The following is a 72089-nucleotide window of genomic DNA, read 5'->3' on the forward strand; positions in this document are numbered from 1 at the left end:
AAAATGTACACACATAAATAGCTATCAGATGGCCGTGTCACTGTTTTTGAGCTACTTTTGTGACCATGTCAGGATTAATTTTGTTTCTAAATTTGAGAAAAGCCAGCCCTTGCTATGGTACTGTTTAAGGTATAATCTTCCCCAGTTACCATTAAATGCCTTATGCATCAGGCGCTGTCCTTAGATTCTCTAAACTAAAATTAAACAGCTCTGTTTGTATTTGAGACAGGATTATATAAAACTAGTTTTATAGCTTCAAGTAACACCAATTTACCTCTGCCCCTTTTTATTAAAAACCCCAAACAACAATGTTTTGTAACAGATATAGTACTCTTCAAACAATGCTTAACCAATTTTTTTTCTTTTTTTATTTATGAGACATAACTAAACTCTAACCGTTTCAGAATTCCTCTACACTCACCAACACTCTCAGCTGCTCCAAAAGGCATTTCTCATGATAGTATATTATGCCATTTCGAAGTCATTAATGACCAAAATTTTTACTATTTTTATTTTGCTACTTTGAAAATCAGGGACCATCTTAGCTCACACAGTTTTTGCAGATTCATGAACCAAATGTAGATGCTAATTTAACTGTGATTATTTTTCATCATAGATTTTCCTCTTGGTGTGAGTTAGGTATGAACAACCTTTGAAGGCAAAACTGGTTCTAGCTAAATAAATTTAAAAAACTATCATCTTGACAAAAATAATAACACACTTTAAGGAAAGCATATTCTACATTATGAGAGCGTGACTTGATATTTTTACCATGATATGAAATAAGTTATAATGGTCTTGTTAGGCATCATCTTAGCCATTCAGAACACATAAGGAGCAAGCAAAATGTTCAAAAAAGAACGGTGGCCTTTTTTCTGCTTTTGTTCTCTTTTCCTAGGAATTTCTCTTTATTTTTCAAGGTTCTATTCTACTTAATCTCTCTCGTTACTTCTATTAAAGTTTCATTGTCCTTAAATCATGTTAAAGGTGTTATCTAAACAAACATTTCTTTCCTTATAAAAAATAGTTTCTCTTGCTCTTGCCCTCTTCCCCTTTGTTCTTTCTCTCCACATTCCCTCCCCCACTTTTCCTTCACCATGGCCGGCCTTTACTCCTCTCCTCTTCTGCTCTTCTTCTCTCATTAAACCTTTCCATGTGGAAAAAAATAAAGTGAAACCAAAACATTATTACTATTGAGAAGCAGTAGTAGAAATAGAATGACGAAGCTTTTATTTAACATGGACAGTCATTTACTTCTGGGAGGACAGCTGGATTCCCCATTCCTTTGTCATATTAATTTTTGTAGCTCTAGCTTACATGGCTCTAAAATCACTCACCTAACATTGTTCATATTAAAAATGTATTTCAAACAGAGAGAGGGTCTTCATCGTCAGAAATTAAAAGAAATTAAAATAAGAAATTAAAATTAAAAATAAGAAATTCAAAATAAGAAATTAAACCAAGGCTGCTGGTTTTTCTATGGAATGGGACCTCTAGCTTGCCCCCATTTTTTTTTTTACATAAATAGGTTATCATCCCTAAGATTCTTTCTTTCCTGAAGCTCTGGGACCAGTTACATTCTGGTTTCTGGATCTCCAATATTTCTGGGTATCAGTGACGTATCTGAAGGTTGAGTAGGTCAGAAGCTGCCAATGGATGCTTTGATTGTCTGGACTTCTGTCTCTGCTTCATCTTATGATCTCTCTGTACCTGCTGTGTGTCTCACATTCTCCCTCCTCCAGCTCTGTGGTGGTAACTTCTACCCTCTTTGTGGCTGCATATCTGTATACCTTGCCCAACTGAATTTAACACCAGATGTGACATATTTTATGATGACGAATCTCTTTTGAAATCTCATTTTGTCACTCTTGAACTCATATCTCTGTGTACCCGTCTTCGAGTGAAAGGTGATCTTGCTTGAATTTTTAGGACTCTCACTCTTGCAAAATGAACCCCTGTACATAATTTCCCAGTTTCGTGTAGGGAGGGCATTTTCCAAAGCAATGGGACAACATTGTTTTCTTCTGCTGGTTATGAAGACATTGTTTTCTCCTGCTGGTTATGAATGGATTGAAAATTCCTTACTCTTAGGTCTCAATCTGTGGTCCAGAGATCTCCATGTATTCTGGCACAGTCTCTGTTTCATGTGGCACCTGTTTTATCAAAGTTTCAACAACAGGATTGCTGCTGTCTGCCAAAATCTCATTGGGAACTTGTTAAGCACCCAGAAAAGTTGGGATGAGAAATTGGCTGAGGCCCATAACTTTGAGAAGCCCAAGGCATACATTTTAATATACTGAGAGCTATGGACACAGGAGAAGACATTTGTTTATCAAACAAAAATATACAACTACTTTGTGCTCTTTTTCTAGTTTCTTCCTGGCAATTGTACTAGGTTAATAACACCATAATGAATCCCAGGTCTGTAACTGTGGTAGTAATATTGTAATGAGTCTCAGGTCAGTAATTATGCTAGTAATGTATACATAACCACCTAAAAACATCTAAACACATCTTTCACTAAAACACATCTTTTTAAAGTAAAGAAAATAATTCAGAAGGAAGTTGTCTGTCTCCTCCAGAGTCACAGAAGGCAAACAGTGAAGACACATGTCCTTGTCCTCCCCACATTGTCTGACCATTTGCTCTCCATACTTTCACGAAGAAGCCGGAAAAAAGTTTCCACAAGGGTGGAGTTTCCATCAGGATGGCAGTTATAGTCTCACTTCAATAATTTTTAACTTCTTCCTATTTCCTTCACCAGAAAGCATGAATCAGTTTTTTTTTAAAGGAATGGTTTCCACATCTGTACTAAGAAATGAGTATTAACAATCTGAAGAAACAAAAATAAACTCTTGATTTAAAGATTTTAAGTGATTTTTCAAAATCTCCTAATCATTTTTCTCTGAAATGTCATTTTATGTTTCACTCGAGCACTTCCAAGCCTTGATTCTTTAACCAGCAGTGGCAGTGGCAATAAGGGAGAAGACGATGTGCAGGCTCTTGGGCACCTGAGAAAAACAGAATGCTGTGAGCCTTACAGAAACACTGAGACCTATTTTTTTTCAGCCATAGTGTTACTAACGTTGCTTTGTATATGAGGAAAGAGAAACATGTACTAGGTAGTAGCTTGAAAGGCCCCATTGATCTGATACTGTGACTTTCTGTCTCTTAAGATTCGTTGACAGGAAGGAAGGGGGAAATCTCTCTTCTGATTTTGGAGTCATTTAGCAGCCTGTTGTCAGATTCCTGTGAGTTTGGGGACCATGTGAATTTTAAAAGAATTAGCATTAGGACTATGCAATTGCATATACTAATTTACCTCTCTTAATAGACTCTGCCATGGCAAAACCCACAAGTTCGTCTGTCTGATATACAGAAAGGAGAAGTCCAGTCACTTCTGTGTTTGTCCTTTGGTACTGACCTCTCCCCATCTTATTCTTCTTTTATTCCCATTTCCTGAATGAGTCATCCCTGCCCCCTCTGTGAAGACCATTCCTAGTGTCCAGCAGACCTTATGAATTATCTTCAGCTGGACAGATTTAGTCTTCAGGTCCATTAATACTTTGAGTATTGGCTAATATGTTTGTCTGATCTTGCATTTGAATGCATTTTTCTAACATTGAATTCCCAAATTGTTTTAAATTCTCCATTAGGATCATTTGGGATGTTTAAAAATGTATGAAGCTTTGATGCTTCTTGATGTGAACCTGTCAGTCACTGCCAATGGCTGCAGTCAGAGACCCTGTCGAGGAAGGTCTGAGTTGCTTCTGGACTTAAGTGAAGCACTATAGTCTTTAGTGACCTGAGTGATATCTTAACATGTCTCTAATTTAATGCTTTAATCAGCTACTTCAGTTTCTTATGTACACTGTATTATTTCTCTTCAGTATGGACCGATGGGATAAATATGGAAGCAAAGTAAGACAAAACATCTCTGAGACAACTGATCACTTCTGAAATGTGCAGTAAACAGGACCTTGAATCCCGAAATGAATCCCTTTCGAACAACATTCGAAAGGATTAAAGAAATTCTGGAGCCAAATTTTTGAAAAGATTACTTTCCTTCAAAACGGACCCTGAATACAGGCAACTTTCATAAAATATCCACAACTGCCCAACAAACACAGAGGTGGATGGTAGAGAAGAGTTCACACTTCTGTTTTGAAACCTCAATGATGAGCCATGCTGGGCTGAGAGCTACTTCACTCTTACTTTAAATTACAACCACAGAGAACCAGACTGGACCAATCCAACAAACTGTGACATTTGTAAAAATTTCTGTAAAGTGAAAAGAAAGGAGATCTAAGCCTTTCATTCTACTGTAATATGAGACCAGAATCTTTCCGGCCATTTTCTAACCCCAAATAAAGCAAGCTTGTCGGTACCAACTGGTGCTCTCGCTTGCTGGGATAAGTTTACTGAAGCAGAGTGCTTGGATTATACTAAAGTTGGAGGTATTTGTGTGGGGAAAATGGGTTCAGTAAATGGTCTGAGTCAGAGATTGTAACATACATGGACTGTGTGACAATTGCACACCCCTGTTTCTAAAGTTACTGTACATCAGTAATAATCCAGTAGCTACATTCTAGTTTGATATTTCTATTATTTCAGCAACTACTAGTTTCATAGCACATTTATCTATCTATCTGTCTAATAATATTATTTTGAAGCTTAGAAAGCATTTGCTTTTGTATTTTTCTCATGTCAACACAGTTATTTGAATTTCTTAAAAAATATCAGACGATAATTTGTAATTATTAAAGAAAAGCAAAAGATAATGTGCATAAGATGACTTTTTACATTATTGTTTTGTCGCCCTTAAGTTCCTGGCATTCTATTCCGGGTGGGAGAGCCAAGTGCAGTTGACTCAGAGCTCAGAGGAATTCCATGAGGTTATGCAGGCAGACATTCCCTCTTCTTGATCCTATGCTGATGCTGACCAGTCAAGGACACCCCTCCCTATTCCTCTCATTCTGAACAGGGGCACTTCAGTGGGCACAATACAGCTCTCAGCCATGGGTTCAGGGTATTATACTCCACAGCAGGACTCCTTTTCATCTTGCAGGGAAATAGGCTTCCATTATAACCCTCAACTCCCTGCAAGAACACAGTTAAGGACTGAATTAAGCTATTGCCTACAATTGCAAAGAATTGGATGCAGCGTCTTACCCTTCCTTTTGAAGATATAATGACAACACAGAAGGCTTACTTGAAGTGGAACAAATGTACTCAGCAGGCTGATGGGAGCCTAAATCTGCCAGTGACAATGGTGATACAGTCACACAAGCTACTGCTTGTTAATCAAAAGTTTAAGTCTTAGACTGGATAACCAAATTCTGTTGAATTTTGGTTTTTGATGACCAAACGTTCCCTTTCTCCTACAGAACTGACACCATCCATCTCCTGTCTCCTGCTCTCTTCTCTTGTTTGCTCATCTTTAATGGAAATGTGCCTTATGGATTGTTGAACTTTCTAGAGACTCCTGCTGTGTTGATTAATTGCTAATGAATGCTAATGAAGGAGTGAGGTGAATCTATGCTATGATGTATTTAAGGGATGATTGATTAGAGTTAGCACTGTCTGCCGGGAGAGTACTTACCACAAGAACAACAAGTCCATAAATATGTACCGAGTGTCAGTAATCACCCTCGGTGACTGTCTTTGGCCTTTCCAGTCAGGGCCCATTCTCATTTCAGCAGAGTGGAGACTAAAATTTTTAGCATTTGTAACTAAACTATATTTTCTTGTTAAAAGTTATGGTAATTTTGCTAATGAGTTTTAACAAAGTTGATAATTGGTTGTTTGTAATTGTTGAAGTATTTGGCAGATTTTTTAATACAAATTTAATTCCTAGTAAAAATAGAAAATTGATATGGAACTGGTATATTCAAATGGCAAGTATCTTTCTTTACAAACAGGTATGTATACTATATGTTTAAGAAATAATTATATATTGGGCTCCTTCATATAAGTACTAATACTCTAAGAAGTTAAACTCTGTGTCCCTCATGATTTAGCTGTACAAGTGAATTTCTATTCCTTTACAACTCATGACACCTTTGGTTATAAATTTTATTCATCTACTTGGTGATAAAAAAATACTTCCTTGCATTCTTCTCTCAACAAAAGTGAGAAGGGTAAAAATGAAAAAAAAAATGAAAAAAATTGGAATTTTGTATCATAGTATCCTTTTCTCCTATCTGCTTTTGGCTCATTTTAGAAGTTGTACAAAAACGTATTAGCTAGAGAGGCATTATTGCTGCATGTGATCTAAGGTGGTGGCCAAAACAAGATTCGTGATAGGATTGGTCAGATGGTCAGATACAGTCTATTAGGCAAGAACAACATCCGGGACAACCAGAACCATGAGGCAATGACATGCTTCAGCTTAGCATCATGTTCCAGATACTCACTGGCATGCTGACTGGCTCTTAGGGTTTCTCTTGCTGTGATGAAGAGCCATTACCCAGAAGCAAGTTGAGGAAGAAAGGATTTATTTGGGTTACACTTCCACATCACTCTCCATCATTGAAGGACTCTAGGACAAGAACTCGTACAGGGCAGGATCCTGGAGGCAGGAACTGATAGAAGCCATGGAGAGGTGCTGTTTACTGGTTTGCTCTCTTTGGCTTGCTCAGCCTGCTTTTTTATAGAAGCCACAACTACCAGCCCAGGGATGATAACACCCACAATGGGCTGAGTCCTCCCACTTTCTATCGCTAATTAAGAATGTGCCTCACAACCAGAGCTTATGGAGGCCTTTTCTCAACTGAGTCTCCTTTCTTTTCAGTGATTCTAGCTTTGATCAATTTGACATAAAATTTCCCAACACAGACCAGGTGATTATTTTTTGACTACTGAATGGATTCTTCTTTCTTTGTGTTCTTAAAATAAGTTTGTCACCTTAGTTTCAGGATTGCATAAAAATGTCTCTATGTGCCTGTGTATGTGTTATCTCATCCCATATACCACTCTTTTCCTAGAGTACTTCTAGAGTAGTTCTGCTCTACAACTCTGTAGATTTTTACCCAACTCCTGTTGGTACTGACTTCCCTTTCTAAGTCATTGTGAATTTTTTAACAAAGTCTGAATAACTTCAACATCGCTGGATTTAATTTTGTACTTCAGATGTGCACTTCGAAAAAAGATTGCACACTATAAAAGCCACAAATTTGCATAATAGCTTCTAAAAGAAAATACTTATAACTTAGCTTTACTTTTGTTGAAATTAATCACTAAAGGCAGGGGAGGTGAATCAGTACATAGCACTATTCATTATCTGTCATCTGCACGTGAGGGTTCCTCTGGTGCTTCTCCTTAGCAAGCATCCCTCATGTCTATGAGGAAGGTGTCAACATTTATATTAAGTTAGTTCTTTGATAATTTCACATATCTATGAGGCATTTTGTTTACCAACTTTGCTCATTCTCATCTCTTTTCCTGCTTAATAATCTAGCCCCTTCTTCCCTACTTATCTGGCCCCTTTCCAGACTTGTTCATGACTTGATTTGGCTGTGTGACCCACTTAGTTTAATTATTTCCATTTTCATGACCATTGCATTGACTTGTATTTGAAGCACCAGGGAGTCTATCAGGCACACATGTGAAGGCACCGATTCCTCTGTTCCTGGAAACTACCTGGGAGATACAGTTAAGCAGTGAGGGGACGGGCATCCTGAGGCTATCCATTTTTCCTGACAGTTTTTGGTGTCACTCTTGTGCAAGCATAGTGCAAACATCTTTATTTATTGAGATTTCATGATGGTAAGAGTTGTATGTTGCCCAGAAGACAGCATTTAGAAGTCCTTTCCCTAGCTTCTGACTCTAGAAATCTTTCTGTCTCATCTTCCAAAGTGTCCCCTGAGACTTTGAGGGAAAGATATGAATATTTCATTTAGGATTGAGCACTGAATTGCCCTTTATCCTTAGCACCTTGTGCAATCATACATGTGGGCCTTCATCCAGGTTTGTGAAGTGGAACATTCTTTGACTGTGGCTGTTCATTTTCTAGTGCTGACCGCTCTGCACAAGCTGAACACCCACAGAGTTCAGGATTGACATCGTCTCCTTCCTGGATATTCTTAGGAATTATGTTCACTGAGCCTGATAGTATCATAGGAGAATCCAATGAAAATTGTTTGTATCCCTTTATTTCTTTGATTTATGCAGGTCTAAATAGTTCCTTTGTTTGGACATTAGGATCTCCAATATGTCTAAATCTATCGTCAAACACGAAGAAGAATGGAATGAACTTTAAAGTTATGGATAATACTCTATCCTCTACGTTATGTTCTTGTGATGTGTGACGGTCTTAACTTGTCACTACAAGACCATCCTTTATCTCTAATAATTTTAGATATAAATATACCTGCCAACTTAAATATTAAGTAATTGCATAGGGAAAGGAAGAGCAATTAACAAGTTCAGGCAATAGAGATCTTAAAGCATAAGTGGGGTAGAGAGATTTTTTTTTCTTTTTTTTTTTTTTTCGGAGCTGGGGACCGAACCCAGGGCCTTGTGCTTCCTAGGCAAGCGCTCTACCACTGAGCCAAATCCTCAACCCCGAGAGATTTTTGATGTTAGAAATTGATTGGAAAATCCTAATAAGAATTAAAAGGTGGCGCTTAGTTTTATACTGCAGAACATGGTAAGGGGTGTGTTTTATGAAAGATGGTTTGATAGAAAAGGAACAGAGGAAGGACAGAAGCCAACTTATCCCTCTGTCTGTATATAACATCATAACTACAATTTCTGGCATGCTCTGCAATGCCCAGAACTACGGCATTTTATATACAGGGCTGCAGCTTAAAGTGTCCATTGTTCACGGCTTAATAAACCCATGTTACAAGGTGGCAGAGCTCAAATATTTGAAATTCTGTGCTAGGAATTACTATTTTTTCAAAGGACATGTAATTGATTGGAAACTTAATAAGAAGCAGCAGCAGATATGATAAAACTGACTGTATATGTCTTACAAAACCATATCGCCCAATCCTAGAATGAATTAAGACTTTAGTTGATCAATGTAATGGCCCACTCGATTGAGACCAAGAACTTCTTAGTTTTTCTTCTGTTTTTGTTTTGTTGTTTGTTGTTTTGGTTTGGTTTTTTGTTTGTTTGTTTGTTTGTTTGATTTTTGGTCAAAGACAGAGTTCACTTTGATTAATTACATCTTTTTTTCTTGTCTCAAGTTTATTTGTAAAAACAGCATAGGACACTGGTCATCTGCAAATAGCGTGTAGGTACACGTGTCACAGCAGTCCATCTGTCTTCACACTGGCAGGAGCCTTTTCTATGGGGACCTCACAGGGGCCTGGGCATCCTTGGGAGTCTGGGCTGGAGCTTTGTCCTAGGCCTTAGCTGGAGCTTTGGCCTCTGCCTTGGTTTGAACCTTGGGCTTTGGTTGGCAGAGCCTACGACCTTTGGCCATGTAGCTTTGAATCTTCTTCCTAAGCTTGGGGTGAGCGATGAAAGACAGACGGCTGAGTTTGGGGCTGGAGCCCTTTGGCATCTTGGGCTTGCTGGCCTGAGGCTTCACGAGGGCCTTGATGGCCTATGCTTATGCACTCACTGCCTCGGCCTTGTTGACCTGCATCTTCTTCAGGCCTTTCTTGCTGTGCTTCTTGGCAAAGCGCATGTTCCTCAGAGACTTGGGGTCGACCCCCTTACGAGATTCGTATCTTTGTGACCGGGGTTTTTTGATGCCATTTCTGTGCCGTTTGTGGGACTGGTTGTGTGTGGTGTGGATCTTGGACTTGGCCATGTCGGCACGATAAGCCGCGGCTCCCACAGCGCCTGGGACCGGAAGAGAAAGAGAGTGATTACATCGTAACAGAATCATTTTCTGAGCAGGTTAGAGTAACTCATGAAGGATTCTAATTTTGTTCAGCATTTAGGATAAATTTGAGAATGTTCTTACAATGTTCATTTGGCTTCTTCTTTATTTTAGTACAATATAATAATCTATAATTTAAGATTTCAGCCATTTTAAGCATACATTTCTGGTTTTTAAGATTTAATTTTTAGAGATCTTACCCTGGGTGTGAGTTTCTCTCTCTCTTTCTACGTGTGCGCACGTGTGTGTGCGTGTACGTGTGTGTGTGTGTGTGTGTGTGCGTGCGCGTGCCCGCGCAAGTGTGTGCGTGTGTGCGCGCGCGCGCGCGCGCGCGCGTGTGTGTGTGTGTGTATGTGTGTGTGCGCGCGTGCATACGCGCGTACACCAAGGAAGCCAATAAACTGTATTGGATACTCTGCAGCCACGTACACAGACAGTTGTAGACCTCCCAATATGAGTACTAGTGACTGTAACCTGGTCCTCTGGAAGACCAGCCTACTGTCTTAATCGTGTATACTTCTCTAGCCCTAAGTGAGCAGACCTGACTCCCTTAAATTCACATTAAAACACAATCACTGTCACCATTCTTTCCTAGAACTCTCACAACCCCTAGTCAAAATTACATACCCTTTAAACAATACAAGATTTCTTTCTCCCTCTAGTCCCTGATATCCACTATTGCATTTTATGTCCCTATAAACGTGACAACTTTAGTACCTGAAACATCAGTTCTATCACACTTCCCTCCGTTTAGCCCTTCATCAATTCACCTGTAGAGTTTTGACATCTCAGTAGTTGTAAACAGTACTGCTCTGAACACGCGTCTGCGTGCTTGCTCCCCAGACACTGGCTCTGTTGAAATATCCATCTCTCCAATTAAGACATTTTCAATGTATGCTTCGCTTGCGTTATTCTCTCGTATAATCATATTTAAATATTTCCTGGTGAGGGATCATCTACTGACTCTCCAGCATTCCTCCCTTCTTGCCCATGCTTCTCTAAACCCCCTGGCATCCCCAGAATTTATATGCAGAGAAGGGCATATGACACACCTACAAGACAGAAATTCATTAGTGGTGCAGCCTGAATAACAAGTTATTTGCTCATTATCCTGCCTGTCACATTCCTGGGTGTTATCGTCCCAGGCTCCTCATTAGCACCTCAGTATTATGCTCCTCCATAGATAGTGTTTGTAACTAAGTGTCTCTGCAAATCCCTGCTAACAAAATGTCACGGGGTACATTTCCAAGACCTTCTCTAGCTGTAACACTGAAAAAGCATCTGAGACCTCTTACAAAATGAATATTTCAGCAATTAGGGGCCTGGACTGCCAGGTAGAACAAATAAACTAGAGGTAAGGAAAAATGACCAGTGAATCCACATTAAATTTATTTTCTGTCTTGGCTGCTTGTTAATCCCTAATTGCTAGCAGACAGGTAGGAGGATAAATTTCCCAGCAATCGTCCTTATAGAATATAACTTGAATGCCCAGTTAATTGCCAGTCTGTTGTTATGTTTAATTTAGATAAAGTAGCTCTTTAGGAAAACTGCTTTTTAGACAGTCAAAAATTGCTTGCTCAAAAATTAGAGTCAAGTCTGTGGAACCAAGGTTTAGTTCAGCCCCACTCCTCCTGAAACTGTCACTCAACTCCTCCATAGCTGTGGAACCAAAAGTCTGGAGTCCATGTATGGTCTTCATAATGGTAGACAGAAGATAGGGAAGGCTGAATGGTGGGCTACTTCATAGCTTTCTTCTATCTCTGCCACCCTACATGAGTCATGACCCAAGGGAAATAATTGTGGAGCCCACACTTGTGGACTCTTCTAGAAACAATGGTATATTTAAACAGAGGGCTTATCTTACGATTTCTGAACTTTCTGCATTTTCCGAAACATAGACACAACATTTCTGTTAAGATTGTCCAAGTCCTGAGTTACATCAGGATCAACCACACACTACTGATGGCTTTTCACACTTGCCTCTTTCTGAAGAAGTAGGGAGGAAAGACCAAGTTCTTGTAGTGCTTCCTCTTCTGCAGTCTTGCTGGCTGAGTGGTAGAAGAGCTTTTTAGTAAGCAAACCAAGTGACTCTTGGCAGAACATTATCAAGACTGAATTGACAGGTGGCTTATTCTGCCATCTCTGTAGACACATTATGATCTGAAGCCATGTGTTAAGGTCTTACCACCAAGTAATAGAAATAACTTCTAAAGAGCCTTGGAGTCAAATGAGAGATAAACCATGAGATGGTAACCTGATCTAAGGCCCTGGTCATCATGTACGTCACTACATGTATGTAAAAGTCTGTTCTCATCCACCTACTTTTTACCCTCAGGTTCCAGGCCCACTGGATCTGTGAGAACCCAGGAAAATACATTTCCATCCTGAAGGTTAGAGAAAACAGTTTCCCTTTATGCCTATCAAGGTGCTTCAATACCTCTTGTCAATGGTTAACTACAGGAGACAATCTGAAACATTCTCAAGTACTTTACTAAAAACAAATTAGAGAAGGATGAATACATTTTTACTTCATTTTCTTTGGACAGTTTGAACAATTTACAATTCATTACTATTGATAACGAGAATTAATAAAATGATTGAGTAACTACTGCTGATCCTTCATCTTAATCAAATGTTGGTGATGCCATCAGGGATGAGCATCTACATGGGTTTGATTAGCTCAAAGCACAGGAAATTCTGGGAAGCTGCAGAGGACCGGAAAGTTCAAAACCTGTCCAGATTCACTAAAGCGGAGTGACAGTAGGAGTTGACGCTCATGCTTTCACTCCAAATCCCAGTGCTAATTCTCACAGTTACTCTTGATTAATAGCCTAGTGCCTCCCATTCAGTCAAGCTAAACACGGTGGTGATTTCGTTAATGAAGGTATTAAAAGTTCTAGACATTTCAATCTTGCTATGTGACATATATTTTCTTTCCTCTTTTTTTTTCTAGGCTGTGTCACCTAAGCAAAGATCCCAAGAAATCAAAGCTTTCACTTCCTTTCTTCCCACCTTTTTTTCTTCCTTCCTTTTCCTTTTTATATTGAATGACTTTCATAGGATACACAGAATGTACTGGATGTTTATTTATAGACTTTAAAGTAGTATTGCAGAAAGAATAAATTAGCAACTTTAGAAGCCCATTCATTATATGCTTATTCTATTTGAATTTAATCCATTTTGCACGACAATTCTTCTATGTTCAGTAAACTTGAATTAATAATTAATAATTAATAGTATATTCTATTTTCTGAAATAAAACAAAGGTTTCAGAATGTCTTTATTCCTTTGTTTCTGAAATATCAGAGAAAAAAGATATTTCAGGGTATTAAAACACCTATTCATTTTAAATATAAACAGAAATGTCTAGGAGTTTACATCTTTCAAATGATACAATCATGGTTGTGTTCTGTTAGCTGTAGACATGGGCATATAAACTATTTGATGTGTCAAGCTTGCAGTCCTCTTTCTGTTTATTTGGCTCTAACTATCGATACTGGGTTGTATTATTAAACCTCATTTCTGTCCTTCCTAAACATACAATAAATTCTGTCTTATAAATCTACATTTCTACACCAATGCACCACTGCGGTTGTGAAAAATATCTAGGCTATTCTGGAAAATAATTTGGAAAAGGCTTTGTAATGCCTGTTACATAATCATAAACTTACCTCCAAATATGAGTCTAAGAGAAATGAAAATGCATATCGCATAAAGGAATCAGTGTTTTACATGGGGTCTATATTCAAATGTCTGTAGGTACTTTGTACTAACTGAATGTTGAAAATAACTGTCTATCAATAGACAAACTAGTAGGTCACTTGAAGTATAGTAATAACATAAACATTATTCTGAAATTCAAACTTGTTTGCACCTGATAAACACAGCAAGAAGTAACAAAATCATGTCAAGCAAAAGCAGCCATAGACACATTCAATTTCATGTGACCCACATCTGATTATATAAAAAAGAAATGAATGATATAATGATAGAACTCAGATCAGTAAAATCAGTCACCTTATAAACTCTTTTCATACAATGTTTTCTGTAACTTTTGAGATAAGATGTATTTCATTCGTTACTTAAAGATTTAGCAGATTGCATCGTGTAATGTTTGTTGTCTGGCCGTCCTATAGTCCTGAGAATAGCACATGATGGTACAGATATTGCTCAGACTTAGCTTTGTGACACTTTGTAAAATGTCTTCAAATCTCTGTTCACAAAGAATTTTGGTACAGCAGATCCCATATCTAAAGCAAAATAAATAAGACTCTGGCAAATATTGCGTGTTCTGGCAAAAAAGAGTAGGAAGAAGGAGGGAGACCTAGGAGGGAGTGAATATGGTCAACGTATATGATACATATAGGCAAAAGTGTCATTAGAAAACTCATTAATTCTTACAATGAATCTGAGCTAATGCATTTTTTTTTTTTTTTGGTTCTTTTTTTCGGAGCTGGGGACCGAACCCAGGGCCTTGCGCTTCCTAGGTAAGCGCTCTACCACTGAGCTAAATCCCCAGCCCGAGCTAATGCATTTTAATACAGTTCTCTTTTATTGGGACACTTTGGGTGGGTTTTGTACTGAGGTAAAGCTGATTGTATATGGCAGGTATCTTTCCTCCTTTATTTTCTGGAAGAATTTATATAGTGCTTTTATTTTTCTTTCTAATTGTCTGGTGGAACTCAGTTATTGTGCCCTCTGGATAGACCATTTTCTCCTTGGAAAAGGTTTCGGCTACACATTCAATTTACTTTATTAATAGATAGCAGTATTCCATCTCTGGATCCATTCTCCTCCTCCTCATCATGATCTCTTCCTCTTTTTTCTCCTCCCCCTCCTTCTTCTTTTTAAAAGAGTCTAGGTAGCAATGAATATCCTAGTAAGAGCACCAGTGGAAGGGGAAGCCCTGGGTCCTGCTAAGACTGAACCCCCAGTGAACTAGACTGTTGGGGGGAGGGTGGCAATGGGGGGAGGGTGGAGAGGGGAACACCCATAAGGAAGGGGAGGGGGGAGGGGGATGTTTGCCCGGAAACCGGGAAAGGGAATAACACTCGAAATGTATATAAGAAATACTCAAGTTAATAAAAAAATAAAATAAAAGAGTCTATATTTATTTAGAACACTCCAAGGGGCTGGGCCCTAACAGAAATTATGCAAGCAGGCTATATATTTTTTCTTAAATTACACCTGTATCATTTAACAATTTACTTTCATAATGGAGTTTATGACACTATTTTTAAAAAGTTTTTAGCCTTTGAAGTGATATCTTCCTTTTCCTTTCCCTTTGTCATAATATCCTCCCTTTCTCCTTTCCTTCATCATTCTTAGCCTTGAATAGTTTTAGTCTGAGCCTTGAGTAGTCCACTCACAGAACTGTTTTCCAACTTCAGTAACTTTGTATGGTTAATTTTCAATATCTTAGAGCCCTATGTTTGTCTTTAGTATTTTGTTGCTTTTATATGTTTGTATTACATTCTTATTTTTCTAGTTCCTTGGGTAGCAACAGACATGGTAGTCGAGACTTTTAATTCTCAACATCTAAACTTCTTTATAAACACAGTGATAGATGGATCTCACAAAAATATTTTCTATAATTTTTGTCAGTCATTAGTAATTTTCACTGTTTGGCTTACAGATTATTTAGAAATATGTTATTTAATTTTCAAATATGTAGGAAGTACCCAGAGTTTTTGTTGTTGATCTTTAGCTTACTGATGCTGTTGTTACTTTCTACAGCATCAACTCTTTGCAATTAAAAAGTCTATACGATGCCAACTAGGTCACTCTAGTTAATAGTGCTGTTGAGGCTTTTTATGTCTCTATTGATTTTTCTGTCTTCCTGTTATAGTAATTACTGATAAAAGGACGTTAATGTACCAACTACACTTGCAGATTGGTCTGTTTCTGACTTCAATTTTACAGTTTTGATTTCAGCTATCGAAACTCACCAGGGAGGAACATGAATGTTTAAGATTATTGTTTCTTCTTGAGGAATAGAAACTTTACCAATCATGTAACATAATTCCTTAGCCCAGGTAATAGTTCCTATTCCAGATCTGCTCTGTCTGACACTGATACCGCCATTCCAGTATCTTTTGTTTAGTGCGTGTATCAAGCACTATGCTTTATGTATATAACTGAAGGAGTTTCTTCCAGAAGTGTGTTTGAAATCAAAATGGAATGTGGTAGTAAGAAAATTTGAATTTGTATATGTCTATAATATTTATGATTGTTCCATTTAACCTGTGTATCACTGATATTCTACTTGATTTCAATCTCCTTTTGCAAGTGGTATTTTCTTTTTCATGTTTTGAATTTTTATTACATAGGCTTACATAAGGTGACTTTCTCACAAGTATACAGTGCACTTGATGTACATTTCCCAATATTCTGCTATCCTCCCCTTTCCATTCCTACCTTTGGATACTATTCCCCTTTTATTTCCCGACATGGTTTTGTTTCTACTTTAATGTCTGTACATATATAATTTATGTGTCTATGAAGACAAGGGTCCTTAGATGAAAAACTGAAAAACAACATAATTGCTTTTCAAGACTGAGAGAATTTGCTTAATACTATGATTTCTCATTGTCTCTCTTTTCCAGCAAATGGTAGAACTCCATTCATATTTATTGCTGAAAAACTCCCTTGTTCCTATAATGTCCATCATTTTCTTTATCAATTCCTGTGCTGATGGACACCCCAGAAATTCATTTGGTTGTCAGTTTAGTCACCATGGAAACATGGACATGTTCAGAGGCGTTTCTAGGCCAGGTTAACTGATAGGGGAAAGCACAACTTAACTCTAGGTGGCACTGTACCTCGGTTGTGGTATTGGACCGTATAAACACGAAATGAGCTGAGCATCAGCATTTATCTGTCTCTGCTTCCTGACTATGGACATGACGTAAGTGGCTGCTAATGTTCTTATCCCCATGTCTTCTCCACTACGTTGGATTGTTTGGAGCCAAAATAAACACCTCCTTCGGTAAGTTGCTTTGTCAAGCACTTTGTCATATCCATGAAAAACCAGTAGTGGTATTTAGTCTGTTTCTATAACTCACTGATTATGAGCAGTGTGCTCAGTGTGTGTGTGTGTGTGTGTGTGTGTGTGTGTGTGTGTGTGTGTGTGCATAGATATAGATACAGATACAGATACAGATACAGATACAGATATAGATATATTTTATGAGTGTGTGGATATCTCTGTGTTACATTGACTAGATTTCTTTAATTATAATTACTTGACATCTAGTGGCAATGAATCTGTCAGTGCCAGAGTCCTGTATTAACAGGATTCAGAACACAAAGAATGTGTGGAAGAGGCCAAAGAAGACTTTGACCAGGAAGTACAACTCACACACATTGGAGCTGAGAAAATTCAGTATACCTTTATTTATACATCTATTTTTATTTATACATTCATTTTTTTAAATTTTCCCACATACAGTCTTTTTTGAAAATTTCCTATATTTAACACTGATATGCACACTGTACTTTTTCTCTTTCTTCACCTCCTCAATCCCCATTGTTTCCTGTTAACTCATGATTGTATCAAGGAAGAGGCTACTCTCTAACCCAAAATATTGGTGCATACCCAAGTGCCCATGGTCGGTAGCAATTGCAGTAACACTATAGAGAGGCTGTAGACTACATACCAAAGACATTCTGATTTAATTATTGATATCTAGCATCTCTCCATATCCTAGTCTGAAAATCTAATTCTTCCAATGCCCAGTGCCCTAGTAAATTAGTAACAGGAGTCAGTTCCTCATTCTTGCTAGGCTCACCTCTTCTAAATGTTGCTATTTGGTCTTGGAACCAATGATCCAGCAAGACCATTCTAACTTTCTGGTAATCAACTAACTGTTGTTAACAACAGATTAATGGGCAAATTGTTGTCAGAACTAAGTTCCCATTGGAAGAGAACATCCAGACACTAGCTGTTGTACCCAGACCAAGGCCTTGTGTTGACTCAATCATATCACCACCATTACCAAATAGAGTAGTTGTGATCTAGGTCACTCCACGATCCTTAGAGACAAACAAGAATGGATCATAGACTGAGCTTTCTTTTTCTGGTTCTAGGGAAATGGCTGTCACAGACAAAGTGAAAGTAAAGTATTGCAAGTCTCCAATAGCAAAGCCAAGAATGCAAACAAATACAAGGCAAAATGTTAGCTCATTTCCATGATTAACAAAATTAACCTCCACCTTTGACTTAGCTGTTTCCAAGATATGTTAGCACAAGCTTAATGGGAAAAAAGTACATTCAGGTTGTCTATTTCATGTTCTAGTTAACCCATTTTTTACATTTAATTGTTCTTTGCCTCCGTTTTGCTGAAAAACAGGACTGAATCCTGTAGTTGAGTTGCACATTTAACAGAATAACTTGTAAAGACTCTACTGTATGAATAAGTTCAACATACAGGAAGCGTCCTATATAAAAATAGCAAGTTAGGGTCTACACTGTCTGCAATCGGAGTTTAAACACGAAGGTTTCTTCTCCCATTTGCATGGTGTCATATCAAATACATCAGTGTGTAAAAGAAGGACTCAGGTCTCCTGAATGACTGGGAAAACTCATCTCCAGAATTAAATCATTCCATTAGATCCATGGAGTAGTACCGTGATTCACAATTTGATTGCACTTTAGCAATAGAAGAATGACAATTAAAATACTCATGCAGACAAAGAAAATTTCCTTTGGGTTGTAGTGTTGTAGAACGAATCCATTTATGGCTACAAAAGAAAAAATATGTATTTTAAAATTGGTTCACAATCATTTTTTAAAATCCTACCATTATTACAGGTACATAGTTACTAAAAATATTTAGCTGGGTATGTATACTGTTAACAGAAATGTATCACACTTTTATATACTATTTTATAGAGTACTCAATAAAATGATAATCTCTGGCTCAAAAAAAAACAAACAAAAAAAGTGAATCAAGCAATTCCTCAGGAAAGGCCAGGGGATTCTGCATGATAATCCCCACAGGGCCTTGCCATGTGTGGACACAGCTCCTCAGGATTTGCTCTAAGGAGAGCTGTCTGCATTGTACCCATGCATCTGTCCCAGCAGAGGTTTGGCCACCTCCATGTCAGCTTTTCTGTTGTTTTGTTGTTATTTTGTTTGTTTTGTTTTCGTCTGATGACACATAATTTTGGAAAAAAATCACAAAAGACATTCAAAAACTGAGTGAGGTATGGAAGTGGCCAAGATCATTGTTTCTTTTAGAACTGAAGACATCTTGACTTGTTATGGCTAGCCAAGATTTGAAGCCTGTTGTCATTTTTAATCTCTATTTCCCTTTTAATAATGCATCATCTAGCCACTTTAAGGTTTTGTATACATCATAGGTTGTGATACAACTTTCTGTAACTGACTTTTTTCTATTTATTCAAAAAATTTTTCTGTCCAAACTCATGCAATTTTCATGACTCACTATCAGGGTACTTGATATTATGTATCATTTTCACCTGTTTTTCTCATTTCTTTAAAGAATTATGTCCTTAAATTAATTGATTTTCTTCTTGCAATGTGCTATACAATATCAGTTTTCTCTGTAGCACTCTGTAAGGCTTCCATTCAGGTTTTCAGCCTCTTCACTTATCACATTACATCCATACTTTAACTTCGTTCATATACTGGAAACTGTAGCTCTCTGCTAATTCCCTCATTTTTAATTCTCAGTCTGTTTCTGCTACGACTTGCTCTTTACTCTTTAAATTTGTTTTGTTGTAACAGTATGTTTCAAAATTTAATCTTCTATGTTTTGGAACTTGTACACTTCTGAGTTTTCTTACAATCCATATTATTGATAAACTTATTAATTGCTTGTAGTAATATTTTAAAGGTTGTTAGGGTTTTTCTTGTGAATGAAATTATCATACACAAATACTGGATTTTTTACTTTCCAATCCTTATAGTTCTTTTTCCTTATTGTCATTTCCAGAACTTGCAGTATATTGCTGAATGAAGTTATTGGTAGGGACTTCCTTGTTTTATTTTAAGTCTTAGCTAAAATTGCTTATCACTTCAAAGTTAAGTTTATTTGGTAGAGCAGTACTTTATATTTTAAATGATTTAATTAAAATATCATTACATCATTTTCTCCTTCCACCCTACCTCTCCAATGATGATTCGTTCCCAAAATCAAAACCTCCTCTGCTTGGATAAGTTTTGTTTCATCTACATATGAACGAAACAACATATATATATGACCTGCTGAATCTGTTCAGTATTGCCTGCAACATATGTTTCTAGGTTTGACCAGTGAATATTAGACAGCCAATCAGAGAAAATGAATTCATCACTTCTCATTAGTAGGTAATTTCCTATAGATCTCATCCAGAGTGAGGCTCTGGAAGATTTCCGTCTACCCTGAGATGTCAACTGAGTTTGGAATTGTTCAGTTCTTGTTTAAACAGCCATGTTGTTAAGGTTGCATAGCTGAAGTTTCTCTGTCACACCTAGAAAACATATTCCCTGACTTTCTGGACCTCTGGCTCTTACAATCTTTTTGTCTTCTCTTCTGGGATTTTCCCTGGACCTTGAGTGATAGAGATTAATATAGGTTTTTAACTGATGTCTATTACCAAACAAATGTTTTCTGGGAGTTTTTTCCATGAATAATGGTAAAATTTAAAATTATTTCTCTGCATTTTATTACATATGGTATTGCAAACATTATTGATATCATTTTTAGTTATTATACTGAATAGTATGTTCATTGATTTTCAGATGCTAAGCCAAGGTATTTTCAGATAAATCTGAATTGGCACAATGGCTCTTTGTTTTGTAGTCCTGATTGATAATATTTTAAGAAGAGGTATACCCGGGGCTGGAGAGATGGCTCAGCGGTTAAGAACACCGACTGCTCTTCCAGAGGTCCTGAGTTCAATTCCCAGCAACCACATGGTGGCTCACAACCATCTGTAATGGGATCCGATGCCCTCTTCTGGTGTGTCTGAAGATAGCGACAGTGTACCTATATATATAAAATAAATAAATCTTTAAAAAAAAAAAAAGAAGAGGTATACCCTTCAGCCTGGTCTTTTCTGCTGGGACAGACTGGTAGCTATAATCTGCTCCCTGGAAGAGCCTATACCAGAGGATCTGCTGCACTTAGCATTTGGTAAGAATCCCCCTCCCCCAAAGTCCCACATCAGCAAGGGGGCCAGTGGACTTGGGGACCCACCAACTCTCCAAACCCCCCACCCACTGATTACCAATCCCCTCTGCCTGGTCCTTTCTGCTGGGACTGACTGCTAGCAAGTCTGCTTCCCAGAAGAGGCTCTATCTTCAGACATACCAGAGGATCTGCTGCACTCAGAACATTTGACGTCATACCTTGAAGCATACCAGAAGAACCACTGTACTCAAAACATTTGATACCACATCCTGAGGCTTCCCAGGAGCTCTGCTGCACCCAGGGCATCTGACACCACAACTGGAGACATCTCAGGAGATCCACTGTACCCAGGACACCACAGCTTGAAGGCATCCCAGGAATGCCTAGGCAATTGACATCATGGTCTCAAGACTTCTCAGGGGTTCTGTGGCATGCAGGGAAACTGACCCAAAAGATTGAAAGCCTCCCTGGAGTATGGCTGTACACAAGGAAACAGAAACCACAGTCCATTCACCCCACACACACCCTGTCTCGGAGAACAGCTTCTCACAGGACAACAGTGTGACTGCTCCTCTGAAGACCCAGCAGTCTGAAGGCCTCACAGGAGATCTATTGTAGCCATGGCAACAAATCAGCAGCTTCTCTGCCCCTCTGAATACCCTCCAGTTGGAAGGCCGCAGAGGAGTTCTGCTACAGCTAGTGCAGCAGGCCTACCAGGAGACCTGTAACAACCCAGTGACAAAAGAGCAGACTCCAGACAGAGTCATCCAGACCAGCAAACACTAGGGATAGCCAGATGGCAAAAGGCAAGCTCAAGAAATAAACAACAGAAACCAATATACGTGGGCATCGTCAGAACCCAGTTCTCCCACCACAGCAAGCCCTGAATACACCGACACATCTAAAAATCAGGAAGCCAACCTAAAAATCCTTTCTCATGAAGATAATAGAATCCTTTAAGGAAGATATAAATAACTCAATGAAAGAAATACAGGAAAACACAGGTAAATAGGTAGAAGCCTTAAAGAGGAAACAAATAAATCCCTTAAAGAAATACATGAAAACACAATCAATCAAGTGACAGAACTACATAAATTGGTCCAAGACCTAAAAATGGAAGTAGAAACAGTAAAGAAAACACAAATGTAGACAAACCAGGAAATGCAAAACCTAGGAAAGAGATCAGGAATTACAGATGTAAATATCACTAACAGCATACATGAGATAGAAGAGAGAATCTCAGGTTTAGAAGATACGGTAGAAGAGATTGACACAACTGTCAAAGGAAATTCAAAACGTAAAAAACTCCTAACCCAAAACATCCAGGAAATTCAGGACACAATGAAAAGATCAAATCTAAGAATAATTAGAATAGAGGAGAATGAAGATTCTCAGCTCAAAGTACCTGAAAACATCATCAACGAAGTGATAAAAGAAAACTTCCCCAACCTAAAGAAAAAGATGGCTATAATAGTATAAGGAGCCTACAGAACAATAAATAAGTGGGCCCAGAAAAGAAAATCCTCTCATCACATAGGAGTCAAAACACTAAATGCACAGAACAAAGAAAGAATAGTAAAGTTGAATGAGAAAAGAGCTAAGTAACATACAAAGGCAGACCTATCAGAATTACATCAGACTTCTCAACAGTGACTATGAAAGCCAGAAGAACCTGGTCAGAGGTCATGCAGACTCTCAAAGAGCACAAATGGCAGTCTAGACTACTATACCCAGCAAAACTCTGTATCAACATAGATAGAGAAACCAAAATATTCCAGGACAAAACCAAATTCAAACAGTATCTATCTACCAATCCAGCCCTACAGAGGATCTTAGAAGGAAAACTCCAATACAAGAAAGATACCCATACCAAGACAAGATATTGATCATCTCACAACAAAGACAAAAGGAAAAAACCACAACATAAAGTTACCTACAAAAGCAAATATAACAGGAACTAGCAATCATCTGTCTTTAATATATCTCAATATTAATGGACTCAACTCACCTATTAAAAGACATAAACTAGCAGGCTAGATATGCAAACAAGATTCAGCATTTTGCTGGATACAAGAAACACATTTCATAGACAAAGACAGACAGTATCTCAGAGTAAAAAGATAGAAAACCGTCTTCCAAGCAAATGGTCCCAAGTAACAAGCTGGAGTAGCCATCCTAATATCCAATAAAACAGACTTTCAACCAAAAGTTACCAAGCGTGATGAGGAAGGGCACTTCATACTCATCAAAGGGAAAATCCACCAAGAGAAAGTCTCAATTCTGACCATCTATGCCCCAAATGCAAAGGCACCCGCATTGATAAAAGAAACTTAGTAAAGCTCAAAACATAGATTGAACCCCACACAGTAATAGTGGGAGACTTCAGCACCCCACTGTTACCAATGTACAGGTCATTGAAACAGAAACTAAAGAGAGGCACAGTGAAACTAATTGAGGTTATGAACCAAATGGATTTAACAGATATCTACAGAAGATTTCACCCTAAAACAGAATATACCTTCTTTTCAGCACCCCGTGGTACCTTCTCCAATATCAACTGCATAATTGGTCACAAAACAACATTCAACTGATACAAGGAAATTGAAATAACCCTTGGTAAATAATCAGACCACCATGACCTAAAGTTGATCTTCAATAACAACAAACGCAACAGAAAACCCACATACAGGAAACTTAACAACTCTCTACTCAATGATAATTTGGTTAAGGATGAAATAAAGAAAGAAATTAAAGACTTCCTGGAATTTAATGAAAATGCTGACACATCATACCCAAAGATATAGGACACAATGAAAACAGCGTTTGAGCTCAGTCCGGTTGCCACTACTGTGAAAAGCTACGTTTTCATCATTGATATGTGCTGCTATTCCACCATTTGCTGAAAGATGTTTGCTAAATATTCAATTTATGGCATTTTGATGTGCTTTTTAAAACTTTTACACCCTCATTAGACTCTTTATATTTCCTTCACCTTTTCATGCTTCATTATCAAGTATATGCATGTTAATAATTATTATGATTTCAGATGAGTTGACAATTTTGCTATCAGAATTCCCTTTCTTTCTTTCCTTTTATTGAGAATAGATTTTTTTCCTCACATAAAACAACCTGACAATGGTTTCCCATCCCCATACCACTCCCAACTCCTTCCCATCTCCCCTCCCATCTGTATCTACCCCATTTTTTCTCTCATTTGAAAACAAACAGGCTTTAATGGGTAATAATATAGTAACTATTGTATGACGTGATATAATATAACAAAAACTAACACAGTGGAATAGGACAGAACAAGTGAACAGGAGGAAAAGAACCCAAGAAACAACACAAGAAACAGAGACTCACTTGTTTACACACTCAGAAATCCCACAAAATTCTAAACCAGAAACCATACCACATACACAAAAGACCCAAAGGATAAAGCAGTGAGAATAAAAAATATATATGATTAAAATAATAAGGTAAGTTTTCAAAGAAGGAAAAAGTGATCTGACAAAAATATGAAACAAAGAGCTTCCAAAGATGCCATCGAGTTCATTATCTATTTATTGGCCATGTACTGTTGAACATGCTGCCTACTGTTAAGAGTAGTTTTTTTTTCCCCACAGTGAACCTACATAGGAGGAAACTAAATTTTCATTTGCAAGTGGTAATCCATTGGGGATTGTTTCTGGCTTAGGGATAGGGGATATGTTTATTTCTTCCTTCAGCTCTAGGTCCCTGCCTGTTGCAGACCTGTATAGGACCCGTACATACTGCCTCAGTCTCTGAGTTTAATCTGTGCATCGAAAGGTTGACTTAGAGCACTTTGTTTCTGTCTTTTCTTTCACCCACTCTGGCTCTTATACTCTTTCCACTTCCTCACCTACTGAACCCTGAACAGAAGGATTTGATGGACATATCATTTTTACGATTGAGTTTCCAAGGTTTCTTCCTCTCTGTATAATATCTGACTGTGGATGTCTGTATCCATTGCCATCTTCTGTAGGAGGAACCTTTATTATTATTATTTTTTATTTTTTATTTTTTATTTATCATATATGAGTACACTATAGCTGTCTTCAGACACACCAAAAGAGGGCATCAGATCTCATTACAGATGGTTGTGAGCCACCATGTGGTTGCTGGGATTTGAACTCAGGACCTCGGGAAGAGCAGTCTGTGCTCTTAGCCACTGAGCCATCTCTCCAGCCCTGGAAGCTTTTCTTTATGCTTGGACAAGGCACTGATTTATGGATATAGTAAAATAGTCTTTTTATTGCTACAGTTTTGCTTAATTTTGAGAAAGGTAGTATTTGCTTTTCCCCTAGCTCTCTTAGCTACATAGTCTCAGGTTCTTAGTCTCCCAAGTAGTGTCTTGTTTCATCTTCTGGAGTGAGCCTTAAGTCAAATGACACATTGGTTGTCTATGCCAACAAACTTTATGTCACCTTTGCACTGGCATATCTTGCTGTGAGGGTCAAAGCATTGGTACTTACATCTCTCTTTTGATAGTTCAACTTCTCCACATTCAATGAGTTGGGTAGGCGTTGTCTTCAGCAATGGGACCTTGCTACCATATTTTAGAGAACAGCCTATCATTTGACAAAAGCCTCCTGTGGGATTTTGACCAACAAGTCAATTGGAGGTAACCAGTTTCCTGGTTCATTTGTTGTCAAGAAAAGGCCAGTTCAGTTTCTTTATCCCCAATTAATTGGAAATTGCATTTAGATTACTTTCATATATTTATATATTTTAAGAAGCTTCTATTTTATTAGGTTTCCATAATACCTCCCAAATGGCTCTTTATTTTAGCTCTTTCTCTCACTCTCTTCTCTCCCCTCTCTCCACTTTGTCCCTCTTTCTAGCCCCTTGCATTTATACTTCACTAATCTGTATACCTTCTTTAGGGTACCTATCTACACTTATGCCAGCCCCTTACTCTATACCTAACTTCTTTGTTTTGTTGATTATAGCTCACTTCTCATTAACTTAAGAGCTAAATCCACATATAAGCAAATACACACAAATACTTTTCTTTCTACATTCCAGGTTAGCTCACCCAGAATTTTTTTTTACACTTATCTCCCTATGCATTTCATGGTTTCATTCGTGTTAATTACTGACTAATACTCCATTGTGAAATTGTACCACATTTTTAAATCTATTTTTGATGTTGTTGATGAAGGAGATCTTGGTTGTTTCCAATTTATAGCTATTATAGATAGAGCAGCAATGAAAATGTTTAAGCAAGTATGTTCATGGAAAGATGAAATACCTATGCTATATTCCTTAGAGCAATGTATCTGGATCTTGAGGTAGATCAATTCCCATTTTCCTGAGGAATTGTCACAAAGTAGCTGTATTAGTATGTACTCCAACAGTCAAGGAATAGGTGTTCTCCTTATTGCCAACAAGACCTGTCATGTGTTGTATTGGTTTAATCCATTCTAATGAGTATAAGATGAAATATTAAAGAAGTTTTGTTTGACATTCCTGTGAAGAGTACACATGTTGGACATTCCTGTGAAGAGTACACATGTTGGACATTCCTGTGAAGAGTACACATGTTGGACATTCCTGTGAAGAGTACACATGTTGGACATTCCTGTGAAGAGTACACATGTTGGACATTCCTGTGAAGAGTACACATGTTGGACATTCCTGTGAAGAGTACACATGTTGGACATTCCTGTGAAGAGTACACATGTTGGACATTCCTGTGAAGAGTACACATGTTGGACATTCCTGTGAAGAGTACACATGTTGGACATTCCTGTGAAGAGTACACATGTTGGACATTCCTGTGAAGAGTACACATGTTGGACATTCCTGTGAAGAGTACACATGTTGGACATTCCTGTGAAGAGTACACATGTTGGACATTCCTGTGAAGAGTACACATGTTTGACATTCCTGTGAAGAGTACACATGTTGGACATTCCTGTGAAGAGTACACATGTTGGACATTCCTGTGAAGAGTACACATGTTGGACATTCCTGTGAAGAGTACACATGTTTGACATTCCTGTGAAGAGTACACATGTTGGACATTCCTGTGAAGAGTACACATGTTGGACATTCCTGTGAAGAGTACACATGTTGGACATTCCTGTGAAGAGTACACATGTTGGACATTCCTGTGAAGAGTACACATGTTGGACATTCCTGTGAAGAGTACACATGTTGGACATTCCTGTGAAGAGTACACATGTTGGACATTTCTTTAAATGTTTCTCACCCATGTAAGTTTCCTCTTTTAAGAATTCTTTGTTTAGATTGTACCCCATTTTTAAAGTGGACTATTTGTTTTCTTGATACAATGTTTTGAGATAATTCACATACACACACACACACAGAGACACAGACACACAAACACACACACACAATTTTTCAAGATACAATGTGTCTGTCTAGCTTTGCTGTCCTGTAACTTGCTCTGCAGACCAGGCTGACCTTGATATCTGGCTGTCTCTGCCTCCCAGGTACTGGGATTAAGGGCATGTGCTGCCACTACCAGCTTTGTTATATATTCTGGATATTAGTCCTCTATTGGATGTATGGTTGATAAACATTTTTCCATTTTTCAAGCTGCCACCTTGTTCGATTGGCAGCGTCCTTTGCCATGCAGTGTCTCTTCAGTTCTATGAGGTTCCATTTATTAGTTGTTGCTATTGTTGAAGTCAATATTGATATTGATGCCAGTGCTAACAGTATTGTGCTGAGAAAGTGTTTTCCTGTGCTAATGAGTTCAAGGCTACTTCTTCTTCTAACAGGCTGAGTACATCTAGTTTATGTTCCAGTCTTTGAACAATTTGGAGTTGCGGTAAGTATGGATCTATTTGGTTTCTTCAGGTAGCTGTCAGTATGACCAGCACCATTTGTTAAAGATGCTTTTTTCCCTAAGTTTATGTTTTTGGAGTCTTCCACAAAAATGAAGTGTCTGTAAGTGAGTGTGTATTTATGTCTGATCTTCAATTAAATTCAATTGATAGATATGTGTACTTTTATTTCCATAGCTTTGTAGTTCATTTTGAAATCAGGGATAGTGATATTGTCAGAAGTTCATTTATTATTCAGGATTTCTGGGTATCCTGGTTTCTTCTATTTCTCTATGAAGCAGAAAATTGGAAAGAATTATGTTGGAATTTAATGGTCATTGCATTGAATCTGTAGATTGCTTTTGGTAGAATAGCCCTCTTTACTGTGTTAATGTGATTGCTCGATAATCATGGAAGAAAATTTCATATTCTGATAACTTCTTCAACTTTTTTCAGCATCCTAGAGGTTTTATTATATGATTCTTTCACTTGTTTGGTTGAAGTTACCCCCAAATATTTTATATTATTTGAGGATATTTGTGAAAGGTATTGTTTCCCTGATTTCTTTCTCAGCCTATTTGTCATCTGTATACAGGGGGTTTGTTTTTAAAGTTAATTTTGTATCTAGCTACTTTGGAAAGAGTGTTTTTCAGTGTAGGAAACTCCCAGTATAATTTTAGGGTCAGTTATATACATTATCATATTATTTGAAAACAATGAAACTTTGACTTCTTCCTTTTCAATTTGTATCCTTTTAATCTCCTTCAATTCAACCATGTCTTCTACTCTATAACCACTCATTCAATGCTAAGCAATTTGATTTTGATTGTGAGACTATAACTAGTCTTCAATCCTGTCAGAAATCTGAAAGTGAATTAAATATTGACTGAATATATTGGAAGCATCAAACATAGCTTCCAAAACATAAACAATTATAGAGACAGATGGCTACCTGGACAGCCCATAATTATTCAGAATGTTGGGGCATCTGCCTTCAGCGTTCTGGCCCCAAACCATCTTGCAGATCTTTCATGAAGGAGGACATATGAAGGACCAGCTTACCCTGTCTTGTCAGAGCTTAGTAGTCAACTATCCCACTTCTGGTTGTCCTTTTTGGAGAGTGTATTTTCTGCAGATGATATAAGCAATTTCTGTCCAATGGCTACCTGGCCACAATAAGCAATCTTGCCTGGAGGTAAAGATGCTCAATTCTTCTTTGAAGGGAAATAAAGAAGCTGTCAGGAATAGACATGTCTTGTGGTCAAAATATCCTTAATAATGAAATAACATTAGATGTCACATTCTGTAGATTTCTGGTGATTTTGAAGACTATCTAAGTAAAGTATCTCTTAACTGTTAAACCTTAGTTACTCTTAGCCATTTCTATTTGAGTAAACTTAAAACACCTTGGTATAAATAGATCAGAATCTAACAACCAAGACTTTGCTATCTGGGCCTTACATACAGGTTTTTAAAGAAATCCTAATGATTATTTAGATTTTCTCAGTGCCTGTTGTGTTCCCCTTTTCATTTCTCTTTTTGCTAATTTAGATATTATTTTTCTGCCTATTAGTTTAGCTAGGGATTTTTTAATTTTGTTGAGTTTTCTCCATGAACCAACACTTTGTTTCATTAATTCTTAATATTGTTCTCTGTTTCTAATTTTAATTCTAATATTTAAACCTGAGTTTAACTGTTTCCTGTCAATTCCTCCTCTTGGATGTGTTTTCCTCTTATTCTAGAGCTTTCAGGTATGCTGTTAAGTTGCAAGTATGAGACCTCTCCCATTTCTTTATGAAGACACTTAGTGTTATGAACTTTCCTCTTAGCACTGCTTTCACTGTGTCCCACAAATCTGGATATGTTGTGCCTTCATTTTCATTGAATTATAGAAAGTCTTTAATTTTTTTATTTCTTTCCTGACCCAGGGGTCATTGAGTCGAGGTGTTCTGTTTCCATGAATTTGTAGGCTTTCTGTTGTTATTGAAATCCAGCTTCTAGTGTTGCCATATTGTCCTTGCCACTTTTGAATGTGTTCTTGTTCTGGCCTATAGCCATCTGAGTTTTGTATATATTATAGGTTTAGATCCTGATTTCTGAATTTGTTTTTATTGGGTATGTGGTTTATTGTTGTTGCTTGTTTTGTTTTGCTTTGCTTTGGGATCATTTTCCTCCTTGGTTTCTGCTTTTGTTTTCTGGCCTGAGTGACCAGGGGTTTGGGTGACGAGCCAGTCTAGATGTCTATCAAGATGTCTTCCCCGAGGTTTGTGTGGCCTGCTTGCTTTCTGAAGTTTTGATTGCTAACCTTGCCTCTAAGGTCCCTAATACCAGCAGGGTCCTGGGACCATCGTGTCAGAGTGGCCTCTAGAAAATTAGTTGTGGGCAGCAAATAGAGTACAGAGAACACAATGTAGTTTATTGTAGTGAGAGAAGGGCCAATCAATCACTGGTCTGGATTAAGACTCATGACATGAAAGGAAACCCACATCTGACATTATTAATGATAATATGCTATACTTGCAGATAGGAGCATAGCATAATTGTCATCAGAAATGCTTTACCGAGAAACTGATGGAAGTTGATGCAGAGACCTATACACACACATTAAGTGAAGATTGGAGAATCGTGTGGAAGAGGGGGGAAGAAGGATTGAAGGACACAGAGGGATCAAGGACACCAAAAACAACAAACCTACAGAATCACCTAACATTGATTAGGGGCTAGGAGAGACTGAAATACCAACTAGAAAGCATGCAGTGGATGGACTTAGACACTCTGCACATATGTAATAGCCATGCAGCTGGTTGTTCATGTGGGACTCCTAAAGCAAGAGCAAGATGTGTCTCTGACTACTTTGCTTGCCTTTGGATCCCTTTACCGTAGTTTGGCTGCCTCATTTTCCCTCAATAGAAGATGTACCTAGTCTTATTGCTACTGGAAATGTCACAATGGGTTTATACCCATTGGAGGCTTCCCCTTTTTTGAGGAGAAATGGGTAGGGGTGGATGGGGAAAGGGATGAAGTGAGAGGAAAGAACTAGGAGGAAAAGAAGGAGGAGAAACTGTGAATGAGGTATAAAGTAAATAAATAATTAATAAAAAGCCTAAAACTGCTTATAGATAACTCAAGTTATATATTAATAGTTTCGTTTTAAGATATGGTTCAGAATTTCTTTTTTTCCCCATCTTTATTAAATTGGGTATTTCTTATTTACATTTCAAATGTTATTCCCTTTCCTGGTTTCCGTGCCAACAACCCCCTACCCCCTAACCCTCCCCTTCTATAAGGGTGTTCCCCTCCCAATCCCTCCCCCAATGCCGCCCCCCCCCAAGAATCCCGTTCACTGGAGGTCCAGCCTTGGCAGGACCAAGGGCTTCCCCTTCCATTGGTGCCCTTACTAGGCTATTCATTGCTACCTATGCAATTGGAGCCCAGGGTCAGTCCATGTATAGTCTTTGGGTAGTGACTTAGTGCCTGGAAGCTCTGGTTGATTGGCATTGTTGTTCATATGGGGTATCAAGCCCCTTCAACTCTTTCAGTCCTTTGATTCCTTCAAGGGGGTCCCATTCTCAGTTCAGTGGTTTGCTGCTGGCATTCACCTATGTATTTGCCACATTCTGGCTGTGTCTCTCAGGAGAGATCTATGTCCAGTTCCTGTCAGCCTGCACTACTTTGCTTCATCCATCTTATCTAGTTTAGTGGCTGTATATGTATGGGCCACATGTGTGGCAGGCTCTGAATGGGTGTTCCTTCTGCCTCTGTTCTAAACTTTGCCTCCCTATTCCCTCCCAAGGGTATTCCTGTTCCCCTTTTAAAGAAGGAGTGAAGCAATCCCATTTTGGTCATCCTTCTTAAGTTTCTGTGTTCTGTGCATCTAGGGTTATTCGAGCATTTGGGCTAATATCCACTTACCAATGAGTGCATACCATGTGTGTTTTTCTGTGATTGGGTTACCTCACTCAGGATGATATTTTCCAGTTCCAACCATTTGCCTATGAATTTCATAAAGCCATTGTTTTTGATAGCTGAGTAATATTCCACTGTGTAGATGTACCACATTTTTGTTTCCATTCCTCGGTTGAAGGGCATCTGGGTTCTTTCCAGCTTCTGGCTATTATAAATAAGGCTGCGATGAACATAGTGGAGCACGTGTCTTTTTTATATGTTGGGGCATCTTTTGGGTATATGCCCAAGAAAGGTATTGCTGGGTCCTCAGAATTTCTAATACTTGTTTCCCATGCTGGAGTGTTTTGAGGGTTCCCAGGGAATGTCTGCCTGAGTTGGAGACTGGGATAAAAAGATGTGTATGTGTGAGAGGGGCTACTAGAGGAGAAGTCTGCATCATCCTCTAGAGATGAAGGCTGAGAGGGAAGCTGCAGTGGGGAGGGTGCTCTGAAATATAGCTGGGAATGAGACTGGAAGATTGACTTGAAGGAGAGGAGAGAGAGCGAAGATCTGCTGTTAGTTTTCCTGCTTCCCTGCATGGAACAACATTTTGTTATCATGTGGATAGATTCTCAAAAGAGCAGAAAATGGAATTGGGTTCATCACTACTGATGGTGAGATTAAATGATAAGACATTTTTTTCCCAAAAATACCAAAACAATCTAAAATCAAAATGCCTATAGCATAGATCACAGAGTGCCCTCTGTTTCAGTTAGATTTTGAGTAGGTTAGGGAAATAGTGAAAGATAAAACTTTTGTCACCCTTCCTCTTTAAGTAGCATGATGAGAATGAATTCTGCTCCATTAAATTAATAGCCTAATTGCAACTTCTGCCTCTCAAACAAATGTAAGAATACTAAAGTATAAATCCTATGTGTCTAGAGTAAACCCTGATTACAAGTATCTCAGCCACCTATTTTAAGACTTATAACCAAACTCATCTGGCCACTGTCCAGTCTAATAAACTCCAATTAGAGTGAGGAAAGGACTATGTCGTTCTTCACTACCATACACTATCTGATCTTCACACACACACACACACACACACACACACACACACACACACACACACTTTTTTTTGCCACGAGTTCAGGCACTTGTTAGTAACCTGGTGTACTAGTTTGCTCTTTATGACTATAATAAAAATCATGATTAAAAGAAACTTAGGGAGGAAAGGACTTTATCAATGTACAGTATAAAATCCCTTATGTCAGGAATCTGGGCCTAACATCAAGGCAGGAACCTGAAAGCAGGAACTGAAGCAGAGGTTATGGAAGAATGCTGCTTCAGACTTTCTCTTCACGGTTCAACACAGCTTGCTTCCTTATACAACTAAGGGCCAACTGTCCAGGAAAGACATCACCCAGATCAATTATTAACCAAGAAAATGTCCCCACAGACATGCCCACAGGCCAATCTAATTGGGGCATGTTTTCACTGATTTTTTTCCAAATGACTATAGATTGTGTCAACTTTGCAAAACGACAATAACAAAAACTACACAGAAGAGGTGAATAAAGGTATAAATAAGTCTGTGTGTTGTAAGTGTTGCAGCTCTGAACAGAAAGGTATCTGGCAATCGGGAGCCAAGGAAGACCACAAAGTCACACCATACAAAAAACCTCAAGACATTTATTGGGAGGGAAATCCTGGGAAGGTGTCTGCTAGAGTAGGAAGACACCAAGAAACTGAGCAGTAAGGAGGACCTATGTAGGATTTCTTAGGGAGGGAGCTTTTCATGGCACTGATATCCAGGGTGAGGATTGGTGGGATTTCAAGCCCTGAGCCTGGGAAAGTACAGAGATTGGTAGGTTTTTCCTGTTTAGGGATTGGTGGGTTTTCATTCTCAGGGATTGGTGGTTTTCCGTGGCAAGATCAAGGATTGGTTGTATTTTTTCTAGTAGGGTGGGGCCGCTCTCCTCTTCTGACGCTAGTAATGACAGTTACAGTCTTAGAACATGATTTTAAGGGCCAGTAGAGAAGTCTTGGGATTGGGGCCTGACTACTGGAGCACTGGGATGGGGTGTCTTATGGGGGTAAGGGGACTAGCCAGTTCCCTGCCTTGAGGGCTTACAAAACTTACAAAGTATACAAAGTTCACAAAGGGAGGTCAGGCCAAGGAATAACTAACGTGTCTGTGCATGGGTGTGAAATATCTATATATATTTCATACCCATACATATGTGCACATATATGTTTACATATGTAGAAAGATATATTCTTTACCTGATTTTGTAAGTTTGTTTAGCATTTGCTTCTCCCCTCTTCTTGGCACGCATACAAGCTGCTTCAGAGGATGGTTCCCTTAAGGCTGATGATAGACTCCTGTCTGACTTGTCAATCTTCTGTTCAGAATTTGTACTTTTGCACTGTTTGCATGTGTGTATTGTTACAGACAAATGAAATGTGTGGTTCAGGTTCTCTTCCCTGTAGATGGATTCAAGGAATGTGGAATACATACAGAAAGGTGGAATTCATGAAACTTGGTCAGCTGCATGTCAAGAATAAAACAAAGCAAAACAAAAACACCTCTCATTTAAACAATGGGAAAGTATGCCTAACTTCCTTTGTGCTAACTAACAGACTCTTTGTGCAGATTTAGATAAAACACTTCCTGTCGGCACCTCTGGATTTCTGATTAGTGTACAACTAACTGTCCTTAGGGTATGAAGTTAAATTAAGCACACACATATGCTGTGCATTTCTAAGTATTTTAAGAAATTATTGACAAGCTCACACTTATTCTATCATTTGCTCATGATGACAATAGAGGTGTATGTACTGGAGTGAATATTGCCAAATAGTCTTGGGAAGAAAGAACTACTATTAAAAACAAGAACAAAGTGTCTTAGAATTTGTGAAGAATAACAAAAGTCAAACAAAAAATAAACAAAAACTTTTTAAGTTCTTATAACTAGCTTAAGAAATTCTGGGGGCATCTTCTTGGAGATAGGGGAGGAGGAATGGGATGAGGAACTGTTGGTGGGTTGATGGGGAGCAGGATAATGACTGGACTGTAAAAAAAGATTAAACGTAATTAAGAAAAATGCTACAAAGGCTAGCACAACCCTACATCATTAGTAATCAGAACATTTTAATTTTTCACTTGAGATTCCCTCTTTCCAAGTAAATCAAGTCATGTTCAGATTGAAAAAACCTATCAAGTGCAGGAGAAATAGTGTGGAGGGTTTCTGTAAATCAGGGTCTGCCTCCCACTTACGAGGTCTGGTAGTTACAGGGAAGATAAGGTAGGGTAAGAAATTACTTTAAAAGTTTTACTTTGGGGCCTAATATTAGACATTGCTAGAAATAGCCAATTATAGAATTCAAATGAGTATTGGACATCTTTCTTGGATTTTATTTGGAGTTTATAATTCTGGGCAATTATGAATCTAGAGAAACAAGGTAAATTACTTCTAGAAACCAAGTACTGTAGTTATTGAAAATGTCACAATCGAAGAACACAGAGACACCATACATATTGCTCTCATTCTGGCTAACATTTCTGAATTTGCTTATTATATCATAAAAGTAGTACATTGTTACCATCCTCATAATTCTCCTCTGCTATCCAAGGGTGGTTTCCTCATTAGGATTCTTGGGACAAGGAATTCTTTTTATAATATGAAGTATTATTTAACTATTTCCATAGAAAGCTCCAGCCTCTGGATAAGTCAAATTTCTCTTTGTGTTTATTGCTTTCTGAGTTGGTTCAGACACTCGAAGAAGTAAAATCCAAAGTGGGGTGAGATGTGACTGTGAGTACATGAGAATGATGGAGAAAAGAAAGGGCTTGAAAGTCTTCAAAGCATGGGCCAGATTTGACATCTGTGGAAGATGTCAATGAGCAGCAACCTAGTTTCAGTAAAGGCCTAGTGAGAATTTCTCAACACCCGGTAGAATCCCTCAATCCTCAGGAAGTTTGACTCATCTTATCCTTCCTGCCTCTCTAGTTTTTGAAGGGTTCAGCCTCTTGAAAGCATGTTCCTAAGACACACGCAGTATTTGATTCAGCATGCAGCAGGGACAAAAATATATGTGTTGGTTTGGATGGGAATGACCTCCACCCACTCATCTCTTTGAATGTTTGGTGCCCCATTGGTGGAAGGACTAGAAGGCATGTCCTTGTTGGAGGTATGTTACTGGTCTCGGGCACTGAGGTTTAAAAGCCCAAACCAGGCCCAGTGTCACTCTTCTGCTTCCAACTTTCAGATAAAATGTACGCTGCCAACTACTTCTTCAGCACCATCACCGTCGGCTTGCTGCCATATATGCTGACATAATGGCCATGAACTAACCCGATGAAACTTCAACAGGTTAAGCGCCTAGTTAAATGTTTTCTATAAGTTGTTTCGGTCAGGGTGTCTTTAACAGCAAGAAAACAGTAACCAGGATGACACCTCATAGCAGACCTATGTGGCATAGTCTTCTGGCAGCTTTTTCCTTTTTTAAATGCTTGGAAATTAAAGCCCTTTCTAAAACCAAGCCCACAGCTTATGCCAAATAAGTTTTTCAAGGGATTCCAACTACATTTCTTATTACATGCGATTTTGTAAGTTATTCATGTCACACAAATATTTCACAAGTAGTTAAAACGCTAAATTGAGCTTAGAGCTTCTTGTTAAGAGGACTGATATAGGTGATTATTATGGGCAACTTGCTTATAATGACTGGAGAACTTTGCAGTAAGTGAAAAAGGATGACTACACTGGATGACACATGCCCTGACCCTGTCTCCTGCTAGCACTGGTTTTAATAGGATACATGACATCCTTAGTTTCCATTTTCTCATATGTAAAAGGAAGGATTTCTCTTCCAGATGGGTAATTCTAAAACTTTATAAACCTGAAGAAACAGTGCTGTCAAAGCAGTGCACGTTAAAAATAATGAGATACATTAATGAGATATTTTTCTTCATGTATATGCATTTGTGACTAGTTAAAATTTCATGTTCATATCCTCTTTCTGTTTGAAAATATGCAAAGGCTTATTTTATTGAAATTAATTTGGTGATATTTATCAGTATTCTTTATAATTTTCACTTGATACATTTGTTCCAGAGCTTCAAGGAGATTCTCATTAAAACTCCTGCAACGGCTCCTTCCACAGTAGTTTTTTACTCTAGAGCAATTTCAAATTTCAGAATTTCAAAGTCTTAATATAATAATTACAGGGTATGTTCTAGAACCATAATGATTAGAAGTATGCTTTGGGAAGAAAGGAATGAAAAGTTATATAACAATATGAGGATTAAGTGCTTTTTCAGTACTACTCAAAATTTGCCTTAAAAGTATATAGATAAACACTGTGAGAAAATGACACATATTGGTAGTTCTTGCATATGGGTAGCAGAAATATGAATAAATTTATTTTCCTCTTTACATCTCTTTTTATCCTCCCAAATTTTGCAATAGCCTGTGGTAATTAATTGAACAATTATTTTTAATGAGAAGTTACTGGAATGAATGATGAATAGGACCAAAACACTTCTTAACAGTTGAAAATATTTTTGATAAAATAGAGTTGAAATAAATGATCAAATAAGAGTGTGAACTCATTAAAATTTGAATTCTATCTTAACTATAGCACAGACGCCTTAGAAATAACTAAATAAATGAATTGGAATAGTCACATGCGTGACCCTGTATCATTTTCCCTAGGCATGTTAGCTAAAACATCTGTTCCTTCTGCCCACAGTATAAGCTGGGGATTATTTAAAACTATATGTGAAAGTCAAGCCCCTTAAAAAATAAGCCTAATTAATTTCTTTATTTATATTTGTTTTGATTGATATGTTCAAAGTTTAAGAATAGTACATATCTTTTTGATACATGTATGCAGGAAGTCAGCATGTATATGTATATGTGTATGTGTATGTGTGTATGAACATATGTATTTTCACATTATTGTCTAAACAAGGGTAAGAAGTCATTGTGTGCTGTTGCAAAGTAGGATGGCCATAGACAAAGATAATGTGGTATGTATTTAAAAGAACTAGAAGAGAAAATATTTTCAGTATTAGCACTGTAAAGCCCATTTAATTTTATGTTCTAAATTCAGTTTTTCAGGAGAGAGCCTTTGTCTTTGGATCAACACCTTAAGCACTATGCTTAAGGGACATATCATTTACAGAGCAACATTCCCTAAATACTTTGAATTTAAATTTCTAATTTAATTCTGTCAGTATTTGATCTGGCTTATAATGATATTTCCAATCTTTTTTATTCAGGACCTTCACAGGGTCAGGTGACATTTTAGGATGGTTTTTATTCATGTAAAAAATTTAGTTTGAGGAAATGCAGTAGCTCACTTGAGCTGTTGTTGACATAGCAAGCATGTCAGTATGCAGCCCAAGCTGGCCTCAAACATAACCCTTGTGCTTTAGATTAACCACTGTTGAGATCTCAGGTATGTGTGGCAAATATACAACTATAACTTTTTGACCACAGAGCAATATATTGTTGTACATGTTCACTGACTTAACTTCCAATGAGTGTATTGGTTTTATAGTGATGTAATAATAAAATGTCCCAAACCAATGGTTTCAATGTAAAAGAAATGTTTTTCTCACAGTGATGATGGTTAGACGTTTGAAGTAAAGGTGCGGAAAGAGTCAGACTCTCTTTGATATCTTTTAATAGAATCTCTTATTACTTCTTCTGATTCATGGTGTTTGCCATCAATGAATGCCATTCCTTGCCTCATTTGCATATACAACATGGCTCTAGTCATACACTATCTTCTGACGGTATCTTCAAATAACCTTTTATTCTGCATCTGTTCTACCCCTATGTCTACAATCCCCTTTCATTTAAGGACTGGAGAACATCACAATGACTGGTTTTAAAGTTTTTCCTCTGTCAAAACTCATTTCCTAAATATATCACATTCCCTAAATATAAAATTGTCGTATTGCTGAAACGATGATTTCAACATCTATCCTTTGAGGGGACATAATTCAACCTATAGAAATGAAATAATACTAAAAATCTAGTTAGAGAAGAGAATTAATGAGAAATTAAAAGGCAAGTATAAACCATTTGAGATCATCCATATTTTACAAAGGAAAATCACCTTAAAGCAAACTTCATTGATGACCATTATTTTCAATGATAATATATTGTTGGCTTGATCAGTCCTTATTTTAAACTGTGAGGCCACCAAGTACCTAAAAGTCTCTACAGATATATCACTAAGTCATTAAAATAGTAAATTTTACTTTTGAAGTAAGGTCTACTTGATGAATGGATCAAATTCTACTAGGAAACTTGTCTAGAGGCAAGCTAACATGACAATGGAAGTTAATATTCTCAAAGAGAACCTTCTGAATCAATAACATGAGGACATAACCAGAAAGAGACATACTCAGACCTCATTGATCATCATTTGGATCACAAGTTGTATGGGAGTGGCCAAAAATTACAAGCTTAATTCACACTCCAAGTGATATTTTCAGATTTAAGAATCAAGAGCTTAAAAAATCGGTGGTATGTACTTGATATATTTGTAAAATGTATAAGATAAATAATTACTTGTTATCTATCCTGAGACTTGAAGGGTCTGAAGTGGAGTGTTACATATGATGAACACTTCTGCCTGTGAACCGTGCAGTCTGCAGAGTTATAGCAGAGAGAGTACTGATGAAGGAATTTGATGGAACGGTTGACACTGTCCTTGGTGCTGATTTAGCTCTGTTGTGTTACTTCCAGCTCAGAGTCTATTCGTGGAGCCTACCAAATACTGTGGCTAGATAGGTTGGATTTTCACCAGAAGAGATTTGCCAGGCTCAGAGGTCTCACTTCATGCACATTGGTTAGCCTAGCCTAGAAGAAGATAAGAAGTTAAGGGTAATGGCAAAAATTACAATGGTAACAACTAAGACAAACATGGTGCTAATAACCACAATTGATGTATGTAAAATAAATTGAATAGTGAAAAACCTGAAAATTACCGTGAACATGCAACATTTAGGCCCTTGCTTGAACTTAGAACAAATAGAGATGTGGTTTTAAAGAGCAATGAATAATTTAGGAGTCACCACCAGTTAAGACAATACCTTAATAATTATCAAATTCTTGGGTATAAATTAATTTTTTTGCAATTTGAAGTCTGTGTTCTCAAAGGCAAAGTGTCTTTTGGGTATAATATGTGGACTTTTACCTGGCAGCTCTTGAGCGGACTTGTGTATACCATATCCCTTTTCTCTTTTCTATTTATTTTATCATTTGATTGTGTGTGTGTGTGTGTGTGTGTGTGTGAGAGAGAGAGAGAGAGAGAGAGAGAGAGAGAGAGAGAGAGAGAGAGAGGAGCATTTGCAACCATGTAAATCAATGTACACATATACAGATGCTATAGAGAGATGTCATGCATCTTTCTCTACTCTTAGACACCTTTGCTTTCAAAGAGTCTCTCATTAAATTAGAAGCTTGACTTCTTAGTTAGCATGGCTGGCTGGAGAGCTCTTGGGATCTTCCACCCAGTGCTCAGTTTACAGGCACTCGCCGCCAAGCCTGGTTGTTTAGGTGGATGTCACATATTTAAACCCAAGTCTTCAGGTTCTTGTGCTTACAAAGACAGTGTTTTCACCCACTGGACTATGACATACTGCATTCCTGTGCCTTTTTTTTAATAACAAATTACCAAATGAATATTTGTTTTATGCTCTTAGGTTGCCAGAGATAACGAGGATAGAAGCAGATAAAAATACAGGTTAATTCAGAGCATGACAATTATCTTGACATAGCACTTAGATCCCCATGGCTTTCAGGCATGACCCCACCTGTTATGTTATTTTTGGAAGAAAAAAAAATCAAGTACATTTGTGGAATTAAGTATTTTATATTTGTGCATGACATTGCACAGATTTGTCATTAATAGGCGTAACAAATAGCAGAGAAATTTAAAATTCAAATCTATTTTTGTAAGGTGCAGAATAATGGGGCTAGGGTATGCTTGGCCACCACAGACATAGGAAATAGTTTGAATTTGAATATTTAAAAACCTGCTTGTTGGAACCTCTGTTAGAGTGATTAAATGGTCTCAGACATGGTAGGAAGCTAGTGTTTTCCAAGACACCCTGCGTGTCACCGTGCAGCTCCAACAGCCATTCTTGCAGCTTTGTGCAGAGCTGCAGTTTCAGCTCCACTGAATTTAATAAGATGTCCTTTACAGGAACATCAAGCCCAGTAACTTGTACTAATTGGAAGCAGGAGAGAGGTAGTGTCATTAGCCAGACGGCACAGGACAGACAAGCTGGAAAAGATAGGAGGGCTGCAAGCAGCACCTAGGTTTTGAGATTGCATAGCTTCTCACTTTCAAAGGACACAATTATAATACAGAATTAACCCTGCTTTTGAAAAGCCATGTAAAAATAATCTCCTTACATTCCAAACACAATGAAGTCTAACTGTGGTATTGCCTTAAGACATTTGTAGGTGTGGAGGAAATTAGCCCTGTTGGCTGTTGCAATTTTTTTCCACGCTCTTAGAGCTGATGTCTTTACCTTACCACCTCTCACCTTCTCTACTTCTGCCTGGGTTTTAAACTTAGACAAACACAGCTGAACTCCCAGCTCCGTTTGTTGTTTGGAGAACTCAGCCATTCACTGTACAAAGGGTGTCTGACTGGAGCTGAGCAAAAGCCTGTTATTTGGCACAATACTTTCCCAGAGGGATTCAATATGTAATAAATAAATGAAGAGCACCTAGGTACAAAATTGATATTTTGGCATAATCTTATCAAATTACTTGCTTTGTATGACTTTTCAATAGACACCATGATTTCAGACAGGTTGGATAAGAGAAGGGTAGCTTTGTCATTCGAGGGGTCTTGTAAATCTGTCATGTTACTCAACTAAAAACCTATAATTCAATAGCTAAAGGAACCCGAGTTAAAAAGAAAAGTTCCTATCCTCTTTCTTCCAGGAAATCAAAAGGGGAAGAAATAAAAGAGCACACTGAAACATATTCTTCTCTCCTCTCTTACCTGAGTCTGGGAAGTGTTTAGAAATGTTTCTATTGAGTTCCTTTAAAAATCCAGTTCTTTTAATCCAAGCCAGCTGTTTCCTCTGAAGAGAAGCCTGGGAAAGAAATATTGTTTAGATAATCCTTTCCCGAGCCCATACATTCTTGGGGTTAGAACTGACTGAACCCATGAATGATTTACACTCTTATTTATTCCAAGAGGTTCAGAGTTTCCTGTTAGTTTTCACTCCAAACCCTTCATGGCTTCCTGAGAGGCAACACACACAACCGAGTATCCAGATAATTTAAATACATTCAGGACAACGGCTCCTTTTTGTTTGTTTGTTTGTTTAATCAAGAAAGTTTGTTTTTGTTGGAATAGCTTCGGTTTTAGAAGAGTCTGTATTCTTATTTTGCATCACATTTAGATTTAGGTGCTCTAATTGCTTCTCTAAGAGTGAATCAAATCCCATAATTATAAATAATTGATGTTTCTCCAGAGAAGTTTTAAAGGAAGACCTCATATGGGGATACAAGTATGCAGTAGCACCTAATAAAGCATATGCCTTAATATCCCTTCTATATAAAAGCAAAAGTATATTCTCAGGAGTCTTCAGGGCCCACAGGGATGCAGGGAGTGGCGATTTAGCAAAGAAGGAAGAAGAGACGGAAACTTTTATTGAGGCCTACGAGTGCAAGTCCTTCCAGATTGTCCTGAGTTGACCTATATGATCCTCAAATGTTTTAGTTACATAGCTCGTTCCAAATGAGTTCAGTATAGCATGCTAGTTTTGCCTACAAAATAGCCCATGTTTATACACAACTTAGATAAGTTTTCCACTGCAAAGTGTCTAATTTTAACCAATACATTCAGGTCCTTGGATGATGGGGACTCTCTCTCAGAGTCTTGTCTGTGACCTACAATTTCCAATTGGTTGTTCTGACTCCTGTCAAGAAAGCAGAACTGCAGAGCTATGCCCATTACATCTAGATCTTCAAAAATATCCACATAGCGAGGGCCACATTACTAGCATGTTTTCTGGTTAAACCAAACACTGGACATTTAGAGTTGTAAAAAGGCAATAAAGTTTTCATAACCATCAGTAAATACACATATCTGTAAGGACTTATTGAAGAAGACAGTTTTTCATGTCAGTGTGTGGCTTACTTTTGGCTCCACTCTCTTGACTGCACAATCCCAGGCAGAGTGCTGGGTTTAGAATGGGTGAAGGCAACTCTCTTGCCAGAGGCTCACCATGAGGCATGAAAGCATTTGTTTCTGCTTTACACAATCAACAATGTCGGAGAGAGAGGTTTAAAATATAAATATACATAATATTTTATTTATTTGTTAAATGAATGTGGAATTGATCATATTCACCTCCTCCTTCTCCTCCAGCTTCAAGGTCTACCTCTAATTTTCAACCATTTGTAATGCCATGTTCTTTTTATTTTATTGCCCAAAAAGTTCAATGTCGATGCCCGCACCATGTTACTTACATATTAATAGTGTGGGACCATCCACTGGAGCATTGACGATCTACCAGAGGCCACACCCTCCAAAAAGCTGACTATCCATTCATAAGAAGTCATCAACTACCAATAGTTCCTCAGGTTGATCTTGTGCAAGCAATCCCAGCTTCTATGATTTTTTTGTGCAGTTGTCCTGTCATGTCCAGAATACACCTGGACGTGTCCCTTAAAAGCTCAAGACCTTTTACACCATATATCCATCCATGCCTAATACTAGATATCCAGAATATAAGGAAAAATGTTTGAGAACTGAAATAACATTGATCATCATTACAGAAAATTCTTTGTTATTTTCAGATTGGTTCATTTAATCTTGTATTCATTCACCCAACCATCCATTTCACTAATAATGAAAGATATTGTACTCTATACATGGAGAAACTTTACTTAAGTATAGGAGATATGAGCAGTTAAGTGCAGAGTAGATCTTGAATTCCTGTGGGAAGTGAAGCCACCTACTTTTTGCTTGATTCACAGAACCATAGCTTTTAATTAAACTAATATGACATTTGGTAGTAAAAATGAATGAAAATAAGTTGGATCTATCATTTAGAATTTAGTCTTAAAGAAGTCAGGTTAGGCTTTTCCAGATATCCTAGAAAATAAATTTGGCTTTCTACAAAAGAGTTTACACAGCATTGTTTTCATAACTGGTCTACTATTCATTCCAGAACTCTGATGGCTGTTTGTAATTAAATATAAAAAACTATTTAAAAATTATTTATCAATTTTTGTTGTATTTATCAAGTTGTTATAAAATAGTTCCTGGATCACAAAAAAAATCACATAAGTTTTCCTGTACCAATATAGCTTTTTACTATGATAAGCAATATGCTATTTTTTCCCAATCTTTCACTTTCAATTATAATTAAGTGAATTGGTCCATCACCCCTTTCTAAGTCACTAACTATGATTATGATGAAATCATACAGGTGTTTGTAAGTGTATCCCAAGATTAAAGAAAAGTATTCTGAGTGAGCAAGCATATATGGCAATTGTATTATATATACTGACAGTAGCAAAATACTCCATTTATGTGGCTGTATTCCATCATTGTCTTTGAAGATGAATTCCCAAAATTCTTGAAAATAGATTTAAAGACTACATTATGATATTGTGAAGTTTATACTGAAATAATGGGTACTATTTCTGCTTTGAAAAGAAGGACCTGATACAATACAGATGTACAATAAGAGTTCCACTTAGGATAGAAAATTTTTACACACAGTGGAGGCTCTAGGAGATTGATCACAGTCATGGAGGACAAGAAGATGCCATATAAAGGCAAATAAATGTCTTTAAACGTGTAACATTCTATGCTCTAGTAGATGCATTTGTAAATTCATTCTAATATTTATGAATTTCAGAGCTAAAGTAACAATGATGAAATTTCATGTTTTCTTTATTAAAGAAAAATTCTCATGTAGCTCAGGCTGGTCTCAAACTCATTGTATAGCCAAGTGTAATTCTGAACTTCTGATCCTTCTGTCTCCATTTCCCAATGCTGAGATTATAAGCGTGCAATAATTTTAAATGTTTTATGGGTGTCTTGCTGATCAAACTGGGATTTTTTTTGCTTACTCCGCAAGCACTCTACTAACTTTGCATCCTCAGCCTGGCTGCACATTTGTAATATTTAATATTTATTCATATATTTAATCTCAAAAATTTCTAGTCCATGAATACGATTTATTGTTTTTAATAGAGGAAACATATATATTTCAAAGATCTTGGAGAATCCAAAGACAAAGATCCTGAAACAGGTTTGACAAAAATTGAAAATAGGATTTCATGAAACTCAGGGCTAAGGAGACTTTTGGACGACTACATAGAGAGCATTCACAGCTCAGTTGGTTATGCATTACTAAAATGGATCAAATTCTTTTGTTATTCCACAAGTTCTTGTCTTCTCTTCCCAAATATCATCTTCAGTTTCTTCCTCTCTGGACTTTCTTTTGCTCCTTTGTCATGTACTTAAAATACACAGAACAATCCCACTCTTAAACTTGACCTCCAGCCCTAGCATTTCTGATGATCTGCCTCTCTAGCTAATATAATGTTCTCTGTCTGGAGAAGGTGGATGACAGCAGAGACAACTGACAGACCTTTCTCAGCAAAACACTGTCATGTCACTAATGTTCTAAGGTGTACCATTATCCTCAGTCAGTATAGCATGGACTTCTCTCTCAGCAGAAAATCCCCAACTCATTAAACTGTGTTACTCTCTTTGTATTGCTTCCCTTAATGTGCAGTTAGTCTTATGTTGGTAATTTTCCCTTGGGGTATATACAAATTATAATCTGAAGTCCAAATTCAAAGTGAAAAAGATTAAACATGAAATATAATTAACATCTACTGAGATTCAATGGTAGTTTATTACTTTAAGTAGTTTTTCCTTGCTAAAGTGAAGTAATAAACTATTACTTGCTTTGTGAATATTTTAAGTTATAATTTATATTATTTATTTTTTAAATAATTTGTATATCAGTTTTGTATATTAAATATTTTTCTATTTGAAAATGAATAGATTAATTTTTTGTCATACATTCCATTACAAAATGTATTTTGAACATATTCGCCCACTATATCCACCCCTTCCTTCTCTCTTCCCTACCCTTAATCCCTTCTCCACTCCTGGATATTAACTCTTGTAATGAAAATGTGTATGTGTATTGTATATATATATATGAATTATACAATTTCATTATATAATATACCCAGCAAAACTACCCCCTGAAGTAAAAGGAGAAAGAAAACATTTTTTATGTTCTAAATACTCTAAAAAAAAGTTATATCCAACAAATCAAACTTAAGAAAACACAGAAACCAATATTTCTGGCTGAAGAAAAGAATTAACATTGCCAAGAGCCTGCAGAAAGAAATGCAAAACTGTAAGTACTAAAGCATAAAGTACCACTGAGAGCACAAGCAAGAGTAACAAAACTCAATAATACATTAACCACAATAAACGCATATTTCACTAATAATTTTAAATATTAATGGCTCAATTTTCTAATCAAAAGACACAGGCTTGCTGAATGGAACAGGACGCAAAATTCATCTATCTGTCACCTACAAGAAACACATCCTAGCTTTAATGGTGCTAGGTCCAGCACAGCCTTGATAGGAACAGTATAATATGTTTCCTGGCCTTGAACAGGGACAGCAGGCATGGCTTTCCACAAGTGTGAGGGCTGCAGTAGGCATAAGGCTTGTTTGTATAAAATGTACATATTTTACATTCATTCTTCAAGGAATGTCTTCCCTGTTAATATTAATGAGTCCATCACAATCAGAGACAGCACGAGTCCAGGAAGTGAAGGTATGACTAATGTCTCAGCAAAATGGTGAATGCTGGAACCTTCTGGATAGTCCTTAAAGGCATGGAAAAGAACTCTAAAAACAGGGGTTCAAAAATAAATAAGAATGCAATATGAACCACGAGGGACATCATGAATCTAAAGAAATAAAGGCAGCTGCATTAAAGAACCATCTTGTCTGAAAGATCCAGAAGAAGGCAGATAAAAGGATCCCGCGTTCATGGTCACCCTGGGACATAGCTGTCCATCCCAAGTGTGGTAGAAATTGTAATTTCAGGGTGGGGTCCTACCCAGATAGCTTATCAGCTGTGCTTAACAGAGGCAGACAGATCTCTGAATTCTTTTGCAATGTTAAAAGAAAATGTGTGCTTGCTCTCTCCTAAGTATTAAGAGGCTGTGGTAATGAAATGATACTTCATAGGATAATCAAAAGGAGGCCTGGAGTAAAATGACCAGGTTGATAGATAAAATAAAAGACTGGGCTTAAGATCTACAAGAAATGAGGTATCCTGAGAACTTCTCAGAATAGCAAGAGAGAACTGCTCAAAGAACTGTCTCAAGCAGAGAACATCAAAAAAAAAAAAAAAAAAAGCTGTCTAAAGAGAGAGCTGTCTGGAGGCCTCCAGAGAAAGCAAGTCATAGAGAGGGAGCTGTCCGAGCAGACCTGAGCAGAATATAGGGTGCCAGTTTGGACCCATGGTTTGACTTCGAGTAATTTGTTTTCACCACTCCTAGACACCCCTTCTCTCAGAGCCCCTCTCAAAGTCGAGGCTGGTCTTTGGCATAAAAGTATGCACCACTTACAGGTAAAAGGATACACAAAAGTACTTTGATTAAATGACACCAAGAAACAAGCAGGTATCACTATTCCATGTTCTGACAAAATAGACTTCAAAATAAACTATCAGAAGACAGAAAGAAGTACACTTAATTCTTCCATATTGATTCTTGGACATGTTGGATTAGGTCACAGATAATTGTTTTCAATCAATTTTTTCAGTTGAAGTTTGTGATCTTTAAGTGGGACTAGGGAACTAAAGGAAAGAAAATGAAACTAACAATTACAATGGAACTCTGGAAAAAAAAAACAGAAGGGGAGGTAAATAAAAAAAAGAGTAACAAAGGATACATAAAAACAAATAGAATCAATGGCAAGGTAGCAGGGGAGAGAGACAGACAGAGACCAAGAGAGAATATGAAAGCTGGTAAACCCCCTTCTCCCCCACACACACCTTGGGGATCTGGTTAGTTGATATTGTTTTTCCTATGGGGTTGTAATAATCTTCAGTCTTCTCTAACTCTTCCATTGGAGTCTCTGGACTCAGGCCAGTGACTGACTGTGAGTATCTGCATCTGTCATAGTCAGGCGCTAGCAGAGTCTCTCAGAGGAGAGCCATGCCTGGTCCCTGTCTGCAAGCACAGCATAGCATCAGCAATAGTGTTGGGGTTTGGCATGTGTGGATGGGACTCTCAGGTCTGGAAGGCCAGCTTTTGGGGAGCTGAAATAAGACAAAGCGTTAGAACCTATCCCCAACAGGGTATGCTAGAGCGGGGAGGTGAAGGTGCATTGGTAGGTGGGGAAGAACCTCTTAGATGCAAAGGTTAAAAGGGATGGGCTGCAGGGTTCATGGAGGGGAGACCGGGAAGGGAGACAACATTTGAAACGTAGATAAATTAAATAATTTTTTTAAAAACTGGTCCACATAATCAGAGTTAGATACTAAATAAGGAACTTAAAAAATGAAGGAAACAAGTAGTTAGAGTAAGCCTCTGCAGACTCTCTCTTGTGAGCACCGGTGTAGAGAATCTGCACTTAGTTCCTCACGTGACACAGATAGAGAATCTGTCTACATTGTCATCATATAAGGTTTCTTGTAAGGGAACAGTGGCAAAGTCTATATCATCAGTTATATAGATGTTTGTAGAGAATCGATCTCTATGTTTTCTTGCCTTTCTTCCCTGACTAAGCTAAAGCTTTCCACGAGAGCAAAGGCTTTGTGATAATATACCTTTACTGTTGATCTGTTTGTCATTTGCCCTACAACAAAGTTCATGGACTGGGGAGTTAGTATTACAGTTTTAGCTGTTTTTCTGTCTCTAGAAATTTGATAGTGCTGTTGGGAAGTTCTCTCATGGCCTGCTTCAGACCATGGCGTCTTGCCGCCCTTCCTCTCTTTGCACCTCTCCCTAGGAGTTAGTAACTCTCACCCTGATCTTTTTTGTGTACCAGATTTTTACTCTGTGGAAAATTTTGCTGTTCTGATTGTAAACTTTCTGCCCTTATCTATAGGTATTCTGCAGACCAGGGCTCTCAACCTAGTTTTCAGTAACTTTGCCTGAGTTTCTAAAATAGACTGTGGAGAAAGAGATCTGTGCCTAAATGGTAGCCAGTTAGACAACTGAGAAGAGGCCTTTCTAGTACAGCATAGAAATAGATGCAACTGAAGAATACCATTGTAAATGAATTTGCAGACTCAGAAGGATAAAATTACGTATTTTCTCTTATTTCGTGAATCATAGATTTTATATATATATATACATATATATATATATATATATATATATAAATTTCAAGTGAGAATTTTGAAACCATTATGAAGCCTGATACATTGGGCAATGAATATATTAAAATAAACACAGAAACAGCAGTTAATTATAAAAGGCTATATAAATATTACTTAAATACAATAAATATGGATGGTAAAATGGCTCTGCAGTTTATAAGGAGCTTGCCACCAAGCTCAACATTTTGAGCCTGGGTTTCACGTGATAGCTGGTGAGAATTGACTCCTGTAGGTTGTTCTTTGACCTTCGCATTCACATCATAACATGCTCTCTCTCCCCCCTCTCTCTTCCCCCTCCCTCCTGTCCTCTCTCTCTCCCTCCTTCCCTCCCCTTCTCTCCCCCTCTCTCCCTCCTCTCTCTTTCTCTCGCTCTCTCTCTCTCTCTGTATGTGTCCTACACAAAAAATGAATAAATAAATATGTTATAATTAAATACTTTAAGTAAACCAATAACGATATTTAGACCAGATAAAGGCTTCTTGTCATTGGTCTGATTGAGTGACAAGAATAGAATATTTTGTTAACTGTAGTGTCAGAGTCCCCTCTCATTGGGCTATACCGTGTGCAGTAGTCCTTCTGTGTGCAGAACATATTGTTTCCTTGTACCTATTGTCTACTTCATGCTTTTATACTCCTTCTGTCTCCTCTGCCACCATGATTACTGAGCAGTGGTAAAAGAAGGTGTTCCATTTACCAGAATAACAGTAATAGATTCTCATGGTGTAATCACAGGTTCTTTGTCTGAAAATGGTGCCAGGTAACAATTATTTTTGGAGTAGGACTTAAATCCAATCAGAACATGGTTAGTTCTTCCCATAATATTTGTACCACTAATGTTCTAGTGACCATGCCCTTACCAGGCCAGCCATTATTGTATCTTTCAGGTTTCATATCAGGATATGACTGAAGATTACTCTTCCTAGTAATGTGCATAGCATCTCTCCTCCCAACATCACTAAAACTAACCAGAAGTCATGCTTCCAGGCCAGTACTAAATTTATCCTTCTATTGGCTATATTTGAAGTACCTAAGTATCTTCAGAATGGGGTCTAACACTCAAGTTCTAGAGGATAAACAAGAGCAATAGAAATAGCTTGTAATGTTTAGGGGTTCTTCAAATCTCAATGGTTAATGACTCTGACAAAAGCAGCCTCTATTTCCCTGTGATATCTAGTGGGGGCATAACTGTCCATGTCTTAGTTAAGGTTTCTATTGTAGATGAAACACTACAGTTTAAAGAAAAATTTGGGGGTAAGGGTTTAGTTGGCTTATACTTCCACATTGCTATTCAATCATTGGAGGAACTTAGAGCAGAAACTCAAAAAGAGCAGGAACCCAGAGGCATGAAAGAGTGCTGCTTACTGACTTGTTCCTCATGGCTTGCTTAGCCTGTTTTCTCATGGAACCCAGGACCACCAGCCCAGAGGTGGCCCCATCCACAAAAATCTGGTCCATCCCACATAATCACTAAGACAACACCTTACAAGTTTGCATATAGCATGATCTTATGAAGATAATTTTTTTTCAACTGAGGCTTCCTACACACTAACAACTATAACTGTGTGAAGCTGACACAGAATTAGTACAGTTCAGTCCACTTTAGCTATATATGTGAAGCTTCAACATTAGTAGGCTTCTATACAACCTTTTCAAAAAAGCTTCCTTTATTGTTATTTATTTCTTACAGTATTCCTCAATGACCTCAGAACAGCAACCTCTGTTCTTCCACTCAAATTTAACCTTTCCTGCTCTGTCATGCACTTTACCTCTTTATACTAGTGGGTTCCACATAACTCCCACTTAAAAATTTTTTCTCATGGCCCCTTAGTACTGTGAATATTTCAAATGAATCTCACATAACTGAAGATTCAAAGTTGACATCCAGAAGTTGTGGGGTTTGGGGGATACCTTTTCTTTTATCTGTGTTCCTTTCCTTTCTTTCCCATCCCTGCTTGTGTTTTTGACTGTCTAATCTTTTCCTGGTTCCTTCTTCTTCTACCTAGTCCCCTTCTCTATCTGTCCCTCTCTTGTTCCTTCAAACTATATGGTATGGAAATAAATGTGGGCATTCCAAGTCTTTCTCTTTGTCTTAAGCCAGGGTTCAACAACTTCTCAAATGTGAGCTGAACCTTCCAGAAAAGACTATAGACACTTCCTCCTTCCATTTTGCTTTCTAGAAAAGTTTATTTCTTTACTGTTGAAGTCACTGCTTTTCTGCCATTACTTAACTCACGGGACAGCAGCTCTTAAACTCTCCCTGACTCATCTTCTAAAGGCTCTGGAAGATGTGCCTGGCTGTCCCCTCTGCCATCTTCCAAAGCCTTGTGAATAGTTTTAGTGGTGAGGTCTAACAACATGTATATATCGGTTTAATGTTTTCAATTAGGAAGCTTTCCTATACTTTAATGAACTTCAATTAATTGTTTTTATGAGTTAATTTTCAATTTTTTGTAAAATAATTTAGGTTTCTAATAATATTTGTTCATTTAAACTAGCCAAACCATCCAGAAAATGCTTGAAGAAATAATTATTACAATTATGAATGGATTACTTTGCAAATACAGATATCCTTTACAGTACTATTAGCATTAGTGATTTTATCTATCCCCTGTCATATTTAACTATAATTCAATTTAAAACAGTCAGCAAGAATGTTGCAAAAGAAAGACCTTCTTATAACACTCTCCTTCTAAAACATGATTTATGATTATTTGTAAGAGAAAGCCTTTCTCACCCAGGACATTGAGATTCTTAAAGACTTCTCAGTCTTTTAAGTCTTTAACTCTTTTCTGATATTCCTATTATGACACTTATAATAGAGCCAGGCTGTTATTTTCCAATCATTCCAGCCATTGGATCCGCAACCAGAGAATCTCTTTCTAACCCTCTCCATCTGGTGAGCACTCTCCTCCTTTGCCGACAGCAGCTTCTTGTCTGTCAGGGACCAGCTAAGATGTCAGTTTTCTGAAAAGCTTGCTCTGATTGCTTTAGGCAAAGTTATTCACTTTCAAATTAAAGCAGCAGTAACTGTATATTAGGATTGTCTGGGTATATACCTATAAGCCTACTAAACCGTACTCTATCTTAGGGCAGTGACCTAGCTGAACATATTTCATCTCCAGCATCTGGCATGAGGCACACATTTGCTCAAGGCATGTTTAACCTAATATACAAATAGATAGGTATATGAACATAAAGAATGAAGGCATGCATTAATGGATTAATGCATTAATAATGTAATAAATGAATGAACTATTAAAAGTCACTAAGTACAATTTATTAAATCACCTGGATTGTTGAAGGTTTCTAATATCTAACAAGTAAGATGGTATTATGCTAACTTTACCTCTATTCCTACAAAGTAGTCATTAATTTATTGATACTTGCCCAGGAAACTTAGCAGAGGAGTTAATTTCTTTGCTCATCTCTGATTTAGTTATTTCACTTGTTTTATTTTCCCACTCATAATTTGAGATACTAGGTTTGGGCTGGAGAGATGGCTCAGCCATTAAAGGCTAGGCTCACAACCAAAATAATAAGAGATACTAGGTTCATTTAGTTTAGAAATGGTCAAGGAGTATTTATATTAATAAAATACTTGTATAAAATAACTTCAATGTTTGTGAACCTTAAGAACTAAAAAACACATATTTGGCCTTTTTACTGGCTAATGGTTATTTTTAAAAATGAGGTTCAGCTTATACATTTACTGCTAGGTTGATTTATCAATTACTCATATGATTAAAACAGTAAAATAGGACAAACATATATTCTTATTTATCAAGAAAAGAATTTCATATCCATATGTCCATGAAATTTTACTTCAATGCTTCTGTCTTAGTCTAGAGCCCATGGTGTTGTGTGATGTAAGGCTTTGTAACTCTCTAAGTCACAATGCAATCCTATATTACCATCAATCATGCAGCAACCAGTCAGCTTGGCCACACACAGGCCAGCATGATGAAACCCTGAGCTGATTGTCTTGCTTGCTCAATACTATTTCTGAGGATGGTAACTTTCACCACAATGTCACATATACTATCTGAGTAGAACACTGTGCACCCATGGGCTACTTTTTAATGCTGTACGTATTTCATCAACTCCCCCTATTTATTCAGCATTTAGTTTTCCTACCAATCTGCTAATTAATATATTTAAAAAATATTCAAGGGATTGTTTGCATTGTCTTCACTGCCCTGCGTGGATTTCCACATGACAGTTTCAGTGACAAGCATACACCCTTCCCTCTTCTGGAACGTGTAATCAAGGAAGGTTATCCAAGAAAAATCCTGCCTTTACAAGTTACATATAGGGAACTGAAATAGCATCAAACCCCATGATGTCCTCCCAAGGAAGGACCAAACAGTGTGAGGCTTCAGAGAAGGCAGCAGCTGTAGTTCTGAACGTGAAAGAAGTCTCTGGCATGGGTGACAGGCAGGAACTGCATTTACTAATCACTTACTATGTAGTTGTTATGAAGAGAACGCTGCACACATCAATATCTTTGATCTTCACAATAATTCTTTTGGGGGTGGCTATAAATTCAGAAAGGCTGAGTGACACGCTAGAGATTATAAGACCTGCAAGGCAGACTTGGATCTGGCTTCACAGCGACAACAGACTTTTTTCTGAAGGGAAAGATTTGAACTGGGAGAGAAATACTGCTGACACGTTCACACGGGCTCCTAGTTATCTGAAGGTGTCATTGTTCCTGGGTGTTTTTAGAAGCAGCGCGTCAAAGGAACTAACAGTGCTACATTTTCAGTCATACCACCTAAACTCAGACCCTGGTGTTTACAGATCTCCATCAAGTTCTGTGTGAGTGAATAAATTATTCTGCACCTTAAGTTCTATGAGGATGACAGTCATCATGAAAGTAAACGAAATACTATCCTAGAATTCTAAAACTATGATCATACTACCTTAGGATTCTATTTGTCACTGTGTGTGTGCGTGAGTGTGTGTATATGTACGTGTGTGTGAGTGTGAGTGTGTGTGTGTGCAAGTGTGTGTGTGTGTGTGTGTGTGTGTGTGTGTGTGTGTATACACAAACACAATACTCAGGGAACCCAGAAGATGATATGAGATTTCCCTGGAATTACAGGCAGTGAGAACCACTCAGCTAGGTGCTGGGAGCCAAACTGGTTCTCTGGAAGAGCAGGAAGCATTTTTGACCACTGAGCCATCAGTCCAACCCAATTTTAATTAATTAATATTATTATTATTGTTATTTATTATTATCATCATCATCATCATCATTATTATTATTATTCCAAGAATAGGTTTTAATGTAAGTATAATGATTACAAAGCCATAGAACTATTATTGTAATTCATTTTCCTCTTACTTCCCTCAACAATGACGTAGTTAGATGCATAGACAATTCATTAAATGTCCAATGACATACTTGGACATTTGTAGTCCAGCTGCGATAATAGTTTCCTCTGTGTGTTCCTCTTGTTTCCTGAATACACAACAATAGAAAATACAGTGTGAGGGATGTTCAGAAGATCAGCTCAGTTTGAGTGTCCTTTGAGCACTCTGAACAATTATCAGCTGCACTAGCAAAGGTTGAAACAATGGAAATATCTAGGGAGCACATTCTTGAGAAGGACACAAGCTCTCAACCACAAACCAAGTGAAAAGCAAAACCAAAATCCACATTCCACAGATCACATTGTAGCAGATCATAATGTAGCAGAAAATATTTCTGTATCAGAGAGTACAGATGAACCTAGAGAGACAGTTTCACACAAAAGCCAGTTTAATGCGTTTCTGCTGAATTTCCAAGTATTTTGTTGCCTTTAAAACTTTTGCCTTTTAAGTCTTTTGCTTTAAAAACTTTCACAGGAAGCTTATAATACAATGCCAGCTTGTGTACCTTCATATCCGGATTCAATTCAATGACCCTAAATTCCACAACTGATAAGCCTCTCTCTCTCTCTCTCTCTCTCTCTCTCTCTCTCTCTCTCTCTCTCTGTATGTGTGTGTGTAAGAGAGAAAGAGAGAGAAAGAGAGAGAGAGAGAGAGAGAGAGAGAGAGAGAGAGAGAGAGAGAGAGGGAGGATATACATATTCAGGAAATCACCACATTGAGTCTTCGAACTTGGTATCATCGAGTCAAGAATACAAAACAACTTTAAATGAGACTCCCCTTCCAGGCACTTCACCTTAATTACCTACTGGTATAAATCACAACTCTGTCTGTCATTTTTTCAAAGGCCCCGTGTGAATGCAAACCAGGTGACTGTGTGGATATGTTGGAAAGTAAAGCTACAGAACCTACCTGAGCTTCCATTTTGCTCAGGGCAGTGATTACTAATGTGCAAAATCCGGAGTGATGCAAAGTGTCCAGAGTTTCAACAGAATTTATTGCTCACAGCTTTAGGGTCCCCTGGCCTTTAGCAGCTGTTCTACACCTGGACATGGAGAACAGAAACATCCCTCTTCAATTTATCTTTTCTGAACTTGTTGCTTGTGGGATTCAGATGCCAGGTGACAGGGCTGGGAGCGGCAGTGAGAGCCTCCACCTGTATAGCACGGAATTCTCTCAAGAGCTCTTGTTCTGAGTGTGGTGTGGATACCAGCTCTAACAGTGTGGAAGACATTAAGTCTTGGAGGCGGTGAGCTCATGTAGGCTCGTTTTTCTATTATATGATCTTTAGTCTGATGCGAGATACATTGATTAAGTGAGCAAGATACTAGAAACTCTTGAAAGGCTCAAGGACTCTCTCGTCCATGGAGCATATTTGGATTAATAGAATCCAGGAAATTTCTCTGTGCCTGGTAACACTGTGAGCTTTGTGGCTATTCTTACATTGACCATCATATATTAGGTACAACTAAGGTTGTCCATATACTAAATGAAGAATGAATGAATGAGTTACCCTCTTTATGATATTTAAGATGTACTACATTTCAGTGGTAGAAAGCGCATGCACTGAGGGAAAAAGACCTAGTATTTAAGTATTCTTCTGTCTCCTGTTAGTGTTATGACCTAATGCTGCACACTTAAGTCTCAGTTTCTACATCTGGGAAACAAAAATGGCACTAACTGCCTTACAGCTCTCTTTAAGATTAGATGGGATGTTTATACATGAGGGGGATTGATTCTGCCCAGTTCAGCCATTAGCCTGGTTTAAAACAGGTCAGAGCAGCAAGTAAGACAATTTTACATAATAGAATATTGAAAACGTACAGATTGATACCAATCTTGCAATGTCAAAGTTGTGATATTAGTTTGCATAATAAGTAACCAGCCTCGCTTTTCTCCTTTTTTTTTCCCTGTCAGCCCTGTTCAACAGAGGAAGTCCAAAGAGGAGAATGACTATTTTATTTAGCTGCTTTAATGTATTTCTACACATTAAAAGTATAGGAAAAGTATAGGAAAACCATTTAGGACATTTTCAATGCCGTCGTGAACTCTGTCTAGCTAAAATATGCCACTCAAACTCATGCAACGATACTATTGAATAAAAACATTTTCTTTGTTAGTTCATATTCTAATCTGTCTACTAACCTATTCATAATTTCTGTCTGTCTCTCTGTTTCTGTCTCTGTCTCTCACAAAGTGGCATGCACTCATGCACACACACACACACACACATACACACACACACTTCTATAAACACATACTTAAAAAACTCACAAACATATACATTCCTTGTCATTAATAGTGACTAACTGCTCCTTCAGAAGATGTTTAATCTTCAAGCAGCCTCTGCTCTCATGCTTATGTCTTCAACTGCTCCCTGCAAAGGGAGGAGACACAAGACATGGGTCAGTTTACAAGAACAATGTTTCTGGGTGCACAGTGAGCTGGAAGGCTTTTTAATTCATAAGCGACTATCAGCAACATTGCTTCTTACTGGCAACACAACTGCACCCTACAGAAACATACCAAAGGAAAATCCAGACCACTTGTATTCAGGGCCCTGGTTCTCCTTGCTCCATTGTGAACATATAGCCAAGAGAGGGGCCATGGAGGGATTGATCCACATGACCCGCAGTCTTCTTAATGTGTTCAGTGGCCCAGGATTATTTTTGATGTAGGAAACTTATGACCTAACTATGGGATCAATAATGACAACCTTAAATATAGTTCTATAGTACTGAGTAGCACATTTTTCATTGTTTTATCACAAGAGGGGGAAGGCTTGGATAAAATTTAACTCTCTTTTCAGATAAAATTTGAGGTTATCTACCTTGATATACTACTGAAATCTACTATTAAAATTCAGTGTGTTTTTTTTTTCAGTATTAAAAAAACAGCTCTCTGTTCCTTAAGTCGAATAGTATTCATCTTCAATGTGAAAGTTAACTGTAAAAACTGCTTGTATAATGTCAAAAGACTACAGAAACATTATTAATAAAATGAATATGAGCCTATGATTTTTTAAATTAAAAAGAAGCTCAATATGTTTATATTTCAGCAGTAGCTTCCTGATGACACAGGCATAATGGATACCCATGAGAATGCAGACAATGCCTTTGGGTACTTCATCTTGCACAGAAAAAGCTGTGAGAATAAGTTTAAATTGATCAGCTGCCTCTTTTTCCTTCCCTAGGTATAGTGAAGCTAGAGACAGATGATTAATTAATCAAACACATCTGAAAACATTTTTATTCAAATTAAGAGTAAATGTATTCTGATATTTTATGAATTCATTTAATTAGTAATGAAAGTAGACTTAATTTAGACTCATGCAAACTAACTTTACACACAATACTTGCTTCGCCATTCAGCAAACTTCACGTTTTGAAAAGTGTAGTTTAAGAGCAGATTCACCTTCAGAGCGGTGGCTCCTGGACAGAGAGCCCTGGACCCAGAGTGTTGACAGATAGCACCAGTAGGTTTCAGAAAGAAAAGGTGAGAAAATGTGCTACCCACATAACACACAGCTCAGAATAAAAAGACATTTGTGCTCTTTGTCCTACTCTTAAAAATAACACGAAGATTGGAAATTGACACTCATCCAAAGTAAATCAAGTTTACGCTATGTTCTTTCATGAATTAAAAAGAACAAGATGGAGATGTGGTAATGGAAAGGAATTCATAAGGCTAATGTGCTGCCGTCTTTTCCAAGAAAATATTAGAGTAGCAAAATAGTCTGTCCACCCCATTCACCATTAGATACATTTCTGGTAGGACGATCAAAATACCTCCCTTCCAATTATATGGGGTAGGAAATTCTGCAGGGCCTACGTGCTCACCTGTATTGGCTCACCTTGACAACATTTCCCTCAGCACCTTGCTCTGTGCCTGTACAAAGTCGTATGTTTACTAAAGGAATAAATAAATCAAAGCAGAGAGCTGCAAAAAGATGAAGCTTCCTCCCCTGGTCTTTGCAACTGTTGAGGCTGGAAGAGTTTCTTCCTGCCTGAAGTCATATTCAGTTTCAGTTCCCTGTGGCTTTTCTCCAGCTGTGTTTCTGGTAAAGATATCCATGCTTCCTTCCTCTTTGTGAGGCGCAGTACTAACCACACTCCAGGATTTGACATGTGTTTCAATTCTTTCACATAGGGCCATCTTTGCATCAGTCCACTACAGCTCCTTTGCTTACAAAATTTATCGCGTGTTTAGAGGGATAAGTGATTTGCTAGAATTTAATGTATTCTAAACCTGTAGTTTGGAAGCTGCTTGTGAGTATCCACTGCCTTTAAATTTCAAAGTGGTTGAGAAGGCATGGAAGGATGGAGAGATGTTTATAGGAGATGTGAGCAATGCGTGGGAGGTAAAGATGAATGGGTTCAAAATTCACTGTATGAAATGCACAAAGAAATAACAAAATATTGCTTAAAATTCCCATGGCATAAACAGCACCCTAAAGCTTGAATAGTATGCTTTTAACATTTATCATTTTTATATATTCTGAACCTATAAAACCTTGTTTCCAGATCTATTTGCTATCTTACAATATGAACACAATAAATATCATCTCTGTTTGTTTTCTTTTGTCTGTAGGACCTAGAAAGCTATTGACAGAGTAAGAGATGCTCAATAGCTGTATAATGATTGAGATCTTAGGAGGGCAACTGACCAGTTTTATAAACAAGACCGATTCCACAGGGAGGAGCTCATGCCTAGTACTATAAACCTGGCCAAGAACCTATGGTTGCTGAGGGCATAGATTCTAGGGGAAAACCCAGTACTATTCCACTAAATGGACAAAATATTAAACTGTCTTAAGTACTTTTTTCTATATCCTTAGATTAGTGTAGCCTTCTGTTCCCATCAGTGAAGCTTCTCCACCCCTGACCACCAAATAACAGTTATTAATACAGAGACCAAAGCTGGCCAGAGTTCAGAGAATGACTATCTATGGCATACTCAGTCCCAAATGAGACATCTAGATTACATCACTCCTCACATGTCTCAGGGAACATTGTGGATGAAAGGTTAGAAAGAGTAAAAGCCAGAGATCTGGGAGGACTGGTTTAAAATAGCGTCCTTGGATCCCATAGTGCCACTGCACTCATGAACTCTCAGCGACTGAGACTGTCCCCAGAAAACCTACATAAGATAAAAGAAGTCAAACATCTAGCATAAGTCATGATGAGCTCACTAAACCTCACTCCTTGCCAAGGAACTTGACCACGGAAGGTTATGGGGTTAGAGCAAGTCCATTTTATTCAAAATAGTGGCCCCTGTCACATTGCCTATGACACAGAGGATGGCACTATGCTCCATGCATGTGTAGACAGTAATGATTAGATTTAGCAAGTTGAGTAAAGAAGACACAGAGGTGGCAGGAGAAATTCCGGGAGGTTTTCTTTTTGAAGGGGGAGTACAGGATTGATGTAATTAAAATACATGTATAAAATTCTCAAAGAATGAAAACTAAAAATATATTTTTTAAAGATTTCATGAAAGAATTTGAACACCGTATCAATTTCTACAGATTGTATATATGTAGCACATAGATTAGTAAGTGCTTACAGTATTTAATGTTATTGTAAGTGAAGAGGGAGGCTCACCGGGAGAACATTAAAGTACATGTTGCTTACAGAAAGGAGAGATCAGGGAAGATGCGAGTCAGGGTCCTGTCCATTGCTATAAGATATGAACAAATTCAGAGAATTACAGAAATAGGAGTACTCTGATCATAAAGACAGACCAGGAAAAGGTAAGAAAGGGTGGGCCATTCAGGATTAGTCCATCATGGTTTGAAATAGAGAGTAAGATGAAGAGAAATTATAGATCAATTAAGAAATAAACTTGAGAAGAATGTATATCCTTTTGCTATAGGATAGACTGTTCTATAAATATCTGTTAAGTCCATTTGGTTCATGACTTCTCTTAGTCTGTCTATGTTTCTGTTTAATTTCTATTTCCATGATCTGTCCATTGATGAGAGTGGGGTGTTGAAATCTCCTACTATTTTTGTGTGAGGTGCAATGTGTGTTTTGAGCTTTAGTAAGGTTTCTTTTATGTATGTAGGTGCCCTTGTATTTGGGGCATAGATATTTAGGATTGAGAGTTCATCTTGGTGGATTTTTCCTTTGATGAATACGAAGTGTCCTTCCTTATCTTTTTTGATGACTTTTAGTTGAAAATCGATTTTATTCAATATTAGAGTGGCTACTCCAGCTTGCTTCTTCTGACCATTTGCTTGGAAAGTTGTTTTCCAGCCTTGCACTCTGAGGTAGTGTCTGTCTTTGTGTCTGAGGTGTGTTTCCTGTAGGCAGCAGAATGCAGGGTCCTCATTGCGTATCCAGTTTGTTAATGTCTGTCTTTTTGTCATGCGAGGTCGTCTCGCCGGCAAGAATGACGCAGAACACCAGGATTCTTCTGCAGTCACGCCTTTATTGTTCAGCTCTTGTGAGAAGGGGAACCCCGACTGAGAAAAGAGTGAGGCTTATATACGCTTGGAAGACTCGTGTCTAAACCTGATTGGTGCACAGTGATATACTCAATTAGCATGCCTCGGGCGTAGGCTATGACAAGTAGGCGCATGCCTGTTGCTGCTCTTCAGGTTTTGCTGACTCACGCACAGGCGGCGCCATCTTTAAGGCGCGGCTCTGCAGCAATAGCGGCTGCCAACATCTTTTTATTGGGGAGTTGAGACCATTGATGTTGAGAGATATTAAGGAATAGTGGTTACTGCTTCCTGTTATATTCATATTTGGATGTGAGATTATGTTTGTGTGATTTTCTTCTCTTTGTTTTGTTGCCAAGACGATTAGTTTCTTGATTTTTCTAGGGTGTAGCTTGCCTCCTTATGTTGGGCTTTACCATTTATTATCCTTTGTAGGGCTGGATTTCTAGAAAGATATTGTGTAAATTTTGTTTTGTCATGGAATATCTTGGTTTCTCCATCTATGTTAATTGAGAGTTTTGCAGGATACAGTAACCTGGGCTGGCATTTGTGTTCTCTTAGGGTCTGTATGACATCGGTCCAGGATCTTCTGGCTTTCATAGTCTCTGGTGAGAAGTCTGGTATGAGAAGACAAAGCAGCGTGTGTGATTGATAGTCAATCTCTTTATATTGTGCTTATTCTCTGTGATTGTTTCACCAGAGCTTTCCAACTAAAGGTTAACATCTTTAACATTCTTTGAATAGGGTCTTTTCCTATTTGTTTCCCTCTCTTACGTTACATAGTTCTTGAATACACTTACTTCTGAATTCCTTAGTCTCAACAAGTTTCCTTTTTAAAGATCAGGTACAAGAAGGCATTCACTACCAGGAATTCTTTGCCACTTTGGCTTAATTAGAAATCAAAACAAAACAAAATAAAAACTGTATGAGTACGAGAAGATGTCTCAGTTGGTAAAATGGTTGCTTTATAAACATGAGTGCTTATAAAAACCAGGTACAGAAAATTCCAGAATGTGACTGGAATTCCAGTGCAGGTGAGTTGGAAGCAGGAAGGAATTCTTTGGCCAGGCATCCAATTGAATCAATGAGTCCCAAGTTCAGTGAGAGATTTTCTATCCTAAAAGGTAAGGTGAAGTATGATCAAATATAAAATCAAAGTAAACCTCCAGCCTCCAATATATGAGTATGCAGGTATGGTACATGTTCATACACCTGAACACATACATGCATATACACCACACATATAACACACACACACTCACACACACACACACACACACACACACACTCACACACACACACACTTGCACATACACTCACATACACACACACTCACACACACTCATACACACACACTCACTCACACACACAGGCACACACACACACACAGACACACACACACACAGACACAAGTCAATTTGAATTTATTTCACCTTCCTGACATTTTACATATTTTCAGTGTTCTACAGTCACTCACAGCTTTATTTTCATAGCAGTAAGTCAGCACTGCATCCCGTCTTGTAAGAGCCACTCCCCAGAGGACCAGAATCATCTTTGGGAATTATGGCAAAATGGCAGGATATTCAGTATCATTTAATAAAGAAATGACCACTTGTCATTAAGGTTATCTCTCTCTAACTTTGTGTTTTACCCACAGCCATTCCCAGGGCTATTCCAACTGTGTGGTGCATGTTTCCACTTGTACATACTAACTGGGTCCTACAATTCTGTAGCACGTAAACTAATATTTACCCTCAGAATCAATATTGATGCTTTTCTTCTTTGTGAACCCTGATTATCAGTCTTCAGGTGACAAGGACAGATCACAGAGGACAAAGTATCAGGGTATGAGGCACTTGACCATGGTAAGGTCTTTGCAAGTTCCCTGCTAGTAAGGAAGGGAAAACTGTTTCTTTTTACTTAGAATTACGGGATTTTTACCTGATACACTAATGTTAATTCCAAATATCATGGTTTCTTAAATTCTTTCTCTTTTTGGCAGGGCGGGGACAATTAAGGAACAAGTTGTGTGTGTGTGTGTGTGTGTGTGTGTGTGTGTGTGTGTACACGAAATATAAGTGTTTTCTTAACTGTTATCACCAGGCCTCTTTGCTTTTGCTGTTAGTTAGTTGCTTTAAGTTGGTTGTTACTTTGCCTGAACATGGTGTATTTTTTTTTCTTACTCTCAAAAGTCATTAATGAGTTTCACCCACATGTTCTGTTGACTGAGCTATTGGATAATATGACACTGACCTATCACTTAGTTCAGTTCACTGCTCTGAGTATGAGAGCAATCGACATTGAAAACATTGCCTCTTTGCTACTCAGAATGGCTGGTCTTATCTCTGACTCATGGCTCAGCTTCTAAATCTTAGGCTGTTTAGGGTCACTTCCTACCAGCTTATGTTCCCACTGAAATTGCTAAAATAACATCTTGATTTCTTTTTCAAGCTTTTAAATATCACAGATATTTGGATATTGTATGGTTAGTCTTGTTGAACAGCTTAGCTTAGAATAAGAGTTCTATAAGAGTGTTGGAACAACTCTGAGTATGTCTGTGGGTTTGTTGCTAGAGAAAACAGACATGAAGACCAATGCCTGTGGAAGATGCTAAGAGAACAGTACCATGCAAAGGTTCCCAGATTGAAGGAAGAGAGAGAGAGGAGGAAGCCAGTGCACACGTTAAAGTTACTTTTCTTGCTAAATATGTTTATGGTAGCTGCCATCACTCATAGACAAAGACTATAGCTCTTCAGAAAGATTCTAGGCCATCAGCATTTGATTGAGGTGGCTGAGGTACCTAGATTCTCGGACTGAGTGACCATCATGTTTATTGCCCTTCCAGCATGAAAATAGCTATTTTAAAGATACTTGTTTTCCTGTCACATAAGCTATGTATATGATACACCGTGTATGTTTCTGATATTTCCTCTATGGTGCCTTGGTTTAGAAAATAAAAACTATTATGATAATATACATGTAACTTGAGGAAAGAATGTGTCTACAAGCTACACTATTGTGTATTGAATTTCTTTTAGAAAATCAGCTGTTTTCAGCATTTCCACGCAGTGTTCTTTGATAGGGAACCATGCAATGCCATTCTACCAGGTGTATTTATCAGGCAAGAGAAAAAACAAAGAATGTTCCTCCAAAGTATGATCGAGTATCACAGATCTTACCAAGTTTTGCCCAGCCTTCTTGTCCTCTCCAGACTACGTGTGTGGTTCTTAGGGTTAGAATTTTGGATTGATGCTGGGGTATAATCACTTATGATCTGGACATAGAAATGAAGCATGAAATATTTGCATTTTTATAAACTCACAAAAGTTTCAACTTTCAGATCCTTTTTATACCAGGTAACTGATTAATAAGCTCAAATGAAGCTCAAAGACAAAACAGGAGCAAGAGACTTTTTATGGAGATATTAAGTGCCTGAATTTCATGCTTCTTTTCTTGCCCAATGAGAACCCTATTATCTCACAAGTATTAGTTCTGCTTACTTAGTTTCCTTGACATTCAATTTTATTTTTTTCCATTTTTTCTTGAAAAACTTAAACTTGATTTTATTGTCCAATATTCTTCTGGGAAACAGGGCATTTTATCATTACCATTAAACATTGATTATCTTATAAAAGTGTTTGTGCAAAGACAATATTGAAATTCCTTACATTCATTTAAACAAGGAAGAAGTTCAACCATATGGACTTAGAATGATTACATGTCTTATAGATTCATAATGCATGTGTGACAAATTGAAAAAAGCATGTAGGAATTGTAATTAAATCCTTCGAAAGTATGTATCTTATTGATTTGAAACTACTCATTAAATTCTTTAAATAATATTTTAAATAATAATATTATGTAATATATTATATTATTTGAGAATTCTATACACTGTATTTTGATCATTTTTAAGCTCTGAACTCCTCCCAGAACCACAACCCCACCCTTCTCACCATAATGTTTTATTTTATAAAGTGGTTAAAATTACATTTATTTGTATGTATATGTTTGTAAATACAGGCACATGAGGATGTCAGAGGCCAATGTATAGGAATTAGTTTTCCCCCTTCACCATGTGGGTCCTGGGAATCTAACTCAGATCATAAGGTTAACCCAATGACCCATTGTATGAGCCCTGAAAGGACTCTTGAGAACACAGAATCCACATCTCACATAAACATTTTGTTTTAGGTCATTACCACATGTCGCTTGTCTTGGCACATGAAACGGGAGGTGCCTCAACAGATCAGTGGCCCTGCTAGCTAGTTAGATCAGAGGGAATGACTTGAGTGACAGTATTTCAAGACATCAATCAAAATTTTTGGCAGACATTTTACTAATTTACTTGGCACATGCCAAACAACTCTAAACTATAGGTCAGCCCATGTTCAATTTACAACAATTTCTTCCCAGAGACATCACCAAGAAGTAACATCACTTAAAATTAGATATCTTGTAGACACATAAATGCAGTTTGTGATAACTGGCTTGTACCCTTTCCAGCTAAAATGACCATAGATATATTTTGTGTTTCCAAAATATAAAAATATGGATTCCCAGTGGTCCTCTTTGGGAGGTGGTTTCAGAAAATCTGGGATCCTTTTCTCAGGAACTCCCTGCTCTTTTCTCTAAATGTTTCTTTTTTTTTTTTTTTTTTTTTTCTTTTTTTATTAACTTGAGTATTTCTTATATACATTTCGAGTGTTATTCCCTTTCCCGGTTTCCGGGCAAACATCCCCCTCCCCCCTCCCCTTCCTTATGGGTGTTCCCCTCCCAACCCTCCCACCATTGCCGCCCTCCCCCCATAGACTAGTTCACTGGGGGTTCAGTCTTAGCAGGACCCAGGGCTTCCCCTTCCACTGGTGCTCTTACTAGTATATTCATTGCTACCTATGGGGTCAGAGTCCAGGGTCAGTCCATGTATAGTCTTTAGGTAGTGGCTTAGTCCCTGGAGGCTCTGGTTGCTTGGCATTGTTGTACTTTTGGGGTCTCGAGCCCCTTCAAGCTCTTCCAGTTCTTTCTCTGATTCCTTCAATAGGGGACCAATTCTCAGTTCAGTGGTTTGCTGCTGGCATTCGCCTCTGTATTTGCTGTATTCTGGCTGTGTCTCTCAGGAGCGATCTACATCCGGCTCCTGTCGGTCTGCACTTCTTTGCTTCATCCATCTAGTCCAATTGGGTGGCTGTATATGTATGGGCCAAATGTGGGACAGGCTCTGAATGGGTGTTCCTTCAGTCTCTGTTTTAATCTTTGCCTCTCCCTTCCCTGCCAAGGGTATTCTTTTTCCTCATTTAAAGAAGGAGTGAAGCATTCACATTTTGATCATCCGTCTTGAGTTTCGTTTGTTCTAGCGATCTAGGGTAATTCAAGCATTTGGGCTAATAGCCACTTATCAATGAGTGCATACCATGTATGTCTTTCTGTGATTGGGTTAGTTCACTCAGGATGATATTTTCCAGTTCCAACCATTTGCCTACGAATTTCATAAACTCGTTGTTTTTGATAGCTGAGTAATATTCCATTGTGTAGATGTACCACATTTTCTGTATCCATTCCTCTGTTGAAGGGCATCTGGGTTCTTTCCATTTTCTGGCTATTATAAATAAGGCTGCAATGAACATAGTGGAGCACGTGTCTCTTTTATATGTTGAGGCATCTTTTGGGTATATGCCCAAGAGAGGTATAGCTGGATCCTCAGGCAGTTCAATGTCCAATTTTCTGAGGAACCTCCAGACTGATTTCCAGAATGGTTTTACCAGTCTGCAATCCCACCAACAATGGAGGAGTGTTCCTCTTTCTCCACATCCTCGCCAGCATCTGCTGTCACCTGAGTTTTTGATCTTAGCCAATCGCACTGGTGTGAGGTGAAATCTCAGGGTTGTTTTGATTTGCATTTCCCTTATGACTAAAGATGTTGAACATTTCTTTAGGTGTTTCTCAGCCATTCGGCATTCCTCAGCTGTGAATTCTTTGTTTAGCTCTGAACCCCATTTTTTAATAGGGTTATTTGTTTCCCTGCGGTCTAACTTCTTGAGTTCTTTGTATATTTTGGATATAAGGCCTCTATCTGTTGTAGGGTTGGTAAAGATCTTTTCCCAATCTGTTGGTTGCCGTTTTGTCCTAACCACAGTGTCCTTTGCCTTACAGAAGCTTTGCAGTTTTATGAGATCCCATTTGTCAATTCTTGATCTTAGAGCATAAGCCATTGGTGTTTTGTTCAGGAAATTTTTTCCAGTGCCCATGTGTTCCAGATGCTTCCCTAGTTTTTCTTCTATTAGTTTGAGTGTGTCTGGTTTGATGTGGAGGTCCTTGATCCACTTGGACTTAAGCTTTGTACAGGGTGATAAGCATGGATCGATCTGCATTCTTCTACATGTTGCCCTCCAGTTGAACCAGCACCATTTGCTGAAAATGCTATCTTTTTTCCAATGGATGGTTTTGGCTCCTTTGTCAAAAATCAAGTGACCATAGGTGTGTGGGTTCATTTCTGGGTCTTCAATTCTATTCCATTGGTCTATCTGTCTGTCTCTGTACCAATACCATGCAGTTTTTATCACTATTGCTCTGTAATACTGCTTGAGTTCAGGGATAGTGATTCCCCCTGAAGTCCTTTTATTGTTGAGGATAGTTTTAGCTATCCTGGGTTTTTTGTTATTCCAGATGAATTTGCAAATTGTTCTGTCTAACTCTTTGAAGAATTGGATTGGTATTTTGATGGGGATTGCATTGAATCTGTAGATCGCTTTTGGTAAAATGGCCATTTTTACTATATTAATCCTGCCAATCCATGAGCATGGGAGATCTTTCCATCTTCTGAGGTCTTCTTCAATTTCTTTCTTCAGTGCCTTGAAGTTCTTATTGTACAGATCTTTTACTTGCTTGGTTAAAGTCACACCGAGGTACTTTATATTATTTGGGTCTATTATGAAGGGTGTCGTTTCCCTAATTTCTTTCTCGGCTTGTTTCTCTTTTGTATAGAGGAAGGCAACTGATTTATTTGAGTTAATTTTATACCCAGCCACTTTGCTGAAGTTGTTTATCAGCTTTAGTAGTTCTCTGGTGGAACTTTTGGGATCACTTAAATATACTATCATATCATCTGCAAATAGTGATATTTTGACCTCTTCTTTTCCGATCTGTATCCCTTTGATCTCCTTTTGTTGTCTGATTGCTCTGGCTAGAACTTCAAGAACTATATTGAATAAGTAGGGAGAGAGTGGGCAGCCTTGTCTAGTCCCTGATTTTAGTGGGATTGCTTCAAGTTTCTCTCCATTTAGTTTAATGTTAGCAACTGGTTTGCTGTATATGGCTTTTACTATGTTTAGGTATGGGCCTTGAATTCCTATTCTTTCCAGGACTTTTATCATGAAGGGGTGCTGAATTTTGTCAAATGCTTTCTCAGCATCTAATGAAATGATCATGTGGTTCTGTTCTTTCAGTTTGTTTATATAATGGATCACGTTGATGGTTTTCCGTATATTAAACCATCCCTGCATGCCTGGGATGAAGCCTACTTGATCATGGTGGATGATTGTTTTGATGTGCTCTTGAATTCGGTTTGCCAGAATTTTATTGAGTATTTTTGCGTCGATATTCATAAGGGAAATTGGTCTGAAGTTCTCTTTCTTTGTTGTGTCTTTGTGTGGTTTAGGTATAAGAGTAATTGTAGCTTCGTAGAAGGAATTTGGTAGGGCTCCATCTGTTTCAATTTTGTGGAATAGTTTGGATAATATTGGTATGAGGTCTTCTATGAAGGTTTGATAGAATTCTGCACTAAACCCATCTGGACCTGGGCTCTTTTTGGTTGGGAGACCTTTAATGACTGCTTCTATTTCCTTAGGAGTTATGGGGTTGTTTAACTGGTTTATCTGTTCCTGATTTAACTTTGATACCTGGTATCTGTCTAGGAAATTGTCCATTTCCTGAAGATTTTCAAATTTTGTTGAATATAGGTTTTTATAGTAAGATCTGATGATTTTTTGAATTTCCTCTGAATCTGTAGTTATGTCTCCCTTTTCATTTCTGATTTTGTTAATTTGGACGCACTCTCTGTGTCCTCTCGTTAGTCTGGCTAAGGGTTTATCTATCTTGTTGATTTTCTCAAAGAACCAACTTTTGGTCCTGTTGATTCTTTCTATGGCCCTTTTTGTTTCTACTTGGTTGATTTCAGCTCTGAGTTTGATTATTTCCTGCCTTCTACTCCTCCTGGGTGTATTTGTTTCTTTTTGTTCTAGAGCTTTTAGGTGTGCTGTCAAGCTGCTGACATATGCTCTTTCCTGTTTCTTTCTGCAGGCACTCAGCGCTATGAGTTTTCCTCTTAGCACAGCTTTCATTGTGTCCCATAAGTTTGAGTATGTTGTATCCTCATTTTCATTAAATTCTAAAAAGTTTTTAATTTCTTTCTTTATTTCTTCCTTGACCAGGTTATCATTGAGTAGAGCATTGTTCAATTTCCACGTATATGTGGGCATTCTTCCCTTATTGTTATTGAAGACCAGTTTTAGGCCGTGGTGGTCTGATAGCACGCATGGGATTATTTCTATCTTTTTGTACCTGTTGAGGCCCGTTTTTTGACCAATTATATGGTCAATTTTGGAGAAAGTACCATGAGGAGCTGAGAAGAAGGTATATCCTTTTGCTTTAGGATAGAATGTTCTATAAATATCCGTTAAGTCCATTTGGCTCATGACTTCTCTTAGTCTGTCGACATCACTGTTTAATTTCTGTTTCCATGATCTGTCCATTGATGAGAGTGGGGTGTTGAAATCTCCCACTATTAATGTGTGAGGTGCAATGTGTGTTTTGAGCTTTAGTAAGGTTTCTTTTACGTATGTAGGTGCCCTTGTATTTGGGGCATAGATATTTAGGATTGAGAGTTCATCTTGGTGGATTTTTCCTTTGATGAATATGAAGTGTCCTTCCTTATCTTTTTTGATGACTTTTAGTTGGAAATTGATTTTATTTGATATTAGAATGGCTACTCCAGCTTGCTTCTTCTGACCATTTGCTTGGAAAGTTGTTTTCCAGCCTTTCACTCTGAGGTAGTGTCTGTCTTTGTCTCTGAGGTGTGTTTCCTGTAGGCAGCAGAATGCAGGGTCCTCGTTGCGTATCCAGTTTGTTAATCTATGTCTTTTTATTGGGGAGTTGAGGCCATTGATATTGAGAGATATTAAGGAATAGTGATTATTGCTTCCCGTTATATTCATATTTGGATGTAAGGTTATGTTTGTGTGCTTTCATTCTCTTTGTTTTTTTGCCAAGACGATTAGTTTCTTGCTTCTTCTAGGGTATAGCTTGCCTCCTTGTGTTGGGCTTTACCATTTATTATCCTTTGTAGTGCTGGATTTGTAGAAAGATATTGTGTAAATTTGGTTTTGTCATGGAATATCTTGGTTTCTCCATCAATGTTAATTGAGAGTTTTGCTGGATACAGTAACCTGGGCTGGCATTTGTGTTCTCTTAGGGTCTGTATGACATCAGTCCAGGATCTTCTGGCCTTCATAGTTTCTGGCGAGAAGTCTGGTGTGATTCTGATAGGTCTCCCTTTATATGTTACTTGACCTTTTTCCCTTACTGCTTTTAATATTCTTTCTTTATTTTGTGCATTTGGTGTTTTGACAATTATGTGACGGGAGGTGTTTCTTTTCTGGTCCAATCTATTTGGAGTTCTGTAGGCTTCTTGTATGCCTATGGGTATCTCTTTTTTTAGGTTAGGGAAGTTTTCTTCTATGATTTTGTTGAAGATATTTACTGGTCCTTTGAGCTGGGAGTCTTCACTCTCTTCTATACCTATTATCCTTAGGTTTGATCTTCTCATTGAGTCCTGGATTTCCTGTATGTTTTGGACCAGTAGCTTTTTCCGCTTTACATTATCTTTGACAGTTGAGTCAATGATTTCTATGGAATCTTCTGCTCCTGAGATTCTCTCTTCCATCTCTTGTATTCTGTTGGTGAAGCTTGTATCTACAGCTCCTTGTCTCTTCTTTTGGTTTTCTATATCCAGGGTTGTTTCCATGTGTTCTTTCTTGATTGCTTCTATTTCCATTTTTAATTCCTTCATCTGTTTGATTGTGTTTTCCTGGAATTCTTTCAGGGATTTTTGCCATTCCTCTTTGTAGGCTTCTACTTGTTTATTAATGATTTCCTGTGTTTCCCTAAGTGTGTTCATGTCTTTCTTGAAGTCCTCCAGCATCATGATCAAATATGATTTTGAAACTAGATCTTGCTTTTCTGGTGTGTTTGGATATTCCATGTTTGTTTTGGTGGGAGAATTGGGCTCCGATGATGGCATGCAGTCTTGGTTTCTGTTGCTTGGGTTCCTGCGCTTGCCTCTCGCCATCAGATTATCTCTAGTGTTACTTTGTTCTGCTATTTCTGACAGTGGGTAGACTGACCTATAAGCCTGTGTGTCAGGAGTGCTGTAGACCTGTTTTCCTCTCTTTCAGTCAGTTATGGGGACAGTGTGTTCTGCTTTCGGGCGTGTAGTTTTTCCTCTCTACAGGTCTTCAGCTGTTCCTGTGGGCCTGTGTCTTGAGTTCACCAGGCAGCTTTCTTGCAGCAGAAAATTTGGTCTTACCTGTGGTCCCGAGGCTCAGGTTCGCTCGTGGGGTGCTGCCCAGGGGCTCTCTGCAGCGGCAGCAACCAGGAAGACCTGTGCCGCCCCTTCCGGGAGCTTCAGTGCACCAGGGTTCCAGATGGTCTTTGGCTTTTTCCTCTGGCGTCCGAGATGTGTGTGCAGGGAGCAGTCTCTTCTGGTTTCCCAGGCTTGTCTGCCTCTCTGAAGGTTTAGCTCTCCCTCCCACGGGATTTGGGTGCAGAGAACTGTTTATCCGGTCTGTTTCTTTCAGGATCCGGCGGTGTCTCAGGCGCAGAAGTCCTGCCGCTCCTGGGCCCTCCCCCACGGGAGCCCAGAGGCCTTATACAGTTTCCTCTTGGGCCAGGGATGTGGGCAGGGGTGAGCAGTGTTGGTGGTCTCTTCTGCTCTGCAGCCTCAGGAGTGCCCACCTGACCAGGCGGTTGGGTCTCTCTCTCACCGGTCTGGGAGCAGAGAGCTGCTGCGGGCCGGGATCCGCGGGTGTGGGACTTCTGGTAAACACAGACCGTGCGGGGTCCTAGAGAAATTCTGCTTCCGTGTGTCCCAAGCTCACCAG

The 72089-nt window shown here is 38.1% G+C and overlaps 1 long non-coding RNA gene and 1 pseudogene across 2 annotated transcripts; both read right to left on the minus strand.

Moving 5' to 3' along the window:
* Positions 1 to 9295: 9295 nt before the first annotated feature.
* LOC108351121 (60S ribosomal protein L29 pseudogene) lies at positions 9296 to 9819 on the minus strand (annotated as a pseudogene).
* Positions 9820 to 36837: 27018 nt separating this feature from the next.
* Positions 36838 to 58499, minus strand: LOC120102835 (uncharacterized). 2 transcript variants are annotated; one of them, XR_015620151.1, is made up of 3 exons: positions 58331 to 58479; positions 41724 to 41817; positions 36838 to 39562 (listed from the first exon to the last, which is right to left on the minus strand). It is a non-coding gene; the product is annotated as an uncharacterized LOC120102835 (long non-coding RNA). The 2 variants fall into 2 exon arrangements; XR_015620152.1 differs by having other exon boundaries at positions 37077 to 39562; positions 58345 to 58499.
* Positions 58500 to 72089: the final 13590 nt, after the last annotated feature.

Source organism: Rattus norvegicus, chromosome 5 (genome assembly GCF_021556685.1).
Source record: "Rattus norvegicus strain SHRSP/BbbUtx chromosome 5, alternate assembly SHRSP_T2T, whole genome shotgun sequence".
Lineage (NCBI taxonomy): Eukaryota > Metazoa > Chordata > Mammalia > Rodentia > Muridae > Rattus > Rattus norvegicus.